General features: G+C 36.7%; 2 protein-coding genes across 2 annotated transcripts; one reads left to right on the top strand and one right to left on the bottom strand.

Moving 5' to 3' along the window:
• Nucleotides 1-18,081: 18,081 nt before the first annotated feature.
• Nucleotides 18,082-32,896, top strand: LOC100890656 (neuropilin and tolloid-like protein 1). The gene is made up of 9 exons (XM_030975592.1): nucleotides 18,082-18,088; nucleotides 18,626-18,673; nucleotides 19,821-19,982; nucleotides 20,870-21,118; nucleotides 21,843-21,899; nucleotides 23,437-23,570; nucleotides 24,630-24,858; nucleotides 25,278-25,394; nucleotides 31,475-32,896. The coding sequence occupies exons 1-9, from the start codon at nucleotides 18,082-18,084 to the stop codon at nucleotides 32,032-32,034; spliced, it is 1,563 nt and encodes a 520-aa protein (XP_030831452.1). The 3' UTR covers nucleotides 32,035-32,896.
• A 9,723-nt stretch (nucleotides 32,897-42,619) lies between these two features.
• Nucleotides 42,620-65,170, bottom strand: LOC580452 (BTB/POZ domain-containing protein kctd15-like). The gene is made up of 4 exons (XM_003726088.3): nucleotides 64,538-65,170; nucleotides 59,633-59,709; nucleotides 53,004-53,069; nucleotides 42,620-45,968 (listed from the first exon to the last, which is right to left on the bottom strand). The coding sequence occupies exons 2-4, from the start codon at nucleotides 59,699-59,701 to the stop codon at nucleotides 45,066-45,068; spliced, it is 1,038 nt and encodes a 345-aa protein (XP_003726136.1). The 5' UTR covers nucleotides 59,702-59,709; nucleotides 64,538-65,170; the 3' UTR covers nucleotides 42,620-45,065.
• Between the last annotated feature and the right edge of the window lie 6,919 nt (nucleotides 65,171-72,089).

Raw genomic sequence — 72,089 nt, 5'->3', positions numbered from 1 at the left:
ATTGATGCCAATATGCCGGATACTTCCCTGAAGCCCGTGGAAGTTGGAAAGTAAAGCGCAGAGGAAGTTCCCACAAGGCTCCTTGCTTTATGATGCACCTGGACCCACGTGACCTCCCGAAGCGGACAGAGACTTGACCCCAATTTGTACCAGGAATATGTTTTACATATCCGAGAAGAATATGACTTAGATAAAGAAGGAATACGTTTAACATATTTATTGGAAGGGGAATATATGTGAGACGGCAGTTTTCATGGAAAAGGTTAACACAGGTGAAATTAGTTAGACAGTCAAGATGGGTATATGCGTTTATGAAGAAGGAAGGGCTAATATATTGTTTCTATGTTTTTGTTCCTGTTAACTATAATTCTGTCTCTCTCTCTCTCTCTCTCTCTCTCTCTCTTCCCTTACCTCTCTCTTTATTCATCCATCGATATTCATTTATCTCTTTTTCTTTGTTATCTGGATTCCTGAAAATTAAAGCTAAAAAAAAAACATATATATACACGAAGACGCAACAAAACAGTGTTACGAGTTGTTTTTTTTTAAATACGTTTCTGTGTCCAAGAATTTTTAAGGTACTTTTGGGGGGTAATTTATTTGGCTGCAATTATCCGAAGGGGTAGTTGTCCTAAAAGGTAGCTGTCTGGAGGCAGTTGTCTATAGGGGTAGTTGTCCGGGGAATATTGTTGGGGAATTGCATTGTATGCTGTCCCGATATACAGATTAGAACTAAATTTCACTTTTGATTCATGCAACATAAATATTCGACCCAATCGAAATTGTATTTCTCGTTCGGCTTATTAGGTCCACTAATATATACATTCGTTTCGACCTTTAGTGTAAACTAATTTTCATTTTGGTGTCAGTAAAACATGCATTCCTAATCGTTAAGATTATCGAAGATAGGGTGATGAATCATACAACGCAACGACAGTTTTATCATTGACATACTATATTGGTCGGTATATTTTTGACATTTTGAACTGTAGTCTACGTAAAAAAGAAATAAGCATGAATTCCTAATCAGTGAGATTCTATGAATAGGTTGATAGATCATACCACGCAATGGCAGTTTTATCATTTACATACCATCGGTTGGTATAATCCGTCTGCATGCCTATGGGTAAAGGATTAGCCTCATGATTTAAACGGACTCAATGTGTTTTAGGTAACAAGTTTACCCATGGGTGGACAAACTGAGCTTACCATTCAGGTGTGAACGGGTCAATTACAAGTTTGTCATTCTGTACATAAAGATACTTTCTCATTCAATATTTTTTTAGTTGTGAATATGGTCTACGGATTGTGATAAAATATATGTATATACATGTAAAGGTGGGGAAACATAACTTTATCATTCACTTGTGAACGGGTATAAGTATGGGTGGAGAAAAAGGTGGCTAACATTCGGGTGTGAACGTTTAGGATGAACCGTTTGTCTTTGAGTGAAGTAACATGTAATCACTCGATTGTGAATGAGGTTTACCGTCTACCTACCATTCATTTTCAATTGGGCACTTAATGGTGTAGAAATGATCATCCTGCCCTACTTGAGAAATGGTAATTATAATTCAGATGTGATGAGGGGATGTACATGTAGGATGAGATTTAGGATGAGGTTTATATGACCCTTTGTCTTTGAGTAAAAAAAAAAAAAATTATCACTCAATTGTGAACGAGGTTTATATAGATAAACTGTCTACCTACAATTAATTGTGAACCGGGCACTAAATAATGGCACGGACTACTAATCTGCCTAGCTTGAGAAATAGAAATGATGATTGAGATGTGAATTGGGTGAACGTAGGATGAGGTTTAGGATGATGTTTAGGATGTCTTTGAGAAGAAGGGGAAAAAATGTTATCACTCAAATGTGAACGAGGTTTATATAGATAAACTGTCGACCTTTAATTGATTTTGAACCGGGCTTGAGAAATAGAAATGATGATTGAGATGTGAATAGGGTGGATGTATGTAGGATGAGTTTGAGATGCAGCTTGACAGACCGTCTTCCCTTTGATGGGTTACTTTAACCTCGGGGCTCTAAGACGAGATAGATCAACCCGACTTCAGTCTTCTCGTCCTTTTGCATTTCATTATGAAATACCCCCACATGCCCCAACAACTGAACGACGAGGAATTCAACATCAAAATGATTCAGCTATGTATGTATGACTTGTATATACGAGTTTTGTTGGAAACGTATTGTGCATATACAGTGAGAAATAGAATAGGAAATTAATCCCATTATATAGAGCTTCAAGCTAAGAAGGGGTCTGGGAAATTACACCAAATGCTTTTGGATAAAGGCATTGCCTATTGAGGATCCAAATTTGTAAAGTTATAAATGTGCTTCTCTTGAAAAATATCCAGGGGAAAGAAAACATAATCAAACAGATTAAGTTTCGACTCCGGGGATGAATGGTACATTTTTTAGGATGTGACCGAATTAATCATAATTTGAGAAATTGCGACAATTCCAACAAATTTTGTGCTCCATCAGTTTCTCAGGAACACTTTTCAAAACTGTTAAAACATCGTAGACTGAATGAGATGACCATATAAGGAATACTTAAGTACCATTTCCTCTCCTGTATTTCGGACATATTCATATTTTACAAAAATAGTCGATAATTTTTGGACAAAGATTATTATAATTACGAATACATTTTTCCCCTGTCAACTGATTAGAGCAAATGGTATCACGCCTAAATTTACCAATATTTGAAAAATGTCCTCTTGACTGTTTTTCATATTTTACAAAATAGTCGATAATTTTTGGACAAAGATTATTATAATTACGAATACATTTTTCCCCTGTCAACTGATTTGAGCAAATGGTATCACGCCTAAATTTACCAATATTTGAAAAAATGTCCTCTTGACTGTTTTTAATTAATGGACAATGTTTTGTTTTAAAGATGCTTGTGTCATTATCGTCGGTTCAACATATCGTATCGAGGTGAAACAGTCGTTTAAACTTGGTTTATTTTACTAAGATTATTTTACTTTTAAGAGCAACGGTTCACTCATGATAGAGGCGCTAGTCCTTGCATATATTTATTTTGACTCCCACCCTCTTAGTCATTAAGTCGGCTTTCTTGTCTCCTTTAGAGATTTGTATTGATATCTGCGGCCCCATGTTTGAATTACGGGTGGTGTAGGGGAAACACCTTATTTATTTATTCGCGGCCTGCAACCATTCTTTTAAAAATAAGGGGACTATGCATGTCCCCTTTTAAGGGGCGTTGCATTCATTAAGATGTGGCAACCCCGTTCAATATTTTGTCTGCAGATCAATCATTCATGCAACACAATATATGCGTACGCACCTTTTTAATCTAAATGGCAAGAGAGATGGAGAGAGAGAGAGAGAGAGAGAGAGAGAGAGGGAAAAGATGCCCTTTTGGTTTGCATATTTTAGAATTCGGTAAAACTTTAAAGCCCATTTGTTTGACCTCCCTCATCAAATTATTCTATCAATGCACCTAATCTTTCCTATAAATTTGATCAGTACGTCTTCTTATTCCATTTGAAATTACTATTTACTGTACCTGTGCTAATTATGGAAAGATACAAATAGTATACCATATTCAGGAAATATTAGTAATTAAAAACGCCCCCCCCCCCCCACACGGACACTGCCCAGAGAGTATAATAATGAACTTCCTCTGTCATTTCTCACTGCCTGTCAGGCTAATTTATTGATGGATATTGCACTGGGTTTGTCCGGCGTATGATTTAGGGTAACACGACTCTGTCGCTACGTCTGTTCGAACATATTTTGTGCCCCAGGTTACATGTGTGTGCTAGCTGTCAAAGGCCTGTCACCTAAAACAAGATTCAAATCACATTTTCGACCTTTCTTTTTCAAGTAAGGGGAAACGCATCGAGGATGGCAAAAGGTTAACGTCCGTCAATATCTATATCTATAAATTTAATGACAAATGGAAAAACGAAAGAAGCGATTACATTGATCGAAAGGTGTCGAATGACACAGATATCAATATGTATGTTCTCTCTTTTTAGTTAGTACTTATCGCGAATTATTGATTTTGAAGCCTGTTTAAAGGCTTACAAACAAAAACAATGATAGTTATGCAATTTTGAATTTTTTATCAAACCATCTGCGTATTAAAATTAATTATTTATTTCAGTGGTGTATCCACAAAAAGGTGCTAGACATGACGTAGATTCCTCTCCATAATAATGTGCATGGCGTGCTGTCGAATGCAACAAGGCGTGTTGCAGAACCACTTCAATCCACAAGTTTTATTTATGTCACCTCCCCCCCCCCCCCCTCCCTCTGATTTTGATAATGGATGTCTTTAAACAGGGGGATGTGCATCGTAATTTTTGAACGCCCTATCCATGAGTTTTTGTTTTCTTTTTTTTTTATAACTGAAACCCATATAGATTTAATTGCCAAAAAGAACGATTACAAAAAAGGGTCCATTCAGCACCTATGGATGACACATTTTATCAGTTTAGCTATTCGCAAATATTTTGAACAGGTAAGAAATACATAAAATCTATACATCTTAAAATATGTATATTTTAATTATTGAACGGTGGTGCAGTGTTCTTCAGTCCGTGTATATACCTAGGCAAAGCTACGGATGACGTAGTTTACAATAGGCCTTTACCTTCTCTTTTCGGAAAAATGCTATTTATATAGATTTCACTCACTTTGAACATCCCTCCAAGATATGTCATTTGTGCGGTCGTTTTACATCTAAAGCAGATGTCCTTTGGTTGGAATAATTCTAAATGCGTAGGATTTGTTTTTTCCTTTCTTGCAAATCCCACCACGAGCTATCAGCGTCATCTCGTTTATGAATAATTGATGTTAGGAAAACTACGAGATATGAGTTCAAGGAGATATTGATGGGATATGTATTTCCAGGCATTTGGCATATTGAAAAATATAGTCGACCACGATGAAATCGTGCTTCTTCGGTAAATAAGATATGTTTGAAGGGATGAAAGTGTATGCAAATGATGGGAATTCTGAAGTATATGTTTAATCTTACCCCTATTTAGTTGCTTCTTGGTAAATGGTAAGTGGTTCATGGTAACAGTGATGAAAGAGAGTTAAAATGCCAACAATTTATACGTATTGTATATAGGTAACATTTTCAGTATTCAGTATCTCTACCATGAATAGTATCGCTGATACCTCACTCAAAGTTATACATCATTGTAATAATCTAATAATTCGATTATAACCATCAAAGAAGAAAGAAAAGGAAATAAATTACAATATTGTGAAGTAATTTCCTCTTACTTAGTTATTCAGATAGATTTGTATCCGATTTTAAGGGTTAATCGTTTATTAGAAATTATGCATGAAAGTTGTCTTCTCCAAAATACCTAGTAAACGAATTGGCGATTTAAGGGCACTTATATAGGCTAACCGATCATTGTTGAGGAGTTCAAAGTTTTTCTTCTTCTTTAAGACCAAAAAGACGATCACAAATTACGATACACTATAGTTTTCCGATGTTTTAGTTTCAATACGAAATGATAAGGGCCTTGAGAATCCAAGCCTTAGTGATAATTTCAAGTGTATTTTTCAAAGTTAAAAAGGAACAAGTGAGCACAGACGATTCTTTACCACTTAATGATCACATTTTGTGAGTGACTGGACAGGTGGTCTGGTCAAGAGGGAAATCAAGGCATGTCTTTCCCAAAACTTCGTTTGAAAATGCCCAGTTTTTCTTCATTCTATGATTATGATGAAAAATTTTCAAAAAAATAAAGATTAGACAACCAGGCAAATGTCAAATATTCTGTTATCAATGCTTGTTAGAATTCAATATTGGATCTGTGAGGATGCAGTTTTAAAAATGTTTTGCTAACCTTCTATTCTTCCTTTTACTTTTTCTTTTGAAAGGATCGGGTTAAAAGTTCAACATAACATACCCCATGATATGTGTCGGGCTAAATATTCCACCGCTAAGGGGACAGTGTATATTATAAATGACCGTGTAAATGAGCTGCTATTGGAACCTTTTGTCTAAACGATAGAATTTCTTTTTCTGTATAGGGACCTGAATATGTTTGCATTGGACAATTATATGGATTCGCGAATTCAATTTGTATACTCAGCTCGGAAATGTACATCTTCAGATGAATCTTCAAACAAAATGAAGAAAATTACACCAGCAAATGTATGGCACTGACATAAAGTACGCATACGCGTGTATACATACCAACACATTGACAAGGTCGTATAAAGTTTATAGGCCTGAATACATTAAAACATATTGATATTTAATATTCTATGTTCTTTGAATAACAAAAAATTGTCTTGGAGAAAGATGAGAAGAAGCATGTGTCATAAATAAAAGATAAGATGAGATGGGTAATGATTCAAACATCTTACTCAAATGTCATGGAATCAATCATTAACGCAGCGGGGATGTAGCTGATTTAAAGACATTGTTTAACAATGTTAAATCTGAGATGCATGGCCCTACGTGCTATCAACTGTTTGTGATGTGGTTTATTAATATTAAAGCCCTAAAAATTGAGCTTCAAATAATCTTGATGTGCCTCAAAAATTAAAAATCTTTCAGTGACCGGTTTTACCATACTAATTTTCCCCAATAGGCTGTAGTGTTATAACAATCGTTAGGAAAACGAAAAATAGCATTTTGATTTCCAATCATAAATATCTTGATAATCAGACAGGCGATCAGCTTGTAAAAGTCATGGGGTTCCTGACTGACCTAAAGGTATATCATTGCAGCATGAGCTAAATCCAGGATTTTGTTTCAGAATCTGAGACAAAGATACCCAATCCCTTTAAAGAAAGCAGACGGATTAGAGCATGATATCAATTGACTATAGTAACGGTCCTGATATCTTTCCCCTGTATGGCATATTAAGAACACGGAATATGATCCTTGCTTCCCCTTTAAACAAAAATTGCGTCCTTTTATCGCAGAGTGCTATTTCATTTAGGATTTACTATCATGATTACCCTCTACAAGACATTTTAGCGTATCGGAAGCGCCGAAGGATGGTCATTATCACCTGATGAATGTGTAAAATGAAAGTCAGACTGAGTTGCAGCAGTCATGCATTATGTGAAAAACATGAATGATTCGGCCCGAGTTGTGAGTTATACTAAGGCTATTTAAATCTTAGTAAGGGATGCTATTACTCATCCCAGGATAGCAATATTGATTGAAAGAAATATCATTTTCCTCCAAGTGTTCTACTTGTATAATTTTCTGATTTTCAATTTACTTGATGCATTTTATGATGTCTTGTGCCAATGCAAGCTTAAAGTTCTGGGGAGAGGTGACAAATGATTTGTGAGCGTTATCATTGTATTATGCAAGTGGGGAAAAATGTCATATACAAAATGTTCCCTGAAAAGCATGGCTCTTTAAATGCCTTTATATTCTAATTATGGCATGTAACCTCATACAAATCGGGACGGATTTTTATGCCACATGTTCGTTTTGTCCCATATACATCTTTCTGTGTACAGTTCTTGTACGTTTACCAAGACTGGGCCAAATTTCTTATCATTTTGATGAATCCAGAACCTTGCAGTACACACCAATACTTATGCTAGATGATCAACCCTTTCTGATCGATTCCACAACGTTTATTCACAATGCAATAGCATGACCAGAACTCAACTTTATGAACTCTTGTGTTTTTGTTTTTCTGTAGAATAGTCGATGTGCCTCACACTCCTCATTGTGAATAGTTTGATTATTAATACATATACCTTGTACAAGTATAGATTAAATTGCATGCCTCTACAGTCGACACAAAAGTTTGATAACTCGTAGTGTAATATGAGTACATTATTGTACTACTCATCATCAAGCATGTTTTCTAAGTGCTGTTTGATATGAAATGATATTTTACCATTTATTCTGTATACGTCTGAGACTTCTGATTGAAAATTTCACAGACTTGCAATCTTTTAACTTCCTTTGTATGACATCATTAACTCATGTAAAGGCTACGGGTGTAGTCCTAGAGCGAAAGTGAAAGCAAAGGTTCAAATGACTGCCGCCGTTTAATTACGACACAGAAATATGCAATTACGCAGCTACAATCTATATTGTAGAAATCTTCTTTCTGATATCATCTTGAGAGGATCCTAAGACATCATGGATGTTCAAAATACTTCATTAGCCTAATTGACTCTAAATTGGCAACATTACTGTAACCTCTTGACCTTTACTTCCTGTAAAGAACATTGCTTCATTCTGATTAATACAAACGTATATATACAAAATGTATACGAGTGTAGCACCTGGAATCATCATCTTCAATTCCTACCTTGCTCAATCTGTTCAAGCTGTCCAATTAATTCGACGGAGACGATCAGACTGACTGTTATTGCATCTCATTAAAGCAAGATTAGCGTTTGTAAACCTTTAATCTACCAATCTCAAGCACGCTAGCTTACCGGGGGACGGGATCTTTAGAGGTCTAATTAATACGACAGTCATCACATATCATTAACATCAGAGTTACGAGTACTCATTTACAATCGGGTAATTAGGCAATGTTGTGGTATTACAAGGCCCTTTGCTCCGCTTCAATGCAATGAAATGATAATGTCATAATGACATGTTTTGATGAAGTGTTTTCTTTTTTTTCTTCTTTGATTTGATTTCCTGCTGATGGAATTTTAAGATCAAACATATAACACCAATCGACATTTGCAGTATGAATCTGAAGAATGGAGAAGTAAAAGTATTTGATTATTAATTTTTAAATATTTTTATTGCGAATGTATTGGCCATATTCGATATTTAGAACATATTTCTTTATCCTTGGGGTGTGAAAAGATTTATCCCGTTTATAAAACAGCAACAAAAGTGTCATTCATGTTATTCATTCGTGTTATTCATTTGTTGAGTTTATTGATGAAATGTCAATTTGTGCTTGCACTCTTCATTGCTTTCAAAGGAAACTAATTTCCACCATAACCATCGCTTTAAAAGACGCTAACAGTTTAGGTATTAATCAAACTACGTACACGGTTCATTTGGGGGTTGGCATTTTCTTAGTAAGAACCCATTCCAAATGTCTTTAATATTGTCGCATATAGCCTGTTGAGGGTCAGATGGGCATTAAATCACAAAAGTGTGAACAGGTTAACGCCCTTCTACAGCTCTCAATCGAGACGAAAAATTGCGACCTTTTTTCACTCAATGCAACACTTGCAGTGTTGAAATCACCCATTAACATTTGGAATCATATCAATCAATGCTCTATCGAACATCACCGAGATCGACGTCTCCCTGCACTCGACAGCAGTCATGCTCGTTGTACCTCAATTTGGAAAGGAAAAAAGATTTGAGTCGGTATGTTCAGCTTGGCATGCTTGGCTTCAAGTCCATTGCTCTGCATGACTTACAGCCTGGGTAAACATTCAACGACTTTTTAAAAACAATACCCAGGACTGAAGGACATCATCCGCCTCCTGCGAAACATGCGGGACATCTAATTTGCCTCTCCAGGGAGGCGATCGTGAAGGACTCGATGGTTGTATAAAAGATGGCTCAGCTTTCTACTAGAGCTTTCCAATAATAATTATAGACAGTGGAGTAGCACCGGTCCCGCGAGCGAAAGGGCGTACCCAATCGAATTGTATACAACATGAAGAAAGGAAGATATGAAAAGAAATAGACTGAAGGAAGATAGATATCAATATGAAAGGGAAAGGGAGAGATAGAGAGAGATTTTAAAAACGTTATGAAGAAGATTTAAATAATCCATACTTTGCTTATCTGATTTTATCATATATCTTGAAACTTCCAAAGCTGCGTCTATTCGCTCCTTGGAATAAATTTTCCTATAGTTTAAAACAATGGTTCGAGAAAATCGCCTCATCCCCGAAGGGATTAAGGCTAATGACGCGCTACAACTTGGTCATGTCGTGTGATTTAATGCGACTTGTCTAAAATACAACTTTGGGAGTAGAAACCTAATGATTTCTAGATTGACCAAAAGTCACTGGCCGTGTTTTATGCATCGTCCATTAGAATAAAAAATAATAAATTCCAAACATGAAACGTTTAAATATGAAAAATGTTTAACTTTCTTTGTTACTATTTTCGAGGTAAAGTCCTTCAATGTTGGCTCCTATAATACGTCCTTGAGCGTGTTAATGAACTGTTTCCGATAACATTAATCAGCTCTTGAGCTATGTTGGCCTCCTTCCACTTGGGTTGGTTATTAACTCGTTTAAAGGCACTTTCTACTCATCAATTCAACCAAATTAGAGAGGATGCAACGCAGCGGTCACACATCATGCATCAGTATACATCGTGATAATAACAATCTCTCTCTCTTTCTCTCTCTCTCTCTCTCTCTCTCTCTCTCTCTCTCTCTCTCAGTTATCTCTCTTCTCCTTTCTCCCCCTCTCTCTTTTCCCCTCTCTCTTTCTCTGTCTTTCTCTCTCAGTTATCTCTCTTCGCTCCCCACTCCCCTCAAAAAATTTCTATCATTCTTTACTCAAGTTTCATTTTTTCCCGTCATTCTCCTTTTCTGTTACCTTCTCCTCTCCCCTCTCTCACTTTTGTTACTGTTCCTCTTTCTTTTCATTTAATTTTCTGCCTATGTTCTCTCTCTCTCTCTCTCTCTCTCTCTCTCTCTCTCGCTTTGACTCTCTCTCTCTCTCTTTCTCTCTCTCTGACTCTCTCTCTCTCTCTCTCTCTGACTCTCTCTCTCCATCTCTTTCTCTCTATCTCTCTATAATGTCAGTCTGTCTATCTCTCTCTTTCTTTCCCTCACACTCTGCATCCGCATCTTTCTCTTTCTCTCTCTCTCTCTCTCTCTCTCTCTCTCTCTCTCTCTCTCTCTCTCCTTGTCTCTCTTTCCCTCACATTCTGCATCTACATTCTTCTTAATAAGTTTACTCCTTCATTTGCATGCATGGTTCCTCTTCATTTCCTCCTTATTGCGTCAAGCTCTCACCATCCTTGCGATTTTGCGATCAAGGGTGAATTCAAATAAGTATATAAAACCTGCGGAAAGGAAACACATCTATGGGCGTTTGATCGATCAATTGTAATGTTTAAGTGCTTTTTAATTAACAGACTTTTTCATTTGATACGACATCTTTAAATCGCTTTGACTACACTGTCATTTTCGATTACAATCAATAAATTATTCATGTTTACAATGATCGAAGTTCAGATGTATAAACGAAATTGCTCAAAATGTGATAATTCTATGCGGTTACACAGACGGTTAATGATTTTAACAAACTTGAACGATGGAGGGAATTAGATAATTACTTTTATCGATGATAATTAAGATGCTCCTGAATGGAAGAATGAATAGAACATATTCCCACTTGTATCATCCTCATCTTTATTTATTATTTATTAAACACGAAAATATCTAAACACGCTATCATCACTCGTCACTTAATCATCAGAAAAGGAGAAATATGAAAGAAAAGCTAAAACAGACCTTATACCAGAGATTGCTACACAGTCCAGCGGTACAAATAAATATGACAGACTAAATATCAATATGTGGATACACGGTCGAGACAGCAATAAAAATAATAATACAGTCAAAATTAGGCGAGTTAAATGAACTGAAAACGGATTTGTACTGATTACCATGACACAGTATAACAGCATTATTTTTCCTTCACTAATGACATGTTTTCTTAACCGAAAGCTACTTTGGTACGATTGAGTATTAGGGGCAGTAAAATCCTGCGTATGTTGTCGTGTGCCGTCTGTACGGCTAGTGACTTATTAGGGTGGATTTGTGTAAGGGTACGAGAGAGAGAGAGAGAGAGAGAGGGAGAGAGAGAAAGAGAGAGACAGACAGACAGAGACAGACAGACAGAGAGACAGAGACAATGAGAGAGAGATGATGTCATGTATGCAGGGAGGATGAATGACAGGTCCTTATTCCATAGCTACATAAAAAGGTTCATGTTCATGCTAGCAAGACTCACTTTTTAACATGCTTCTTTAGAACACATTTTGTCTATATTTAACTATGGAAAATATATATCAGGCATGAGTGGAAAACATAATTTTTCATCTCATGGTTTTCTTGCACATCTTGAAGATAATGAGACATTTCTAAGTATACCGTCATTATTTCATGGCAATACTACTATATATATCAGGCCTGAAGCTAAAAGGGGGCATTGAAGGAGAGGTAAATGGCCAAATAATGTGAGATGGATGAAAAAATGGCGTTCATTGTGTTTCTAGATTTGCTCATTCGTACCAATGACGTAATAGCTGAGGACAGTGACGTATCTAACATAGAGGGGCATCGGCTTAAGGCACATTCCATTTAATGGCACATAAATAAATATCTTGGATAGAGGTAGTTGTCCTATATAGAGAGGATGGTTGTCGTAGGGGGTATTCGCTGGGGGTAGTTGTCCGGGGGTAGTTGTCCTGGAGGTTGGTTGTCCTAGGGGTGGTTATCCGGAGGGTGGTTGCCCATGGGGTAGGGGTCATAGAACCCCCTCCCCTGTTAATATTTACTGGATACGACTCTGTAGAACTTGGGTCTAGGCCATCTATTTGGAAAGAATATGAAGGAGGGGGTAGATGGCATCTGTTGAGGCCCATAGGGGCATTAACTCTGTGGTAACAGAATCTCTGAAGGGCTCTAACCAGACAATAAACGTATAGTAGGAAAACAAAACCCACCCTCGATTTACTAATCAAACACGGGAAAGTGAGAAGCACTGGAAAAGAGAAAAACTGGAAGAGATCAGACCAGATGGATGTCCATCTCATTGTGAAAATACCGGAGAGAGTGCAAACACACCATCGCCAGGTCGAGATGGGAGTCGCGTGATTTACAAAGCGGATGAAATATCAGCGTAATGCCCGGTCACCCGAGACATGTAGCTACACTTGTGGACGTCATTAAAGACACTCGCTGTGTACGACTTGCATAATGATGGGGGGCAAAACACACTGCTAAGGTGGTCAGAGTGGAATATATTATAGATGAGCGTTTACACTTTGACGCTGACAGCCAGGCTCCCCGTGACTTCTTGCCCTCAAGAGAAATACATGCTGATTTTATCATTGATATTTGGGTTATTACATTCAAGACGAAATAATCGTCCATATGCCTGTCTTATTGAAAATATGATTACTTTCAAGATTATCGAACCTATCATGCATATATAAACATGAAATGTAGGTTACAAGTCGCATATTTTAATCATACGTATTTCCTCGTATGACTAGTGAAGTTACAGCATAATGAAGTACAAACTAATTCAATATTTAGATGACATGAGTGCAACGAGTAATTCCCATTCATTTAGAGAAGCCTGGCTTATAGGATGATAGTATAATTCGACGTAATAACATACATCATCGAAGGATTACCGTATGCGAGGCTGTACTGAGGGGAGGGAAACCTTCAATTATCCTTCCAAGATTATTAATGAGGTTTGTGTACATCGATCCAATTAACAATCTAAACAACCCTGCTCCAGGGAGTAGCCATTGTGACGTCACAAATGAATGAGAGAAACGTGCCATTCATTGTGAGCTTATTGCGCTTCTTTAACATCTAAGGTAGATAGCAGTTGGCATGATATGTTTCTGTGTTACCTGGTATATAGTTATGATAGTTTTCATTTTTGTAGTGTCAGAAAAATGACCTTCGACTTTTTATATTAATAAGGAAGACATTGCCTATAAAATTCTGTCAAGAAAATATTGTAGGCGATATTTCGTCATCCTTCGAGGAAGAATATTTTTTAAAGGAAACAGACGATATTTTATTTTGCTATTTTGTAAACATCTTAAGGGTTGAGGACACAGTATTCAACACGTTACAATAGGAGACGTATCAGTCATCATCCTATATAGATGAATATTTGAATATCACCATGTGAAAGATAGCGTGGTCAAGCGTGGGTCAAGCCGAGGAGGGGGATTAGTGCATTGGATTGTTTTAAAGAGGTTGTGTCACGCTCTCTCTCTCTCTCTCTCTCTCTCTCTCCCTCCCCCTCCCACTCTCTCTTTCTTTCTCTCCCCATCCATCCCCCCTCTTCCTCTCTGTCCATTTCTATTCTCAGCTTATTGTCCTCTTACTTTTTTGCCATCCGATTTTGGTCAAAGCTACATCACTAATACTATACAATACGTCCGCTGGATGATATACGTAACATCTTGTTTTTAAACAATTTACATTTTAATGAAGATCTGTGTGCTTTTTAACTGTCAAAACAAACACCCCCGGATTTCTGAGTAACCAGTTCGTACATTCATCACTCAGTTATGCTGGTTGGAATACCAGTACGGTTGGGTCACCTCGTCTATTGTATCTGGGGTAACATATTCAGTTGGATTCTATCGGCGGATCCAGGGGAGGAGTATATCAAAGAATTAATGTTATTAGATTGGTTGTGTTGCGTTCTTTTTTTTTTCTCCACGACCATGTGGTCTGGATTCACGGAAGGCCTTGGAGTAAAATGCGATTCTTTGGCGGCGAGCGAATCGTATTACATGCGTGATGGCTTGCCACGAGTAAGCAAATGCTTTGGGGGTATCAGGGTCAGAATGGTTCTGTCATGAGAATGTAGGGAAATATTAAAAACGCGAAAAGACAAAGGGAGATAGAGGAGAGAAGAAAAAAGAATGTTAATAATCATTGATATATTTTTAAAAGCGAGAGAGGGAGAGGAAGAGAGATGGGAGAATAATGGTTATTGAAGACAAATTGATCGTGAGGAAGGGAAATAGAACTATGATCAAATAAAAACAAATTAATCGCAAATTTAGCAAAAAAGGAAATAAGATGGGAAGAGTATAATGGAGAGAGAGAGGGGGAGAGAGTGAAAGAGAGAGAGAGAGAGAGAGAGAGAGAGAGAGAAAGGAAAGGAGAGAGGTAGAGAGACAGAGAGACATACAGAGGCAGTTAGAGTCAAACAGAGATACACACGGTAATCCAAACAGAAGAAATCTCTAATAATTGGATAGTACAGAAAGAGGGAGTAAAAGATGAGTAGACTAAAAAAACAAAATGCAAATTGAGCAAATTTTCATCGTAACGACCTCGACAGTCACGGTGAAATTTAGGTCTAACTAAATTCTAAAATCCCTCTTGAGATGTACAGCGTGTTGATTTGATCATTACAATAACACAGTCAATAAACCTATTATTTCATCCATCGATATTGCAATTCTCTCTCTTCCTTTCCTCGTCTCCTTTTCGATTTCAACTAGGGGCAAGTTTCATCACTGATGGTAGACGTTGATAACTGATTAGTGATCTATTGATTTCTATATCATCTTTATAAAAAAAAAACATATTCATGTGCATCAATGAGGTATTTTACGTTTGATTCATTTACATTTGATACATTCTCCAATATAGTACATTACATTATATTGAAATTAGAGAAGGTATACGAAAATAAGTTACATGACTGTTTAAAACATAATATATGCATAGGATGTGGGCTACAGCGTAAGCGTTAAGCTTGATGTGCTTGCAGCCCTAAGTTAAACTAAAAACATAATATCAAAGAGAGAGAGAGAGAGAGAGAGAGAGAGAGACTTGCTATTAAGAAAGATAGAACCAAAGTGGGAAGACACAAGTATGATCAGGGGCATTAATTGAGGAGACGGATTCTACCCATGTTCCTACCCTACCATCTTCTCCCCCGGCCATTAACAAAAACATTTTTGTTGGGAATAATAATTTATACGGATTTCGGCAAATCGAATATACAAGTAAAGGTGGTCATATTTGTGGATGCAGTGCGTATGGTGGTTGTACTAGTGTAGTGGTCATGGATATAGTCCTTGGTATGGCTGTATTTAATAATGGGTATCATGGCGGTCGTGATAGTAGTGATGGTTGTGATGGTAGGAGTATTAGTTTTTGTAAATGTTTTTATTTTTGCAGTCGTTGTAGTGGGATTGTAAGTAGTTTTTGGTAGTAATGCCGATGACACCTTGTACAGTAGATATCTTACAACGTATTAACGATAACCTTCTCAATGACGGGGCTCCTTTGCTCACCATATTTTCATCATTTAGAATCATGATAATACGACGCCATTTTCTCATATAGTCTGGCAGAGGCCGTGCTAGATAGGAAGGAAAAACACAATATCTTTGCAACTTGTTGTCACAAAATATTAAATATTAACTCGAACGCGTCAATAGGTATGATGCAGTCACGATTGAATTTTGTTGTAACAAAGTTATCAAAAATTTACCAGAACGTGACGTAAGAGATGGTTTATCTTAAAAATAGAGTTGTAGTTTATCATGTATAAAGAATACTTGAATATTTACGAGAGTGCGTTGAAAGCGTAATATAATAATTTACGAGAAAACGTTAAAAACTGTATTGTGTTGGAAATTTTCTTTTATAGAGAGAATGTCGTTTACTTTTGATCTTCCATCATTGAAATAATACATTGCTTTTATCGATTACTAATTTTATAGAATTATACTAATTTTCGTATATACCTGACTACATAGAATCAGAGATTAAAAAAAGTTTTCTTTTGACGAAACACACCAACAAAAAATCAAGAAATGTTAAGGTTGTAATCATTTATTTAATTACTTTTGTCCTTTTTATTATGATAACATGTAAATTGATGTAAATATATGTGAAATATGTGAAATGAAATACCTCGGTAAGAGGACAAGAACAAAAATATAGAAACAGAGATAAGCACATTTAAACGCAAACATTTTGTGATAAGCCAAATATTATCAAAACGAATTTTATTTGAATTTCGAAAATTAAAATGATAGCAGTAAAATATATGAATTTTGCTTGAGATATAAATTGGTAGCATGTTGGGGAAGTACATGTAAAGGTAACCCTGAATCTAGGTCGGCCATTCCTCGATTCGGCCGGTTAGTCAGAGAAGGACGATAATGTATGTGTATTGACACAGCGCAGGCAAGGAAAAGCGCACTAACGAATTTCAGCCTGCATCTGTGTAAATAGTATTGGCAACCACCACAAACTTCCTAGATGGCAACCCGGTGACCTTTAAAGGAAAGATCTCCTCTATAGTGACTATGTAATTTTAACATCAAAATATGCAACATCATGCAAAAGAATGTACCAAAATATGCAAATATAGACCACCTTGGTGTCAAAAAATGAGAATGTGGTTGCCTGAATGTATGTAATTTTATTTCAAATTTTTGCATGGGATGGGAGAGGGGGGCTGCACCCCTTAAGCCCCCCATTTCAATCCCGCCTCGTTTGCCTGTGCAGCTATCCCTTTTACTTATTCAAGAAAACTATATTTTCGAAAATGCCAGCCAGGTAACTCTAGGTTTATATAGTACACCATAATCTCTAGGAATCTCTACTCGGAAGAAGTGAAGAAAAAAAAATTCTACAAAATGAGCAGCTAGATGATTTCAAGAATAAATAATTTGAAATAGGATATAAAGTTAGATGCAAATGTTGTAAATTTTAATCCACTGAATCTGCCAACGAGGTACTGATGTATTATGCAATAAAATTGATATTTGCAAGTTTCACTTTCTGTTAACACCTTATGTCATGTTCTTTTCTTTTTTTGGATCACGCACATTAACTCTCACATCAACACGTACTTTCCTTCTAGGCAATGCTTTTGTCACATAGAACTTTATATGTTAATTGTTAGCGTTACGTAAAAAAAAATATCCACGTGAGATAGGGATGATCTTCCTGTAAGCTCTTCTCGTTGTTTAACTTATTTAAGATGGAGTTCTTTCATCCGGTGTGGTTTGAGATCAATATAAGAGCGGTTTGACAGATTGGATGTATAACGTTTCCCAACGCACTTTACACGATCTATACGCTCGTCATCTGGTTGGCTAAATTCTGTTTAAATTGTATTAAGATTTCCCCCGGGTTGCGGCTGTGTTTATCTGAGTGAGAAAGCTGATGCATGCAGCCACTTCACAACGTGCCCCCTGCATCGCCAGCAGCACGCAGCCAGGGAGAAAATGGGTGGGCACTTTGCATATACGACAGCGAGCTCCGTCAGGTCTAGCAAATGGCGGAATAGTTTTTATCTTATGAGGGTCTTATGAGCGTGGAGCTATTAGAATGCCTGGTAATGTGTTCTAGGGCTTAAGGGAATGGGTGATTTGCTTTTACAGTGTTTTTATTTTCGAGACGGGATAGTCTTCCAGTGGACGAAAGTGATTCGGTTTAAAACCGTTTTGTCTTGGAAAGATCGTTTCAATGAACAACGCTAATAATGAAAGCGACCGCCTGCATATCAATTTCTCTAATTTATAGGCAGTTACTGTTACGCGTGTAGCATAGATTCCTCAATGAAGAAGGCTCCTTCATTGACGATAATGTTGTCTGCTTGAGTTCACATAGCACCAATGTGAAAAAAATCATACACATTATAAGAGGAAATATCAACACCCCATCCCCCACCACCACCACCACCATCACCACCACCACCGTGCATTTGTTTCACAAAAACTTATGACGACACGAAGTGGGAAATTTCAAATTCACCGGAAGGTCAAGTCATGATGACCTCCTGATTCTTAGATTTTGATCTTCTTATTCATGGTTTTCTAATGAATGTTTTTTTTTTTTGTCTTCTATTTCTTCTTTTTTTCTTCTTCTATAGTTCTTCTGGTCTTTGTGACAGTCACAACCTACGGACAGGAAGGAGCAGGTAAGGCTTAATTTATTGAAGAAGAAGTTAGAAAATTGGATTATCAATGAATCTAAAGGCTTTTTCATTTCATCGTTTCGTTTCATTTATCGTTATTACCAAACATAAAATAAAACGATATAACACGATGACGTGTGCAGTACATGGTTGATAATAATTCTCTCTCTCTCTCTCTCTCTCTACCTCTCTCTCTCTCTCTCTCTCCCCTCATCTCTCTCTCTCTCTCTATCCCTCCCCCACACATACACATACATCTCACCTCATAAGTCGAAGCTCATTTGTATTTATATTTAACCTTCTTACATGCTGATATTTTCAGTCGCACATCTGATGACTATGGTCGTACTGACCTCGTCCGACATAGTATCCCGACGGGTGACGCTTAAAAGCGATTGTATATTACGAAGACATCCCATTCAGAATATGTAACATTTATAATTATAGTGAAAAACATCGATCATAAATGTTATTGTGATAATGAGAATAAGGTCACTGGAAGATTTTGTGGGTATCGCATTCAATACATAACTCATCGAAACATAGTGCCTGTACCCTTTCGGAATCTATACTTTCGCGGCGCACGATCGTCCATCACAAGGAATGAAACGCATTTCCTATACACCTGGGTATAAAGTGACAGTTGTAGATGAATGTCCTGTCTAAACAATACTTACCTTTCAAAATGTCCATTGACAGTCCAGTAAATGCACAGCTTGAGCACGTGATAACATACATCCTGTCCAAAGAGAAATGATTTTGTTTCAGTCTACGGTGCTCTAGAATTTGTGACACTCAAGTCTGAAAAAAGGAGACATATGAAAAAGAAATTGTTTCTAATTACTACCCTACGTGAAATATGATACCAGACAAATCCAATGCAAATATATCATTTTAGGCCAATTAATATTGTTGGACTTGCTGCACTATAAGTAGTTTGATCAAGCCGGATAGGGGGCAATATTGAAAATGTACTGCAGTTGGATAATATAAGTCGTTTTGCAAAAAGTATGCATATATATTATGTCGCAAAGATTAAGTTAAATTTCCTAATAGTCCACCAAAAATCGTTTCGTAAGAACACGAAATCTAATAGTTTTCTATATATATATATATATGTCTTATGTATAATTTCTATCTTGATATTTAGCCGACGATGGACCTAGATTTCGATTCCCGGCGCCACATCGCTACGACCTGGCTACATGGTGTGAAGAGAAGTACTACCCAGACGATAAAGACGGAATGTTTAAAAGCCCCAACTATCCACTCGAGTACAACAGCGATGAAGAGTGTGTCTATAGCTTTGAAGGTACATTTAGTATTTTGTTTACTCAACATCATTACGTCACAATACGATATTGCCGCAACTCTAGCCTGCGTCTCTAGAGTAATTTTTTCTAGCTCTCAGTAGAAGTTTTGACGTACCGATTGTAGTGAATATTTAGGGTTAGGGTTACGTAACCCCATTATTCCTGTCTTTCGAAGGATTCTTATCCTATTCTACATTCAGAACAACTCATTCTTACGGAGCTCTTGATAAATCGTGCTGCAACATGGCAGGCTTGTGATTTATCATGTATCAATGCATTCATCATGTAACTAAAAATAATTTTCTGGGAACCGGAATGGTGTCTACTCGTATTCTGACACAATGTCAACATCTTTCTGCATGGCCCTCATCACACGATACCATGTTGTGTCTCTCTAATAGTGCATGTAACACCAATGGAAAACACATGTCTGTATTATTATGTAGACCAAGAAACATGAATCTTGATTCTTGAATTTTTATCAAATATCGGGCTGCGTGGTCTAAAATGTGTATGTATTTGCCCAGTGATATTCATAATGGTCCACAGGACTTTAATCAAATAGCTCCCCAAATTCATTCAAAAGATGAAGTTTTCCAGATGCTTAACAGATCAACAAAATTGTATGTAATGGCAGCTGTTTTCTTGGAGTAATATCAAGAATGGAATTGAAAAAATGTAGCATATTATATTACATCTGTTAATACAATAATGGGGACTTGTTGAAAACTCCGATATGTCGGTTCGCCCACTAAGTTGGCAAATATTCATCTAAACTTCATTTCTAAGCCTCAAAAGGACTTAAAACCTGGAAAATATTTAACTTGTATTTTGATCTAATATCTGATTTTAACCATGTTGATTACTTTGATTTATCTTCAACTAGCTGCTGAGAACGAGGTGATCGAGCTGGTCTTCCATTCAACCTTCAACGTAGAGGGCTCAGCAGGATGCGAGTATGACTACATCGAGATCCATGACGGTCGCTATGGTTACTCACCTCTCGTCACCCGTGACTGTGGTCACATCGCTCCTCCTAGGATAGTGTCCTCCGGAAATCATCTTCTCATGTTCTTCATCACCGATAGTTTGCTGGTGGAACAAGGCTTCGCCGGGATGTTCAGGTATCTGCCAGGTAAGATCGTGTTGACGCCCTCTGGAGTTGCCACTGGAATCATCGAGATCGAATCAAAACGGTAGAAAGAAGAAAAAGAAAGAAAGAAAACAAAAAGAAATAGGGAAAGGTATGTGACCATAAGGAACATGAGAAGAACAAAAGATATTCTTCTTCGCTCAATGGCTCTGCTCCATCGAAAATCAAGATTACGATCACTGAAAAATGGAGCTAAACAGATTAATTAGGTCCTTAAGTACATGCGAAAACTCATTTTACATGGTTCACGTTCTTTTATATAATATACCACGTGGATAACAGTCTGCAATTTGTAAAATAAGATAAGAACTAGAAGAAATTACAACAATAACAATTCCTTGAGAAATGTTTGGCTTGTCCAAAACAAACAACAAGTGAAATATATTTCACAAAATGAACTCCTACCCCTAATTTTCCTATCGTTGTCGACACTGAGCTTTTGACGGCTTGAAATCGAAAAAAAATAATCCTTTAGGCAATGATGGTGGGGTTAATTCTTATATTTAAGTCACTCCGTCAAACGGACTCCAAGCTGACTTACTATTGGTCACAAGGTAATGTAATTGTTATTGTCTCGTTGGTATAAATGCATGGGGGATAAGTATAAAGAAAAATTATGAAATTTTGGGGCAACTTTTTTGAGCAACTTTTTATAATGTTTTTATGCTGAGGATTACATGGCTTTTTTTTTGTTTATTTATTTCAGCTCCAACTAGACCTCAAGCAACAAATGTTGCGACCAAAGGAACATACGGACCTGAAGGTAAGCACAATCTAAAATACTATGATTTGCATTAAAACCATCTCACAAATGTGTGCATGACCGTGGCGTATATGGAACCATGAGGGACAGAATGCTCCCTGTATGGGTGGAAGCGGAGTGAATATGGGGGTGAATGTGGAGGTATTGTGGTATAGTGGTTCATTCACTTGACTCTCAATCTAAGGACTGAGGGTTCGAACCGGGGTTCGAATCCAAGCCCGGTGCCAACGTCCTTTGACAAGACATTAATCCATATTTACCACTCTTAACGCAGGGGTTAAATGGATACCAGGTATGATGATAAATTCATTGTAGTTTTTCCGGCATTGTGACAGTCTTTAAAATGGCGCCTGGTTAGAATGCTCCCCAGGGTGTGAAAAATGTGCATACATTGTGTGCGGGAAAAGCCTTAATCCGATGATCGGGGTAATAACGTGATTAAGGTTGTGTTGCGTAGATCCAATACAAATGTTAACAAAATGTTTTCTTTGCTATCAAACAAGGAGAGAGCATTGATGGATGTGCCTCTCCATTACATTACAGAGCATAAGTTTAAAAGTTTGAAACCAAATACTCATGTTATAACAATTAATGGACGAATACGGGTTAGTGCGAGATAATTTTCGAAGTCAATACAGAAGTGAAATAACAAAAGGACAAGAAGGACAAGAGAGCATTCCGACAACTTGAATGAAAACAAATCATTAACGAAGACGAATTTATCCTGAACTAATGTCTGACCTATAGCAAAATAATCTCTGAGAACAATACGTAGCTGGATCATATTGTGCGACCTGATGCGAGATTGTATTCATGGGAATATTCCATTCCAATTTTCATTTCATACTTCATAATCATGGGTTAAAGACATGTCTATGGTCCATGGAATCCACATAGAAAGTCTTTTAATACTGGGGGAGGAGATAAGGAGAGCCTCTACTTAAGTCGTTAAAATAATTTTTACAATTGATAATTGGAAGAAGAAAAAAGAAAAAAGAAAAATATATATATATAAGCAAGTTTAGTGAAACTGCAATTTCTGACAGTGCTCAATATATATATATATATATCGTACCAATAAAGTGTAACCTTCCAACTCCTATATCTTGTTGTTGTTGGGGGTGTAAATGAAGCACACAATCTCTACGTTCCTATCGTTTATGTTTCATTCATGTTGGGATCGTTGTATATATACTTTCAGAATGTTTCTTTTCGATTAAGGATGAGTTCTGACCACAGGACATCTTCAGTATAGTAGTCGAGGATTCTTTCTCAACTTGAAGTAAATTTCAGTAATGAAAGTGGTTATGTAAGTTGTCTGTATCCAAATAAGAGGAGGGGGTGGGGTAGGGAAAAGATAATCTCAAAATGAATACATATTTCTCTTCAATGATAGAGAAACATGAATGAAATAGAACATCTCATAAAATAACATTCAGTAAGATTTCAATTATATTATGCAGATACCATTCCATGTATCTTGTGAGATATTTGTGTATTAAATTTTGATGTCGTTATATTTTTTTTTCTTTTTCAGAATGTTTCTTTTCGATAGAGGGTCACGATGGCGAGATCTCATCACAGGATGTTTTCAGGATTCTAGATGAAGAAAAGAGATGGCCCACCAAGATCGACTGTACATGGGAGGTCACTGTCCCTCCTAATAACAAGGTGTGTAGCGATCAATCTTCCGGAATAGGAGGGATACAAGTAAATGAAAGAAAAATCCAAACTTTTGTAATAAGTTCATTTGTAGGAGAGCAGAAAAATAAGATAAACAGAATGGCGAAGTTGGAGACAAATCGCACCAATGATAACAGAGTTATGAATGTTTGAAATATGATATCACTAAATATATGTGAATTTCACATTTATGGCAATTCGAAATGTGAGATCACTGAATATATGTGAATCTCAAATTGGCAATTCGATAGGCGGACAATTCCCATGTTGGTCGCGCATAAAAATATCTTTGATTTTCTATTTTCCTCCAAAGTGCCTTCTTCCTTAGAGAATTACTCAAAATATATTGAGGACATCATATTATCATTGGTTCTCGAAAGAGAAAAGAATGTTCAAAATACATTATGATACAATAACAGGCACTACGTCATATAATAGTGACGTTGCCGATTCAGCCAATTTGAAGTACCCATACTTTTTACATACATATCTTTCTTATTTTGTGCCCGATTTCATTCAAACTTTCAACCATCTATTTCTCTGTTTGTTCTTCTTTCTTTTACAGTATTTGTCTATAAAGACTGGATTTCCTTTAATAACTCAATATAGAAAGTTAAGCTTTTTTAATTGCGTAAACGTTCATGATTATGTTCTGTCGGGACGGGCATTCCTGGACTTATTTAAAACTCGAACGAGATAGACGTGTACAAACATTCATCGGTCTTTCCAATATCACGTCAAAGCTGAAGACATTCCTAACACTACACTAGGAGAAACATAATCCCCCTTTTGGAGGAAAGAGCTTGATCCATTGATTTATACAAATCTCCTTAACAAATACGCAGATGTTTTGCCAAACTGTATCCCTTAGTTTCATAGATTTGTTGACGAACAAGGCTAGTTATTCTATTCATATCTTCTGCAGGCAAAAATGTACAAGCTCTTTGAGTAATGTGATAGAGATTGAAAAGTCTTTGCTGGACTTCGTAAGCTAGTCCTACTTCACAAACTAACGAAAGAGAATCTCTTTCCCCCTGTCTCTGTCAGATAATGGTCGAGTTTGCGGAGTTCTCACTGCATTATGTCAATGAGTGCTACATGAATCAAATCATGATATATGATAAGTATGCCTGGGATTTGAAGAGAATGAAAACCTTCTGCAGCACGTCAGCTCCGTCCATCATGACTACCAGTAACAGGGCTTATATCCGCTTCCAGGCTCACAGTCGGAGTGTCAAGAACTATTGGAAGATCGTCTACACGGCCTACAGAGATTGTAAGAAATGCTTCTGATTCATTCTGTAATAAAGTGCATGAAGTTGCCGTTTTAAAAACCAATAGACATCTTCGTGTAATCCGATTGATAATTATAAAGTAATTTGAGTAGAAAATAAGAAACATACCTCAATTATTCGGTAAACTGTGCGTGTTTTCTGCCATGCTCATTATCATTAACAGTTGAGGTTCTATCAGGAATATAAAGAAAAGAAAAGAGAAAATAAGGAAAGTTTAATTTCTTTACAGTACAATTAATATTGAACATTGTTTGTCTAAATTGTCAAAATAAAAGATGTTACAATGAATATACTACCTCAAAAGAAATGTGTCCCATTTCATTTAATCAAAGAATAATATTTATTTCAATAATTTCACTTCCATCACTTTTGAAAATATGTGAACTTCTCTCTATTACAGACGAGTGCAACGAGACAGCATCGTTCACATGTGGTCAGTACATGTGTATTAATCGTGACTTAGTGTGTAACGGAAGACAGAACTGCTATAACAACGCATATGATGAAGATGATTGTGGTAAGATACCAAAATATAACTGCCTCTCAACATCATCTTTAATGATACTTCCTTCCCAAGTTCGGGTACTCTAATTTTCCGAAAGCCATATGTTCCGACATATCTATGTCTCGTCTCAACTGTGGCACGTCATCGCTATGTCTTGTCGCCCTTCTGTCTCAACAACCCTATGTCTTGTCATACCTATGTATCGTCACCCCTTTGTTTCGTCCCACCTATGTCTCGTCAACACTGTGTATTGTTTCACCTATGTCTCGGCATTACATGTCTCGTCACCACGTTGTATCGTCACCCCTTTGTCTCGTCACCCACTATGGTATGGTATGGTATGGTATTTATTTCATTCTTCATAAAAAACATATACAATACATACAGAGTATTAAAAAAAAAAGAGAAATATATAAATACATGTAGAAGGGTAACATTACAGATAATATGAATACAATAAAATTAACAAGGAAACTAGTTAAGAAAGAAGATTCATGTCGAATGAGGGGTCAACAAAAAAGAGCATTTAGCCTTGTTAAACGTTGACCCCTAAACAAATACGTAATTAACATAACATTAAGAAGAAAAAGAAAGCAGGTAGAAACAGTAAAACGGAAAAGGAAAACATTATACCAAAAAAACAAAAAAAAAAACACATATATATATATACTATGATATTCAGGTTGTTGAGTACAAATTTGATAAAAACAATCGGAAGGAACGTTTAAAACTATTTAAGGAAGGTTGATTCTTTAGATGGTTTGGAATCGTGCTCCATAGATGAGGACCTTTATAAAAAATAGTAAACTTTGAAATATTAGTTCTAACTTTTGGCAGATGGTATTCAACAGCATTACGTGTATTATAATTATGTATGTTACTATTTAAAATAAATTTTGATGTAAGTGGAGATGGTAATAAACCTCTAGAACACATAAACATAAATATTGCAATATTCAATCTATTAATGTCATAAACATTTAGGAGATTTAACTGGGAAAAGATTGGCAAAGTATGAGCATGATATGGTGAATTAGAAATTATTCTTATGGCTTTTTTCTGCAAAACAAATAGTTTAGTAATAAAATAATCATGATTGTTTGACCAAGCAATATTACAATAATTGACATGGGAGAAAATCAATGCATAATATAACATAACTAAAATATGTCTTGGAAAATGTCTCAAACGGTAAATAATGCCAACAGCTTTGGCAACACGATTGCATACGACACCAACGTGTTCATGCCATGTTAAAGATTCATCGATATGAACACCTAAAAATTTCACACAAGAAGTACGATTAATTTGATGACCATAAAAATTGATTGCAAAATTATCTTCAATACGTCGTTTAGTGAATACAATATATTGGGTTTTAGCAACATTCAAAACTAGTTTATTGTTGATCAACCATTCACTTAATTTATTTATTTCAGAATTGAATGAATCAACTAGCGTACGGAGATTATTATGAGACATGAACACGCTGGTATCGTCTGCAAATAATATAAAATGTAACAAATCAGATGAATTCACGATATCATTAATATAAATTAAAAAAAGTAAAGGACCAAGTATTGAACCCTGGGGCACCCCACAACGAATGGGCAAATATGAAGATTGTTGATTTTGAATAGAAACAAATTGTTGACGATTTGATAAATAATCTTTAAATAATTGCAAAAGAATTCCACGAATACCATAAGCCTCTAATTTACGTAACAAAATTACATGATCTAAAGTATCAAAGGCTTTACTTAAATCAAGAAATAAACCAATTGTGAACTGTCTAGAATCAATTGCATAAGAAACTTTATCAATGAAATTAAGAAGAGCAGTCGTTGTGGAGTGTCCCGTTCGGAAACCATGTTGATTTTCAGACAAAATATTGCACGATGTTAAGAAAGTACTTAAACGCTTATATAAACACTTTTCAAAAATTTTAGAAAAAATAGGGAGGACAGAAATAGGCCGGTAATTATGTACATTAGTGCGATCACCACTTTTAAAAACTGGAATAACTTTGGCTATTTTCATTTGATTAGGAAAAATACCAGTTGACAAACAAGAATTGAAAATAGAACAAAGAGGTACACAAATCAAATGTATAATTTTCTTGACAACAGTAATATTAATATCATCATAACCAGCACTGGTACCATTCTTCAAACAACGAACGATATCGATAATTTCTTTACATGATATAGGAGTAAAATATGCTGATTTGTCATTAACAAATACATTATCATTGTAGAAACGGTTGGAATATTGCACATTGTTTGTCAGATTGAAACCAATATTAACAAAATATTCATTAAAGCTTTTAGAGATATCTTCTTTGTTTGTAATTGTGGAACCATTTACATCAATTTTTTCAACACAATGTTTGACAGATTTCGTACCAAGTTCTCCATTAATAGTCTTCCAAATTAGTCTAATATCACCCTTATCATGATTAAATTTATCCTTAAAATATTGATATTTAGCTTTCTTAATTTCATTTGTAACTTTATTTCTGTATTGTTTGTAAACTCTTTTCCTATATTCAGTTGAATTTTTCAAAGACTTTTCATACAATTTCCATTTCTTTTTAATTTTTTTCATCAATACTTTATTTATCCATGGTTTATGCTTACGTCTATTAACATTTATTTCTTGCAAAGGAAAGCATTCTTCATAAATGCGAATAAATTTTGACAAAAAGCAACTATAGCTCACATTACAATCACTTGATTTCAAATTCCATCTGACATTTCGCAATCGTTTACTGAATTCAAAAATATTACTATCATTAAACTGTCTTTTGCTTATTACATATTTCTTTTCCTTGATTTTATGATGACAAACACTAAATACAGGAAAATGATCTGAGATATCAACTAAAATAGCACCGTTTAATTTATTAGTAACATCATTAGTAATAATATTATCTAATAAAGAAACACAACGATCGGTCACCCGAGTAGGGTGATGAATGAGTGGATACATAGAAAAAGTTACCAGCATATTTAAAAAGTCATTAGCTTTATGACAAGATGTGGTATTTAATAGATTAATATTGAAATCTCCCATCAGATATACAATTTTATTCTCTGTGTTTATTTTATGAAGAGCTGAACCAGTTATATCTAAAAATTCTTGCACAGACTGATCAGGTGGCCTATAAATTACTCCTATAATTATGTTCTTATTACATACATTCTCTATTTCAATAAATATACTTTCTATTATTCCATTGTTAATATCTAAATCACCTCTATGTTTATGAATCAGATTTTCCCGAATGAACACACCAACACCCCCTCCTCTCCTCTCAGCTCTACTATTATGTAAGAAGGTAAAACCTTGAATATTGCACAATAACGAGTTGTCTTTCAGCCAAGTTTCAGTTACGCCCATAACAGAAAACTGAAAATTCAGACTATTTAACAAAGCAGAAATACCATCAAAGTTACTTAGAATACTACGACAATTCATATGTAATATGGAAAAATTTATCGAGTTCAAAGAATATTTCAAAAGGGTAGAATTAAGGTCATCAGGCAAATAAAAAGATTGATCTATTCCAAACGTCTCATTATCTCCAATCATAGGTGACAAAATATGGGAAACTGTACTCAAATCAACATTACTGATCGCACGTTCATATGATGCCCGAAGGGTCATCATTCACACGTATACACATAAATACACAAGAATAAATATTCACAAAACCAAAGTTATTACTACTATTACATAAAAAAGAAAAAGAAACAAAAATGTTCTAAGAGTACAGAGTACTGCAGATTTGGAATGCACCACAGTAATTGCATGATTGATAACAATGGGGAAATGGGTCTCTGTAGAGTCAGTGATAGCTTCAGTGCTAGAGAAAAGTCTTTAATAGTCACTTTAAGTCATTTTCGCTCGTAATTAATCGTTTAATTTGTTTGCCTCCACTCGTTGGGAAGAGGCCGAGTATTCTGCCATCGGAAGACCATGCGGTAAGTGTCTTCTCACAATTTTTCGCTTTTGATAGTAAGTTAGCGTTTGTCTTGGTAAGGTCCTCGTCGATCCCCATTCTTGTGCCTTTCAGTTCGCGTCGCTTTGACAAGACAAGACTCCGCATCCGGTACGACACGAATTTAGCGATGATGACGTCAGGTTTTGTTCCGTCATTGCGTTTGTTGCTTCTTGTTGAACGGGCAGGGGGATTCACAGATTCCGTAGTCTTTGTAGGCAGGCGGTGTGATCGTTCGATGTCCTCTTTCTTCAAGGTCACTTTGAGCCTTTCTCGAGCAAGCTCACAAATGAGGTCATCAGTGTCCTTTCCCTCTTTGTGTGCGACACCGTAAAAACGCAAACAATTGCGTCGCGAGTATTGTTCTTGGATGTTGGCTGTGCGCTGGACCCTGGTCAGCGATGATTGTTGGTCTTCAATCAACTTTTTTAGATCAACGATCTCCTTCTCCCTTTCATTGAAACGACATTCTAGGTCCATGATCTTCCCTTCATTTATATCAATTCTATTCAAAAGCACGTTGATCTCTTCGTGAAGGGCTTCTCGGACTGTTTGTCGGATTGAATTAAGAAATTCTTCTCCCTTTATGTACCGCTGGATAGCGTCATTAGCAACGGATTTCTCCGTATCACGTGATGAATCTGAAGGCATGATGGCGGTAAAATGCAAGAGGGTGTAGAAGCTTTGCGATTTAGATGACAAAATGAAGTAAAATATGAAGATATGGTGGAAAATTAAGCCAATACACAGACAACGGACAAGGCCTATGTATATCCAAAGTTGCAATATGTAACATAAAAGTCACAGGAAGCTGAAGTTTGAGATAGCAGAGATATTATAAGCGGTGTTATGAAATGGTTCATTAAAATCATAAATATCAAGAAAGGAGAAAAGTCAGATAATGTAGTTGACCCAGGATATAATCTTTAGGTGCATTCCAAGATGCAAAATTATTGTCAAAATATCACATTATAACAAAATGCACAGGCCAGGTTCAAGAGTTACGTACCAGAAGTTCCAGAACATATATTGTCAAGTGCGGGTCTACCACAGCTGTACGGTGTACATAGCCAACACATTTGGGGTAGTCGCAAAACTTTGACGAAACCACATAAAATCCATAAATTTGAGGTTAGAAATCCATGAAATCATCCAGAAAGTATCACAATATGCACTTGCAGATATAAAGTCAAAATAATTCCAGTAAATAAAATCCAGTACATAAAATGCAGTTTTTGCTTCAGAAAAGCTTCAGAAAATTTCAGTGCGGTCGTTCGCGGTCGTTCCAGAATCTTCATTATGTTTTGTCACACCTATGTCTCGTCACCACTATGTCTCGTCACGACTATGTCTTGTCTCCCCCATGTCTCGTCACCAAATGTTTCGGCACTATGTTTTGCCCTCGATGTTTTGATAACTCTAATGTTTTGTAACTCCTTTGGTTCGCGTTCCCAATCTTTCAGCACCCCTTTGTTCCGACACTCCTGTGTTCGACGACCTTATGACTTGACACATAGAAATGCTACGACACGCATGTTAACTCACCCCAAAGTTTCAACACTCTCGTGTTTCGGCAACCCTGTGGTTTGACATTCCTTTCTTCAAATACCCTTATGTTCCAACACCACAATGTTTCAACACCTATACGTCTCGCCACCCCTATGTTTCGACATCCTTCCTCAATTTGAATTCTTACACCCCGTTCTTCCGATGTTCCAAAGGCCCTGTGTTCCGACACAATTTTATGCCTTATATCCCCGACAATCACCACCAGGACAATTACCATCTGTCAGCATGATGAGATAGAACAGATGACGATGCAATTAAAAGATTTACATGATTCTATCTCAGTGGCAGCATTTAGAGAATGAAATGTACTAACGTAAAACAATATCAATAATTTAAAACACCACTCAATGACAGAATTACAATCCTTTATTGTTATAGACAATACTCTCTACCAGTAATCCTTTTTTTATGCAGTGATATATATGATTTAATATATACATGTATATATATATATATATATATATATATATATATATATATATATATATATATATATATAATATATTTATTCTTATCTCAGAACCGGAGAACCCCACTTCGCTGCTGAATGGAAAAATTGACGCCGTGTTGGGATGCATGATGTCCATAATCTTCCTCGTCACCCTCATAACCATCTGCCTCACGTGTCGACATTCATGGCTACGAACTCGTGAACGAGCCAAGGCGATGTCGACACGACGGAAAGCTGAGAAACAAGCCGTACAATATATGATGGACAACGAAGCAAACGCAGACGCACAAGAACTAAGTCCAATGGGAGAGCGCGAAACTACTAATTACACAGTGTGGAACAAGCCCAATAATTTGGCAGACGATAATTTCGTTTCTTGTAATAATACGTCGTCTTCGGCTAGTCGCCATCTTGGGACGGGCAGGGCTTCGCTGACCTCACAAGTGAGTGATTATGTAGAGCATATGATGGATAGGATAGGGAGTGTTCATGGACAAGGTAGTGGAGGGAACAGCGAAGGAAGGCTGACCCGAGCTAATGCCAATAATGTGTGGACAAGACAATCATTTAGCGACCACCCCAGGACGGTTCATAAACATCCTACCAAGGATATACAAGTTCATGTGTAAGACTTCTTCAAACACCTATGATTATGTAAGCTTCATGTGTGTATAAACCAATATTGCCAAATTAAACTTGAAGACCGAGAGGGAATCTTGGGCATCCTTGCAATTTTGATAAAAGTAGCGAACTTCCATTATAGATAACCATCTCTTACCAAATATTCCTCCTATTTATCACGTCTTGGTGTTGTCGTATATTTATCGTATCCTCTCTTCCAAATCGTAGTTTGTTCGTGATGTGGTCGGAGATATATCGTGCAGCCAAGCCTTTCAAGCATAATCTGTGCGTGTGCGAACCTCAAGAGAATTGTGTGCAAAGGTGCCGAGACCGAATGGTTCTTGAAGTCCGTATGGATTCTTAATTCATAATAGAAAGCTGTCCGTATAGGTACGATGCTAGATACAAGACTTGTAGGATTCGAGGAAGTATTTTATGATTATTGACGAATGTTACATGTTAGAATCTGATTAGTGCGTTGATGGTATAAACGCTTCGTTTTAACGTTCGCAGGGAGGTGTATGACACATCGAAGGTCAGACGGTGACGCCGATGCTTCGCCATCGCACTCATCAACAGAGCATGTGGATGATTTGTGGGATTGCGGGATGCACGACCATAAACTAACACGAACAATTACCCCCTATTTACCTCTTCATGATTTGAGCTGCATTTTAACGGACAACATTGATTTTATATGTGGACCAAATTGACGAGAGTCCGTCTGAAGAAAACTCACCGAAGATGGATGCAATCGATGTTCTAATTCTTTTGTCTTCTTAAAGCTTACTCGCTCAGTTCATCTGATTTCATATAGTTCATCCATTTAGTTCATCTGAAAAGAAGATGGATCATACTAACAATTATCTCAATACCTATGAACAGTACAATTACCCTTTTATCTAAAATAAAAAAACGAAGAAAAGATGTTTTGCAAGACGTAACATTATTTCCCACACTACACAGAGATACATTCAAATTGTTTCCTCCACATTTGCCAAAAAAAGACGTTGAAAATAATGGAGAGTGTGGTAAGTATGTGATAGTTTTCTCTCCGCTATTATTCACTTCATAAAAGTATTTTTCATTCGGGGTCATAATTATGTGGCAAATTATTATTTTTATCATCGACATGAGAAAGATAATTATAAGCATTATTATGTCTTTATCCAGTATGAGATGGAGAGGACATCCCAAAATCAATAAAACTGTTTGAAACTTACTTTTTGTAGCATTTGATGCTGCGATATTGCAGTAAGTGGCCCAAATAATTGTTTCTTTTTCTTCTTCTTTGGAGCATGTTCCAGTCATCAGAATCATCCGCCATCTTGGATCCGCCAACTTGACCAGGCAAGTCGCCTTCTTTGAGATGGTTTGAAACTAAAAGTAGAAGCATGGGACTGGCATACGGTGACTGAATGCGTTTATCCACACTCATTGTCAGATCAGATCCAATGACAATCTAAGGACACAATCCGATGGATGAAATTACAACTTTATATCAATTGAAAGCTGAAAAAACGTAGAATACAAATATAAAGGAATTACAAATATTTGCCCGTTCCGTCCCCCGCGTTATCCACGGTGGCCTGAAACGTGATTGCCGTGGCTGCCGGGATCATAATGTAAATCACATAGTTGAGGCGATGAGCCGTGCTTAATTAATGCAAAGTCATTGTGAATATGCGTACTCCACTTTAATAAAATGATGTCATCAAGTCGATAGCTATTTTTTAGATCGACAACTTCTGATTTTCAGTCTTCAGAGAGTCGTTACTCCTCTGACAGACAATAACATTGCATATAATTGATATTATTGTAAGTAAATGTAAGGTTTCTGTTGATATATAATTCATCTATTTCATTTTCACTTCCGACAGGGTCCTCATAATGTTTCTCAACATACAGTTGCAACATTGAGCTTGAATGATAAAAACATGTACAATATAATTATGTATGTCGGATTTGCGCACGTGTGCGAAATCGGGTGTGGGGTAATACAATTTAACGAATAGCCCATGTTCGTAATGTAATCAGATTTAACCCATTTTGTTAAGTATATTGTTACAAATTAATCATTCATCTGTTAGTCAGATTGCGAATTGCATACATTACGTGGTGCTAGGTAGGACAAGCCGTGGTGATTGTCCTATCTATCAACATTTAATGTATGCAATTCGCATATGAATATTGAAATACAATTATTTGTAACAGGTAAACGAAATAATTTGAAACAAAGATTTGTGCATTAAATTTGATGATATTACGAGAATGGAGGGGGACTATGGGCTATTAATTGTTTCAAAACATAAAAGTTTTACCTAATGATCATAAATTGCCCTAATCTGTCACCCACTGTTTACCAACACGTGGATACGCCCCAGTCTATCTGCAAGGACTTTGTTTTTCGTATTGTTCTTTTTTCTTAGTTTAAAAACAAAATCCAAGTCATCAGCAAGTTCCACAGTACCGGACAATACAGGGGGCGTCGGCCTATCTTTTGTATTTAGGAGGGGGGATGCGTAGTGTTTTAATATTTTCCTCAGTGGACTGTACAGTTAAGTCAGAATTCATTCAGGGGCAACCTCCACTACCCCATCCCCGCCCCTCTTCTCAGGTTCGTCGCCGCTAGGGCGCTAGGCACTCTAAAGGAAAAGGGAACGAAACTCAAATTCACTCATGTATATTACTTACTTATAGCCTAATTAATCCTTTTCAGTATGTTCATATGATGTAATAGTATCATCGTGCTTCCTCAAGTAATTAGGTATGATAATGTTGTTAATATCGCTCAGATTTTGCGATTATTTAAATAATTTCAGCCATATAAACAATTTTAAGATTCGCATTGTTGGCTTGCTATAAGGTGTGTGTAACATTAAATTCCGAAAAATTGCGATATGTCTTAACAACATCAATATTCTGTCATCCGTTTATGTGTAAGTTGTTGCATGTGTTTCTCAGTTTTGTTTTGATTTTTTTATACATGACTTTTATTGGTTTACTGTGTAAGTATACGTTTTTTCTAACTCTCTCAACCCCCCTGTATTTTTCTCCTCTCTTCCTCTCTCTCTCTCTCTTTCTCTCTCTCTCTCTCTCTCTCTCTCACTCACTCCCTCTCTCGCTCTCTCTCTCCCTCTCTCTCTTTCTCGCTCTCTTCCCCCTCTCTCTCTCTCTCTCTCTCTCTCTCTCTCTCTCTCTCTCTCCCTCCCTCTCATTGAATGTGCTTGTCTTTCTATATCGGTGCAATAGATACAAAATAGTTACAAAATGTCAAATGATAAAATCTGTCATACTGTTTCATGCTAAAGCAGGTCAATGTAACGAAGCATTTTCACCATCGAGGTGTTCATTGTAATACTTGAGTGTTTTAGGCATGCTTGTCAAGGAAAATTTGAATATTTGTTGATTTTATCAATAAACCGTTTCACAGGGAAATAGAAAGAAATTAACGTCTCTGTGAATCAGTGGCGTACCTGGGGTACTCCGTCAGGGGGGCAAGTGACCGAAACAAACAAAAAAGGCGGTGCTAATTTTCACTTCTGGCGAGCGAGCGAGCGAGCGAGCAAAAAAAAATCTTTAAGTAACGTTTGGTATATAAACTGGTATTGTTGCAAGTTGGGGGTGGGAACATTCACTTGTTAGCGACGTTAATTTCATTTTTTTGCAAACTAGTGTAGCGAGCAAGAAAAAAAATCACTTCTTTTTTAATAATTGCCACTTAAACTTGGTTCAATTGTCCCATGCAGGGCGCGGGAACAATATTGTGTTTAGGGTGATTTTATACCCATTTTAGCTAGCGAGCGAAAATACATCTTTCTCTCAATGAATTGCTATATAAAATTTGTTTCATTGTTGCAGGTAGGGGGCGGGCACATTCGTGTTTAAGGCAATGTCAATCCCATTTTGGCGGGCAGGCAACCCCCTACATTTCTCTTTTTAATGATATTGTAGCAGGTTAGTGGTGGGCACATAATTCCACGAGCTAGCGAGCGTAGCGAGCGAAAAAAAAAAATCACTTTTTTTTTTATAGGGAAAATATGGTACATAAAACTTGGGTTCATTGTTCCATGTCAGGGACGTGATTATTAAAAGCGGTGTTAATTCTATTTTGGCGAGCGAGCGTAGCGAGCGAGCAAAAAAAAATCACTTCTCTTTATAGGGAAAATATGGTATATAAACTTGGTTTAATTGGTCCATGTCAGGGACGTGATTATTAGAAGCGGTATTATTTCTATTTTGGCGAGCGAGCGTAGCGAGCGAGCAAAATTTTTGTAATGATAATTGGTTCATAAATTTCAGATTTTTTTGTTGCAGGGCAGGGCTTACACAATCATGTCTAAGGTGATGTTAATTCCGTTTTGGCGAGCACGAGCACACCAAAACTTCTTTGAATAACGTTTCGTTCATAATTATTAACTGGTTGTTGCAGGTTTGGGCGGGCACGTTAGCGGTGTCAATTCCATTTTGGCGAGCGAGCATAGCGAGCAAGCAAAAAAAATAAATTCTCTTTTAATAGAAATTAATAAATAAACTTGTTTTTATTGGTGCAGGTCAGGATGGACGCAATCGCGTTTAACGCGATTCAATTCCTTTTTGGCGAGAGGGCGAAAAAACTCTTCCATTTTTAATGATATTGTTGCAGGTCAAGGGTGGGCACAATTGTTTCCAAAGCAATGTCTATTCATTTTATTCACGAGCGAGTGTAGCGAGCGAGAAAAATGAATTAGTCTCTTTTAGTAACATTTGGTACATATATTGTGTGTTATTGTTGCCATGGTTGCAGGTCGGGGCCCGTCGGGGCAGGCACAATTGTATTCTAGGCAATACTAATCCTTTTCTTTTTTCAGGGGGACGAGGAAGTGAAAACATTTAATACAAAATAGGCTAGCAAGCAGTTCACGCCAGCGAAGTGTTTCAAATTTGTTATATCACTTATATTTTCCTATTTTCATTTGTTTTAATTTTTCAGGGCCGTATGCGGAATATTTTTCTGATGGGGGAAGGGGGAAAGATGCGTTAAAAGTTTTCGAAGAATCTCAAACGCAAAAGGAGTGAAGGGAGTTCGAGCGACCGAACTGGTCATGAGGGTACTTTTGCATTTTCAAAAGTAGAATTGAAGGATTTGGTATAGGCCTACACTACATTTTCAGGAAAAAAACTGTACGATTTCAAAATATCTGGGGTCAACTGCCCCCCCCCCCCCTGGTGCTTACGGCCATGTTCTTTATTTTTTTTCCTGAAAATGTAGTGTAGGCCTATACCAAATCCTTAAATTCTACTTTTGAAAATGCAAAAGTACCCTCATGACCAGTTCGGTCGCTCGAACTCCCTTCACTCCTTTTGCTTTTGAGATTCTTCGAAAACTTTTAACGCATCTTTCCCCCTTCCCCCATCAGAAAAATATTCCGCATACGGCCCTGAAAAATTAAAACAAATGAAAATAGGAAAATATAAGTGATATAACAAATTTGAAACTCTTCGCTGGCGCGAACTGCTTGCTAGCCTATTTTGTATTAAATGTTTTCACTTCCTCGTCCCCCTGAAATTCCTTTCCTTTTCTTTTCCCTTTTTCTTCCTTTTCTCTTCTTCTTCCTTTTTTCTTTCCTTTTTTTCCTTTTTTCTCTTTCTTTCCTTTTTTCTTTCCTTTTCCTTTTTTTCTTTTTCTTTCCTTTCCCTTTCTTTTCTTTTCTTTCCCCTTTTTCTTTTTTTCCCCTGGAGCCCGTCAGGGGGGGCAGAGTGCCCCCCCTGCCCCCCCCCCCATAGGTACGCCAGTGCTGTGAATGAGCCTGGGAGTCAAAGTTTGTCAAAATACTGTTCGGTAGTGAGCCCTCTTGTGTTGTAATTGGGTATATTTTCCATCTCGGTTTCAAGTTGGTGTAAACGAGATTTCCGGGATGTTTATCAAAGGCAATCGAAACAAATAACACATGAAACTAAACACCCATGTTGTTTCAATACAAACAACTAAGACACTTTTATATATAAGTTTATCGGGATAAATCTAAATCCCTCAAACAAAGACCCAGTAGAATATTATTCTATGTTATCCTCATGGTGTTTCTTTTTCACATTTAGGAACAGTTTTTTTTATTTTATATTATTCCATTGTCTGCATTTTATATTTCTCATAAGCCTGGTGCAAACCTAAGAATGTCGGAATGTACTATTTCTGAATGTTAACAATATGAAGAGTAATGTTGTGTTTAATGTATGGTTGAAGTAACTGTATTGTTATTTTCTATTCTGAACATTGAAGGATAACATGAAAATTATGTTTTCAGTCGCACATTCGGGAATGTAATGTTATTAATGAGCCCTAATCAATTCATTAACTGAGAAAGGTCTTTTGGTGAGGTCAAATGTAATGTTGTGGAAGATCCATGGTAACGATCTACGTCAGATGTTTAGATGATTGATTGATATGCATCTTGTATACATCCATATTATAACTAGTCCTTTTTCGATGCAATATTATCATTGGTATGAATAAATTATAATACATGTACTTTATATAATTATGCAAAACCGTGAGATCATTTGAGTGCTTATTTGTCCATAGTTTGAAGCTGCTAACCTTTTGCTGATGAATGATTATACGTTAAATGCATCTATTGAAATACGAAGCTACAATCATATCATTCTAATGAGCTTCACAATTAGATATTATGCCTATGAAACATTTGGCTGTTTTTTTTTACATATAAAATTAACTGTTATTAGTAGTCAAATAAATGCCAGTTTGGGATTCACGGGTAGGCAATCTTGTTTGATATTGCTAAGAGCTCTCTGGTTAGTTTCTCTGATTTTCTCTTTTCAACCCAAATCATCTTTACTAATTATTGATACCCTTAATTACAATCACGAACGAAATAAAACACTCAACACTCTGCGAATACAATCTACCATATCGCAAAGAATACGAAATATTTGCTCGAATTTTCATATCAAGCTTTTGTCCGTCAACAGTCCCCTCACAAGCTATCATAATGAGTATGACTATGGCATTCCTGTGTTATGACACGGATTGCTTGCAGTAAGAAAGGGGGCGTCCCATACGTGACGCGGAAATAAAGTTAGTCGTGTCATGGGGCAATCATTATCCAATGAGGGATAGTATGTCGCCATATTAACTCGACATCTTCCGGCCTTAGCACCAAATGTTTAATTCACGTTAGCTCTTCCTTTCGCAAACAAAGCATACATTACCATCCTCATTGCCCCCGTTACTCATATAAGATGAAAGGGGGAGGGGAGATGAGAGAGGGGGAATTTGAGTGGTGAGTGAATTTGGAGGATAGGTGAGTTGAGGGTGTGCGTAAGTGAGGAGTGAGGGTGTATTTTCAGCTGATGTGAGAGTGCATAAGAAGGGGAGGAATAAGGTAAAGAGAGCAGGAGGGAGATAGATAGAGAGAGAGAGAGAGAGAGAGAGAGAGAGGGAGAGAGAGAGAGATGGGGGAGGGGTAGAGGGAGAGTTGATATGGGTGGCATTTGACAGCTCGTCGCAATGAAAGTCGTTTAAATTTCTGCAAGCATTTATACATAAAGATTAACAGTCATCAGAGGAACTGCCTGTAGTCTATTTTGAAGTTTCAAAATGTCGTCATTCTCTCTCTCTCTCTCTCTCTCTCTCTCTCTCTCTCTCTCTCTCTCTCTATGTCTCTCTCGTTGTTCTCTCACGCCTCGTACCCTTTTATTCTCTCCTATTCTATCTCGTTCGCCCTCTTTTTTCCTCCTTCTCTCTCTCTCTCTCTCTCTCTCTCTCTCTCTCTCTCTCTCTCTCTCTCTCCATCTCGCTGTCTTACTTTGCGCTTTTACATAATGTATATATATAAAGAGATCCATACACATACACATTCTGCCTAATCATTTCCTAGGGATGTTGCTCGAACCCAAGAAGATCTGCTACAGAGCGGAGCCTGGAAGGCCCATAATGCATAATAGGCAACACGCACTGCCCGTGGCTTCAAGATATTCTGTGACAGTTTCTAACAGTGATAAATTCTCATCCCGAGGCGAAAAGGGGAAAAATAAGGCCTATGTTACATTATTTTCAAAATAAGAAATCCTTCATAGCCAGCGTCTGATGTGTGAGCAGGAGGGCCCCTCCGACTCGCCCGGGGAACCTTCGGGGGTTGAACATGATGGAGGAGTAAGAAACGCGGAGAGAAGTATTCAGGCAAGAAGGAGCTCTTAATTTAAATTAACCCACGACAGAGCTAGAACAACAACCTCAAAATTTGACACGGATACATTTTTCCTGACTTATTTCCACCTTTTGGGAAAAGAATGAAAGAGGGGAATTGTTAACAAGGAGAGAGAGAGCACTGAGAACAGGAATAACAGTTGAACAACTTAAACCCAGCGTGAAAATAATGTGCAGTAGCTAAGCCAGCTCAATTCATTGTTTGGAGATGTATCAGAACCCAGTTTTTCATGATTTTCGTGGTTTTCATGATTATTGTGCTGCCTACAAAAAAAAAAAATCGGAATTGATGGCTATTACTTACAAAGATGAAAATCATAATGATGAGGGTAATAAAAAATTGATAACAATTCAATATAGTATCTGATATCAGCAATTGTGCTTTTTTAGATGTTAATATATATTTCAAAAATTAATCTTTGGAAGGGGAATAGTATGGATACACTGAAGACAAATTTAAATAAAAACTATATACAATACTATCATTATTATATAATAAAACACGAGAGCATTTATTTTCATAGCGAGTGATAATAAAGACTTACATAGTTTACAACTTTCTGATTAAAGCTTTGATACTATTTACAGACGAAAACAAATCATGATCATTGATTAGATAATAGAAGAGAATACTTTAAACAATGGTGAATTAAACATATATATGTTTTGAAATTACATACACGAATATCCTAAGAAAACAAAGCTAACGACAAGATATATTTCTTTTCCTAAGAAATTGTTAGTTACATGTTAACTCCATGTATAGAATAATACTGAAAACTGCTACATTTGGCAAATCAACTAAACCAGTTCAAAAGAAAAATTCGTTACATTACGTTCAATATTCCATTCGTCATCTCCCTGTTCCTCAGAATCATTTACTAGATCGATGGGAAACTATAAATGCTGAGTTTATTATCCACAGCATCATCATTTTTATTGTATCGTTGGAACGGTTGATTGAGAGGTAAAAAAACAATAAAAAGACATATCAAACTTCTTTTATGTAATTTAACCCTGTCGTTGATCAATATTTTGCCGGTGGTGCACTAAAGTTTCATTTTTTGACAGTTAAATAACAAAAGTCTAAAAAATAATTCAACGGTGTATGATGACAGATCCTATTACAACATCCACTATCAAAGAGTCAAAATAATTTGTGACACAAATATTATGTACATTAGTCCTTTTCTTCATCTTTTTTTGCTGGTCGGAGACAAAAAAAATTGCAAGCCAGTAGTTGCATGAACATTTGTAATGATATCAGTCGAATTATGATAAAAATAATTTAGACCTATACTGAAAGAAACCATCATAAAATCATCCGTGATAACAACTATACTATCACTATTATCCCTACTACTACTACTACTACTACTACTACTACTACTTCTACTAATTACTACTACTACTAATTACTACTACTACTACTTCTACTACTACTACTACTACTACTACTACTACTACTACTACTACTACTACTACTACTACCGCTTCTACGACTGCTGCTACCTACTATAACTATATATTATTCCTACTGCTACTGGTACTACTTCTGCTGCATTGGGCTAATACTACTACTACTGCTACTACTTCTGCTGACACTGCTGCTGCTACTACTACTACTACTACTACTACTACTAATAATAATAATAATAATAATAATACTATTATTACTACATCTGCTGCTGCTGCTACTACTACTACTACTAACTATTACAGCTACTACTGATCCTACTTCGGCAACATCTATACTACTACTGCTACTTAAACTATTATCTCCTTCTGTTTTTACTACCGACGATTATAATGATAATAAAACGCTGCACAAAAAATATGCAATAGACTTTGGAAACGAAAAACATTAAAGATGAAAAATGATTTGGATTTGAAATTCATTTATAGTTATATATTTTAAGAATAAAAGCAAATGCTCGACAAGCTTCAGAATTCACATTCCTTTTCCAAAACGAGCCTTTACAAACATGACGAACATTTTACGTGTAAATTTTTGAAAATCACTGGGAGTCTGTACCTCGAGGTATTTTATTCCACCTCTTGTTTTTGTTGTCAATCTTTCTTACCTAAACCACTTCCCATTTAGGAGGCTTCATGCCAACGCCTTAGAAATGACAGTGATTACCTTCAACAACAAAAATCGACAATAGCATGCATGAAAACGTATATGTGCTTGTACAGTATAATATATTCGAAACGCAACATTTTAGAGTCAAACCTAAATCAGTCACATAAATACACTTTCATGAATATGTAACGCATCTAATAGCCTATCACTGTAAACGCGATTAAACACGTAAACACCGTGTTCCGTAAACATATTTTTCTTTTGTAGAACTGATACAATGGTCAACGCTGTTTTTTTTTTTACAAGAACATTGTACATACGATAATGAATGTTGAGAAAGAGGTTCATTTTAGCGCAAGTATTGTTGTTTCGCTCGCCCACAGAGTCTTTCTAAATATATGAAGTAAGGAAAGAAGAAAACCCATCAAGCAAAGCTCGAGGCAGGATCATTCAAAAGCAATGTAAGACTATAATATGTAGTGTTAACCGCCTGCATGTAAAAGTTATATATGTGAGTAGAATACATTTAACTACAATACATTAAATGAAATTCTGGTGGAGCACACAATGTAATAGATCAAACAAAATGTTTATAGAAAAGGGAACTGTTTATCTAGTCAAATGCACTGTTATGGAAGGACCTCATTTACCAAAGAATAATTACACCACTACAAATCTCAAAATCAATCTTCTTCTACGAGATGTTGAAAACTTGTAAACAAATGTTTGTGATACACTTTCCTTTACTCCTTTTCCTGACTTCTTACTCCAAACTTTCACTTTCTTTGGAAGTATTCGAAGTAAGATCTTTAATTCTTCTTGAGGAGCTGTGACAGGATACGGGTCATTAGTGAGATGGTGATCGTACTAGAACAACACGGAGACTACTGGACAGTTTAGCTGAGGGGTACGTCTGCACCCCCAGGGTTATCAGTCCCTTCAAAACAAAGACACACTCCCTGGAGATAGCTCCTCAACTTAAATCCGACTCTCTTCGTCAAGGCTTTGTTTCTTCAAGAAGTTGTTGATTTATCAGAAGCGCGAAAAAGGAGTACAATGCAGTTTAAGCTTCAAATAACGCCCACGCACAAACGCACAGTTCACAAATTATTAGGCCTGGTATTTGTTTTCTTGCTAATGAGGGTAAAGATTTGTTAAGGACCAACTCGAAATGGTCGTATAACTTTGAAAAGAGAAGGGGGATGTGTAACAAAAAGTGATTACTTGTCATACATTTTAAAATCGAGAAAAGGCCTCGTCTGACTAGAGGTTCACGTGTTCATAATTGTAACAGAAGTAATGAATTCGTTTATGAATTATGACAGGATGAATAAAAACACATCTATGTAACACATATAATCTTGAAGTTTACCGAAACGGCAATAACTGAATTCTGTAAATATAACGTAAATCTAGTAACAAACTGGCTAGTAAATTCTGATCGTAAGCACTCTGCTACTAAGAGATCGCTATACTGATTATTCATACATGCATTTTGATACTATATTATAAATGTGTGCATGTCACTTTTTTTTACTTTCCATTTTTAATATATACGTTTCTTTTTTATTTAAAAAGCAATCATAATGTCTTAGTACCATTAATTCCTACTCAAATTTTGATCGATCTGACTCGCGTATTGTCCACATTCAAACAATAACAAAACAAATATAAATTTGTAATGAAATCAGTCAATTATCATGATATGTTAATGAAAATCTTATAAATGAATAACACATGAAGACGGTATATGATATAATCTGAACATATACTTCAACATGAACACAAACTAAAGTATGACTCATAATAAATGTACAGATGTATGATCCATAATGGCAGACCAATGAATTTTGATTTCTAGTGTAATACACTTCAAGCATTAAGCATGTGACATTACGCAACAGTAAACAACCAAGGTCAGTACACCATTAAAGAGTGAGACGCATTGATCTTAATAGTCTTACTCTTAAATAATTATATCCAATCATTGTAATAATAGGCTAAACTATGATATTATATCGATTAGAACACAATAAGCTGAGATGTAATCTACGCACCAAATATTGAAGCCTTTAGACGTAAATCAACAAAACAGAAATTCAATGAAATGCCAATCACACAAAATACGAGGTTCTGCTTACCGGTTTTTCATTAGCCATGTAAGAAATACCGTTCTGCTTTCAGTTTTCACATGATTATCAAAGAGTAATGTCTTCCGAGAGATTTAAACATATTCAGTTAGCTAAAATCAGTCGATAAAAGTGCCTATAAGGACACAAATAAAACAACGTAAGTGGTTAAGTAAAAGAACTTTTCATACCAATTCCTTGGCCATGTTTCATAAGAGTATAGTTATCAATAACCGTGAAAGAGCAATAACGGTTATAAGCTACTGAAATTGATGCATTGATTGGTTAAGAGCAGGTTTGTCAAATAATCCGAACATGTGTTATTGATAAAACAAGTATTATGAAACAGGGCTTTGGTTTAGGTCAAATTCCCGGAAATAAATTCCAACAGGTTCTATAGAGGGCGTCTCATGGTTCTGTCCTGCTTGACAAAGCCAAGCAGGTGCTATGCGATTTGGTGACACAATATCGTAGCAGCTTGATGGACACATACTATATCCATTAGTATTTGATTATAAAGCGATATATTCAAAGTGTGTTTTTTTCGCCGTCAATTCCTTACTCTCCCAAGATCAGGATTTATCAGACAGTAAGCGTTGGAGAGTGGGTGAGGTAAAGTTACGTAAGTTGTCCATATTTTCTGGAGAGGACGTACTCACTGAACTGCGACCCCTCAATACCACCTCCACTGGAGGCGATCACACCGAAATTGTTCTGAAGCAGGCGCTGCAGGACCTGTACCGTGTTCATCTTACAGAAACCATTCAATGGAAACCTGATGACATAGTTCGAATCCTGTGCCCAACCCGCTGCCGTTGGGCTTGAGTTACAGATGATGCTTCCTACCTCTGGAAACAGCTCGTAGATGATGTTCTTGTCACCGCTGAGGGAGATACGCTCGACGCAGTCCGGTGAGGTATGAACGATTACACACTCGTTACCGGTACAACCACTCTCCAACTTAATGGCGGGTGTCTTCTCCCGCTTCTCTTGAGTGGTCTTTGAAGATTCTTCAGAAGACTTCATCTGCTCCAGAGCTTCCATCATGGGTGTGAGGTTGTAGTAACGTGCTTCCTCGTACAGGGCCTCCATTTCGGTAAAGTCACCAGGAAGAAGCAGTCTGGCTGTTCGCATGTAATTTAGGATGTAACGAAAGAGATGTCCATCCCTATCGATGAAGTAATGTTGCTTCAGAGAGTCCAAGATGATGGGTATGTGGCCAGTGAAGAGCTTGCTCAGCCGCGACTCGGGGAACTTGGTCAGCGTCTCCAGCGTGCTTGTGTAAATCTGACCTCCCACATCAATGTGGACGGGAGCGGTGTATCGCGTATTGGGGGCCACTCGAGGTACACCGCTGTGTTGAGTTTGTGAGGAGGATTGGTGTTGGGTGGTAGAAGGGGTGGTGATGCCTGTCGATGTGGGTGGTGGTGTCACGGAGTTGGCTCTGGGCGTGGTCACTGGTGATGGTGAGAGCGATGATGACATCTTACGCTTGACCCCCGACATGAATGACGTAGATATCTGCAAGTATTCGAGACAAAGAATATGTTATGCCTAAGTCTGTTAATACAATAGCACGACATCAGACATCTGCATGTCTTCTGGAATTAATAGACAGTCTACTATTGAATCATTGTCTCCCGTGTATTGGATAAACTCTGGAGTGACAGCGCTATCTTCTTACAATTTCAAAATATGCAACTTAAAGAGAAGCTAAAGAAAAATGATAAGCAGCTGGCAGTGTTCCTAACGTGTACAGAGTAATGCATTAACGAGCCTTGAAGTCAGCAATAGCTCCATCATGATTTAAAATATTCTTGGCTTGGAGAAGGAGAGCATGGCTGGAGGGTATGCGAAGGGCGCTGGCTTCTGATCAAGGATTTATGACAAATGCAAATTCATGAGCTTGTGTGCATCTTATCAAACGGAAATGAAATTACACAAAAGAGTGAAGAACTTCCTCGTGTACACACATGGTTAGCTAAACATGATACATGTCAAGATTTGACATTGTGACTTATCACTTTGTTGAAGATGTGCTTACTCTGTATTGGCAAAGTTGCATTTGATTTAGTATTTAGATAACCAGAAGCAGCCATGGAGGGGCACATAGCTCATGCCAACCACACTTTCTGGAGCCCCTGGAAGTATCCTATCTAATTGTTAAAATACAAAGTCAACAGTTAAACTGTGTCTCTTCAAATATTGCGAAATTTCTATTCAAAATACGGAGATGTTTTAAAGTAAATTTGTACTCTAAAAACTCAAATCCGAAGCTTCTTTAAATATACTCTTTAAAATCTATTATATGTAAATGTTCATGTATTAAGTGGAACTTGGAAATAACAGATTGATACACAAAACATAGAATTAGGTTTACTTAATGTCAACCAATATACTTCTTGAATATGGTTATTGAGCCATGAGATGATTCACTGAATTCACCAAATATCTTGGAATACATGTTTTGTCTGACAATCAAAGTCGTTTTTGTATAATGGGGCTGAGTACAATTTAAACTTTCGTAATACAATATCGAATCTGAATTAAAAATAGTGCTTGCATTAGACGAAATGCACTATGGAAAGCATCTGAAATGTTTTTTGTCTCTTTTCCTTAGCAACTTGGCAGATACTTATATCAAGACAAAGAAAATGTTCGCCCAGGTGAACATTATATCGCATGATAATGTTACACTCATATGAAGGCACCCTTTCAACCCTGAAGACTAACTTTGATGAAACGCCCCCCCCCCCCGAAAAAGAAAAAGGAATTCTAGGCAAACGGAACGAGTATAATACCTTATGAATAAGCTATTATGCAAACTGCCTGCCACTGCGTGAATACTGGTCACTGACATATAATAACACATACATAATATGTGACCAATGAATATCATTTCTAGTAGGAACACACACAAATTTATCAATAATAGAATAATTGTTTGACAGTCCTCTTTGGACAAATTCTGCTTTTGAGAAATAAACTCGTCCACATTCAACAAATGGAATGGAAATCTCTACGGCCTCGAAGTTGTAAATGAGATTGCTCGGGTTGTTTCAGCTTTTCTTTTTCTCTTGTTATGATATGGCTCAATATCGAGACCTACATCTGAGATGAGTTGAATACGCGATGTGAATTCAAATTGTTCTTGAACAAATCGATACTCAATAAAGAGGTCAGTCTTTACCGATGACTTCACGCGATCGTAGAGTTCGGAGAAAAAGGATAAGCGAGCGACGATAATAATCGCGACCTATATTTATGAATTAAAAAATGACAGGGTGTGAATGATCTTCTTTATATCAGGCTATTCCAAAAAAGAGTGGGGTTACAATAATTAGATTAATTATGTATTACAATAAAATAAATTAAGAGAAGTAAAATACAAATGAAAAATATTTGTGTGTGTATTGTGTGAGTGTGTGCGCGCGCTCATAGATCCATCTTTCTCCTTTACCTTACAAGCATAGAAACATCCGGAGAAAATAATGTGTCTCCCGTTTGCATTACTCTGTTTGTAAAGGTAAATGAAAATGTAGAAATAACATCCACATAACAACCTTATTCGTTAAATCGCTTTGGTCAGACGTACTGTCTCTGACTCAGCCGACCATAATTTATCGACATCGTTAGCGTTGAGTCATTTCTTTTCCCGCCTTTTCTCTAAATGATATTCCCCTTCATCATTGCTTCTATTAGGATATGATAATGAAAGACAGGCATATCAGATGGAAACGAAACTTCTCATTTTGTTGATTCTTTTCATGATGGAAGATGCATGTTTGTACAATCGTGTCCTCAAGTAGATACTGCTCCAGGGTATTTTCTCTCGCCAATCTTCCTCTACTTCTTCTTCTTCTTTTCTATCATCAAGAGTGGTAGCACGGTGTTTTATTTTAAAAAGTAATCTTAATTCCCACCTATTTGATATGAAAGGGATAAACCCCATATCTTGAAAAGTCACTGACTCCATGTCGCAGGCGGCAATAATTCATCCGGCTATTTTCTACACTTGCATTCAGTGCTTTATGGGATTTGTTCTTCATCATATGAATAGCTAATCCTTTCCCAACCCCTGCGGGCGTTTTGGGCTCTTTAGGGTCACCATAGAAAGACTGGATTCCCATCATCCCTCACAACATGCATCATGACTTAGGCTCATCCCCCAGCCGATTGTTCCTACTTTATGACCAGTATGCCATCAATCAGCCCCTTGTATTAAGTGAGTAACTGATAACATTTCTTTGTAATGGGTCATTATCGGTGTAATGACCTCAGTGCATGCAAGGCGGCTCTATTACCATTGTTGGAATAACTTCAGGCCTTCAGAGTTCGGTTCTGGCCTAGTTTTCCTTTCTAGCACTGCCCCAGGCATATCCCTATTTTCGTCTTAGGCCGCACTCATATACGTTCGCAATTTGAGACGTGTTTGAAATTCGGGCGACAAGTCTGACAACCAAACATTGAAAACATTGTAAAATTGTGTCTATATACATGTATAATTTATACATCTACATAATAATAGGCCTATAATACAATATATTAATAATATACACGCACGTGTGGGGGCGTGTTTATTGTGTGTGTAAATAGCGGAATCGACATCTCATGGATCGACTGTGTTGGCGTTTCGTGCAGAATTTATAAATATATCAAGCAGCTTATCTATTCGATTCGACTAGTTCGTTTGAAAAAAGGCAAAATTTCACCAGGAATTTTAGCCGAAAGGAAGCCTGACAATTACAGTTATTAATCCGGAACTAACGGTGGCAAATATAATAATAGCATTATTTAATACTATTAACATATAGTTACATACCACAATGTGCTGGTGAACCTATACAAAACTTCTTTCGGAAGGTGAAATACTTTTTAGTTTTGAACGAAATGTTGATGGACGAAACTGGACCATTTGGACCAATTTGAACCAAATGAAAAACTACCACATTAAGAAAGCCTATAAGATACTAGTAGGCTAAATTAGTTTTATTTCGATTTTTTTTTTTTAGGTGTTACGATAATATGTCAATAGAAAAATTATTCAAAACTACTTTGTGATGACAGTGTAGAAGTTGAAATTTTTTCTAAGGTGACACCACATAAGGACGGGATATCGAGAGTAAAGAAGAACATCTGCATATAATTTTACCCTTGAGGCAAAGATAAACGTTTACTTTTACCAAGCTCCCAGATGAGCATTATAAGGAAGCAAATATGGGCTATTCACCTCCAACATCCGAATATTACTTAGTCAAGTTAGGTGACTCAAAGATGGAAGCTATATAACTGAAACCATGTCGATAAGCGATAACTGTTATTCAAGGTCAGAAGTAGGTTGCTGAAAGGCTGATACAATGTTCACTTTGAATTATAGCTTTTACTCAAATCATCTCAAGACACTTTATCGTTGATATGGATTTATTCTAAACGAGAACTTGAAATACTGCCTTCCATTATTGTGAACTCTGCTCATACACCTTTTTGTTGCTTGGCATAACATTGCGAACGAAATTGTTGTCTATCATGTTTTCACGCCAAAAGAAATGTAGAAAAGGGTGACTTTTTCAAAATTGTGTAAGTAAAGAATACATATTCATGAAAAGATGCCCATAGGCGCATCTTGGCACGTAATCCATTAACCGACTTGAGGTAAGCCTAGGTGGCAAGCCACATACCGGATGACAAGGCTTCGATGCCGTCATCTCGCCCGCAACTCGCCCGTGGCATCGCCCCGTGTTTATCACTCAGTTCTAAGGTCATAGCAGCTAGGACAGTCTTGGCACCGATTGGCAACAACTCGTCCCCAATTGGATTCCTTTTCCCTCGTCGATCCCCTTCTCTTTTGGCTTTGTTTTTGTGTTTTAGGAGGGAACTACTGGCGTCAACTCAAACTGAAAGGGGATTTATCTAGTGGCATATCCAGAAATTGATAAATGAGGGGGCGTAATCATGTCCATGGGGGACATTGTCTACGTAGGCAACCCTTGCCCTTGGTGCTTTAAATTTGTATAATTTTAATCTGCCTTCAAAAAGGGGCAAACGATATTTTCAATCTATGCTGGATACGCCATTGCTTATCAGTGTATATATTAGTTCCAATGGTCCGACACAATAAGAAAAATTGGACGAAAAGTCTGGTTTGTTTTGTATACCGTAACGAGATTTGAGTACTAAAGTATCCCCTATAATTATGTATTGCGGTCGCATACATTATTGTGCTTAACTTCTAGAGTGAATAGTCATCAGAGCCCATATTCATAAACACCCAACTAAGCAGTTGTCTAGGCTGTAGTACATGTGCATATTAGTTGTCAAATATTCTTATATAGGTTTATGAATATGAGCCCCGAGGACGATACGCGATAGTGTGACTTTGTGTTGAAAAGATAGACGGGTATATGGCATATCTACCATACAACCCCCCCCCCCCCCCCCATCAGCCCTCTTTCACTGAAGGCCTAGGAAAGATATCAATACTACATGAAATGGCTCTATAACACAGCACGAGGGGCTCCTCAGATACGCCCCCGTCGGATGGTTCCGCCCCTGTCTATCTCCTGGATACGCCACTGCCGATAAGCAGCGGAAGATGAAAAAAAAAAACTGTTTCTTCCCATAATTGTGTATTTAGTGTTAGCTCTTTTTCGTGCAGCAATACGTATCGTTCCACACAAAATCAATGCGAGTAACCCGTTGGGTCAATAACATTGAACACGCAATTATAAGTAGAGATCATTCTAACATTATGAGGGATGAATTTCGATAAACCTTTTTTTCAACTTGGGTTCACTATGTTCATGAAACAGAAACAAGGCGTGTGTTTACAAATTATCCTCCAGCCTCCTTACATGTGTCAGGTCAATGGAATATTATATCCGAATATTATTCCTACTTGATTTCTTACCCCGTTAGTCGTGAGGGAAAGTGAATGAGTGGGATATACAGGGGATATAATGTTTGTATTACCCCGCACCTAGTCCCGAAACCGAATAAATCCACTGTGTACTCAAAACGCTTTTATCTTATCATTTCGCGAATTTTACTTATGATTTTTTTGTTGTCCTTCTCTGTTCTTCTTCCTCCCTTTTCGTCTCATACTCTGTATCGCTTGCGGCTAGATATGGAAGAAGCGGAGACAAGCCAGTATTTCAACTTTCCGGCTGCATGGTATTTAGGAGTCTATTCTCTGCTTCTTGGGGGATGGAGAAGAAAAAGGAAAAATTGATGTAGCCGAGTTTGTCCCGGGGTTGTAATGGAAAAAGACATGTGTGCGCCTGATAACCTAATCCCAATTTATACCTATATACATCGTACCTCTTTTGGGATAAAGGCAGATGCCATTATGATATAGAAACGGTGCAAATGATAGAGAAAGTCAGAAAGAGAGGGGAAGAGAGAGAGAGAGAGAGAGAGAGAAAATTACAGATATTATACAAGAGAATATTAATAAGCGATCCAGAAAAAAACAGAAAGAGAAATCATTAAAAAAATTATATGCATAATTATTTCACTACTACATACTCATTTCATGAAAGACATGATTAAGATAATTATGTTTTAAATGTCTTGGAAATATAATTATCATTGTGAAAACAACTGAATGTACACTCCTTTAACAAAATAAAATTTGTAGAAAAAATAATTGAAGTGTAATAAAACATGCTGGTCCATGTTAGATAATTAAAAAGAAAGTTGGGTATGGTGGTTAAGTTTTTCATTTTTCCTGCTTCATTTTAATGGCATGTGGCCACGAAATGGCTATTTAAAAGTGCAACGTTACCTGAACTTTCCAAAGAATGACCTGTATCACCTATTATTTAGACTATTCGAGTCCCCCGTCACCCCCTCCTCAGTAAACACGGTTTAAAGGGGGTGGGGCTACAGAGGGGGGGGGGGGCTACAAATGGGGTTACAGTTACAAAACATTGTAAGCAAAATGGCGATAAGTAGTAAAGGGTAATGGTCGTTATTACAGGACCCGTCGCCAATGACGAATAAATAGGAAAATGTTATTAATCTCCCTCATTGTACTAAACGTAGCACGTGTGATCATTCAATGAAAAAGGTTGCTTCGCTATGTTTCACTGAAATTCACTCGCTTCAATTGTTAGCAATTATGACAGTGAGCACGTTCTGCTTGTAATGAAAAAAAAATGATGTCCAAAAAGCGCGCACGCATTAGGGCGCACCGTCGAGGCGCACGCCGTCGCGTGAGTCCATATTTGCTACAGTAACGAAGTCGACTCACGCTCGACGTGCTCGCACCTTCACTTTTGCATTTTGAAGACAAGATACTCTATAATAGAGAAATATAGAAAGTAATTGCCGTTCTCTCAAAATTGTTTTTGTTAGGCATTTCATTCGATGGTTGGGTGATTTCAAACGTCGACTTTTTCGAGCTCGATTTAACCTATTCCACTTAATTTGAATGAAATGATTCAATAAAAATTAAAGAATTAAATAAAGCTTTATTTTGACATAATTATCTTCGGCATGTTTGAAAGGCAAAGAATACGACAATGGTTTGGTTAATATGATGCTATCAAAGCTTACCTTCTGATCACCAATTTCCATAGCATAGGGTGATGAAAAGTCAGTTGAAGTTTTTCCATTCGACATCTATATAAGTAAATAAATATCAAAGCGATAATTGAGAATAAATATTTAAAAAAAATACTTCAGAAAAAGTATAGGCAACAGGGTTGATATCAAATGAAATGAAGTAAGTAATGATCTACTTGATGTAAACTCGTCACCTTGACTGGCACATCAACAAGTAGATAAAGTTGCGTAAGATATTATTATACACATCATCTCAGTGTATCACCGAGGGCTGTGGCGTAGCTACTTGGTGATAGGGCACCCCTACACTAACTCAAATGGCAAAAAGTAAGAAAGATTTAGAGAGAAAGAGAGAGAGAGAGAGAGAGAGGGGGGGGGGAGGGGATAAATGATATGGGAAGATCCGTGTTCTTAATATCCTGCATCACTGCCCCCTCCCCCGCCCCCCTCCCCCCACCACCATCAACTACACTTTTTATTACTTAGTTTGAATTATAAACTGAATGTGATTTGATTTTGTTAATTATATTTTAATTTGAATTACGAACTGAATGTGATCGGGATTTGAAATGGATTTGATCTGAATTACGAATTGAATTGGTTTAAATTTTTAATTGTATTTAATCTGAATTGCGAATGAATTTAATCCGAACTTGAACTGAATTTAACTACTTAATTTATGAATCGAATTTTAGTCTGCATGTTGAACTATCGCATTTGTTGTTACCTATGTCCAAGTTAAATGTTCTACTCTGTACCCATATGTATCTTATTGATGTTTATAATGTGTAACTTTGTACCGACATGCAAATGAAACAAATTTCCAATCATTGGACAATAAATTTGAATATGAATATGATATGAATGAGCCTGAATAGTCACAAATAACAATAGTCACGTCTAAATCGGAGAGGGCATCCAAAGTGCCCGCCTTTTTGTCGAAAAATAGTATCATTTGCATAACCTATTGTGTATATTCAACATAAGCGAAAGTTTTAATCTTATACAAAATAACGATAGAGAGCTGGATCTCCAAGATGCAACAAATATAATGTATCAGACATTGATAAGGAGAATAGAAGGGCAAAGAACCGGCGAAGTAAATTTGATTTTAAAAACTTTAAAAACTAACAACATAGGACTGTGAACATTCATAATCGACAAGCTCAAAATGTTATATGCCCAATCATTGTGGATCTCATGAATAACATTAGAGTATGATGATAATCATAATGTACACAGGAAATAAGAGGCGAACACATCATCACAATCATTTCCCCTATTTTCTTCTCCAAAATGTCTTTCAGATGAATGCTCCTAGACTGACAGCTGAAACCCTTAGCCTAGGGGTGTGGCCTATAGGGAACAAGGACGGGGGTAGAGAGAGTGAGACAGATAGGGAGAGAAGAAGAAGAGTGAGAGTGAAAGCGAGAGAGAGGGAGAGGGGGAGGGAGAGAAAGAAAGAGTGAGCAAAAGAGAAAGAGATAGTGAGACTGTGAGAGTGAGAGAGGGTGAAAGTGAAAGAGAAAGAGAGAGGGGGAGGGAGAGAGAAAGAAAGAGAAAGAAAGAATGAGAGAAGATAAAGAGAGACAGAGAGTGCGAGAGAGAGAGACAGTGAGGGGAGATGTGAAAGACAGAAAGAAGGGGAGAAGAAAATAAACAGACCGATAAATGGGTGGGGTTATTCGAAACTCATGGGGGCGTCGGGCCGGGGCGATGAAACTACGCGTTCTATGATTTAGAATAAAGCCATGTGCTATCATCTTTTATCTGGAATAATACAATTTATCTAGCGAAATATGATCGAGAATCACGCATGGTTTAACAAGGGACAATCTCACACTGGATAAACACCAGAAATAAACGGTCCAATCTTATCCTACCCGGGAATTTGTACAGCGTCTATAATTGGTTGCATAATAATATTATAGATGCCGATGAGACAAAAAATACGTTATAAAAATATTCAGTGATTTCAGTCCATATAGCAGTATTATTAAATTATTAATTAAACCATAGTGTGGCTATTTGATTTGTGAATACTAACTTTCAGTGTGACAAGGAACATAGGTCTAGGTCATTGCTCAATGCAAAAAAAAGTTCTAAAAATGATTTTTTTTTTTTTTTTTTTTTTTTTTTTTTTTTTTTTTTTTTTTTTTTTTTTTTCTTTCTTTTTTTTTTCTTTTTTTTTTTTTTTTTTTTTTTTCTTCAAGTGATTATGTCAGAGAAAGGACAGAAATATTCTTAAATCATTCTGTTAATACACAAAATAAGCTTTTTAAAAACCCTCCTTTTCCTGCATATAATATACATTTCGTTGAAGGAAACAGTCTCTGGTATATAATTGGATATTTATTGCATATTTGAACCAATAATATCAATATTCTTTAGGCACTTTTAGTGTAGGCAAACATTTTGTTTTAAACGTGTTCCTCAAGTGAAAAAAAAACTATCGTTATATGTTACTTTGCAGTTTGATTTCTATGCATAATATGCACTTTGTAGCTCTGTCACGTCATAGAAAACTTCAAACTCTTATTTTGAAATAACGGTGACGGATGGGTAATTAATATCTGAAATCGATGCTTTAGTAAATGGTGATGAAAATCATGAAACCTGTCTTAAGTTTTCAACAACAAGTCTTTTTTTTCATCCAGTATTTACCAGTTCTCCAATAACCTTAGAATCAACGGAAGCAAGTACTAAGGAACACGACAGATTACAACTATAAGATTTCCTGCGAAACTTCAGCAGTGTCGTTAATGAATTGGAACACATTTCCTCACATGTTTTGGTTACATGTTGGTTTCAAGCAATGAAACAAGGTAGAAAACATATTACACATTGGACTACTGGTATGTGATAAACAACTTTCCTTTTCAAGGATATTCAATCTTTTGTATTCAGCGTAGCAGCAGTTCGAATAATCTAGAACATAAGCCGAACAAAGGCAGAAATGACGCGTTTAAATCGCACATTTTTTTTCTCTGGATGTATTAATTTTTTTCGCGCTGAAACAGCTTCAGTTTATGATCTTGCTAAAGAAGAAGAAGAGAAATAAAGGGAGGGTTTAAAGCTCCGTCTGTCATTCTTCCCTACTTCATAATCCCCTCAAATAATACCAACGGGCCTAAATAGCGCCAAAACTCCCTCCATAGAAAACATAGACGCTTTGAAGCCCATGTCCCCGAGCCTATTCCGATGTTTTTGAAAATTTTATGTTTTCTTTGCCCACGGCCAGATAACACGCGATTCATTTGGATTTATTTATTCAGGCGTCTGAAAATTAGAAAGTTACAAAGTTTCCACTGACATGCTCTAACGATGATGAAATATATTGGTAAGAAATGTAATACGTTGAGTGTTGTACGAGGGGCGCTTTGTACCAAAGCGTGCATTAACTTTGGCGGAGTAATGAGCAAAGGAATGAGGGACTGAGCATTAGCGCATAATAATCCCGTATCATATATCGCCTTTTTGTTGTTGATGTTACACAAATCTGTTTCGGTGTCGAGATGTGGAAGAAACATTATCTTTCCGAGTCATTGCAGTCCGGTATATGGACGTTGAGATTTGACGACTTTCAAAGTGACGAAAACGATATGAACAGTAACACTTTGAGAGAGAGAACATCTCGTGCAGCTTTTTGGACTCTTCTATATAGCATGCGATAGCAGAAATCAAATGTTTAAGGGCTATGAATAGTCCAAATCTTAATTGAAAGATACGTCTTTTTGTTAAAGAATTTATCTTATGTCAATACATGTATTCTATTTCAGACATCAACGATGCACAACAGTGTTATGTATAACAGTAGCAAGATGGTCTGTTTATCATTATGTAGATCATGCGAAGAAGTTCTACGAAATAAAGGGAATCAATTTTAAATTTGAAAATAATAAGCAGATCATTTTATCTATTTTCAAGTAGATTTATCCAATCTTGATGACAAAGATATTTGTATTCTTACATATCAGTTACCGTGAAGACCTTTACCTGGATCTATACAGACTGTATTATGTTCTGATAAGAAGTTCAAGACCTTTTACTGAGAGGCCTAAAGCGGACAGATTATCAAGATCGGGGTACGACAGCAGTATCTTGTGATACAATACTTGAAAAGACGAGCAAGATCCATTTCAAGTGTGTTGTCCAAAAAATAAAAAGTATATTACGAGATCCGACTATTAATATTAGTAATGACAATTGTTTCTTTTCGAAGTCACCATGATTTGCTATGTGGCCAAACAGGGACGATCGCTTTCAGAGAAATGTAATGTTATTAATTAACTTGGCCATTAGATAACATTTCAACATGTCCTGAAGTTGAAAAGAAAGAGATCGAAACTGCCGCCATCTCACTTGCAAAGCAAACATTTGGAATTGTGATAAAGATATCGCTCCGAAGCAGATCTGTTTTCATATTATAAACCGCTCTTTAATCCTAGCGTGAATCATTCTTTCCACCGAATGGTAAAATTTATTTTCAATTCAATTTCAATATATTTCTAAATTATTAAAAATCATAAACAAATACAAAGTATACACCATGTACAACAACAAAAATAATGACAAAGAAAAGGAAGCCAACAAAAAAGCAAGCTTGTAATGAGTGGCAGCGCCCTTGGAAAGAGTTAAAAGGTCCTTGAAATCAGCTTTGCTTTATTGACTTAAATACACATTAATTATCAAATTTTATTTGTGAATTAAAGGTAACTTTGTTTGTAACTTCACATCCCTTCATCCTAAAGTTAAAAGAAAGGAAAGTCAATTCAGTTGTGAAATTGTGTTTTTTTTTTATACATATTGAATGTCAAAAAAATAGAATGACAATTATGTCAATTTCTGGTTCATTTGAAACTCCAGCTTTGTGATCATCTTATCAAAGACTATAGGCCAATTCAAGAGACTTTGGAAGACGCATTTTATTTGTTAGGGAACACACACAGATCGTTTCTGTTGTCTCAACTGGTCTTCTTGAAGAGGATTGTTATTATCACTACTTTTAAAGGGCTTTATAAGTGCAAGGAAAATGCACTTTACAAAAACAATGAACGTACACATAATGTTGTGGAATGGTTTGTAAGTACCAATATACCAGAATGATATATCTGTAGTGTTTTAAATGGTAGGCCTGAAGGAATTTTGAATAGGATTTCCCTTAAGAGTTCCGTACCGTCTCAATTGTCATTTCGTAATGCTAAAAAATGGTTGTGTTGTTCAATTAATTATCATTGAAATACACGCGATTGTACAAGCAACAATCATTTATAATGCCTCTATATACCGGACAGGCCTATATTCATTCGTTGATCGAACGAATAAAAGGCTAATACTTGTATTTGCTCGCGTTCAAGAGTCCTCCAGTATTTGAAAATAAAACCAATTTAAAGTCAATTGATATGATGTAGTCAAGAAATCAATTTGCAAGCGTAATGGGAGAAGCGTTGTTAAGGTGGTTGCTAAGGCCTCGGTAAAGGAGCACACACGTGTCATATTTGGATTGGTCAATCCTTGACGGTAAATCACTGCACAAAACTCAGGGTCATTTCAGAAGGCAGTTCTCAGATAGTCGTCGTCCTATTGAAACTCGTTCTTGGTCAGATTTGAATAAATGCAGTGTTACTCTGTGTATTCGTTTTTGTTTTAACTATTTAAAAAAACAAACTTGTCGACCAGCCTCACATTCAAAGCTTGATTGTAATATCATCATGTTAGACGCATAACATATTGCAGAAGCAAAACACTTAGACCAAATTATTTTGCCTATTATTATGATGACTTTCTTTTATTTTGATAACAAATCACAAAATCAACGTACTTTACAAATAAGCACACACAAGTACTTATCACAGTATCACTACAAATAACTATGGAAAAGAGGCATGTGAGGCAGAATTTGAAATGGCAATAATAAGGAGAAAACGTCGGTGCCACATAAATAGTGCTTAAGTATAAACCTTCCTGAACAAATCGTAACCGCAATTGGTTTGATTTTGATTGGTTAAGATTAAAAGAACAAATATTATTACTGGAATAAAATATAGGCACCACACACACACACCGATTCTGAATGGCAATTTAGCTCCCCCCCCCCCCCCCCATAAAAAAAAAATTATAAACGCCCTGAAGCCTTGATTGGCCAATGATACAGAAACGTTGTTTCTCATCGGCTATCAATTATCAAATCACAATGTCGTTTCTGATCAGATATCGTTGTGCTGATTGGCCAATAAACCAAAGTCCTCATTCTAAAACATCCTTTTTATTGACCAATGGAAAAGCGGCATAAATCTCTCACAGGATCATAATAATAATAATAATAATAATAATAATAATAGTAATCCTTTAAGTCCACTCCAAATTTTATTTAACCGAAACGGAAATTCTGTTTGCCCAATTGGCAGCCACTGAGCAGCGCCAGATCGACGTTGCTCATTGCTCATTGATCCTGATTGGTAAATAGATAATAATATATCATTGGCTTATGTAGCTGGCGTCTTGAATTACCTGATCTCAATCGGCTTATTTTCGAGGAATAGTGATTAGCAAAAAACGTAAAATTAGTTGCAAAATACATGTACTCATGACCCCTGTATACAATACCTGTATATTATTACCTTTGAATCTGTAAATTCTGTAGTAGGTCGAAGTGGGCTGTGTCCCCGCGAGTCACACACTGAGGTCATTGGTGAATCTATAACAACAACAACAAATATGAATATGATGATTACCTGATAAACATGTTAAAGTGACTCGGTAACATTGCCTCAGATTCTGAAACGAAATCCTGGATTTAGCTCAAGCTGCCATCATAATTATAAACCTTAAGGTCATTCAGGAATCCCATGAATTTTACAGGCCGATCGCCTGTCTGATTATCAAGATATTTATGATTGGAAATCGAAATCAAATTTTGCGTTTTCCTAACGGTTTTTATAACATTTTTTATTCATTTCCATTTCCAATAAAAACAATACAAAGGTATATACAATAATAATCATTTGCAATATATAAGAAAATTAAAATAGGGAACTAAAAAATAAAACACTACAGTCTATTGGGGAAAATGAGTATGGTACAACCGGTCACTTAAATATTTTTACTTATTTGAGGCACTTCATGATCATTTTGAAGCGCAACTTTTTTAGGGCTTCAATACCATATCACAGACACTGATAACACGAAGGGCCGTCCATCTCAGATTTATCATTGTTAAACGATATCTAATTGGCTTTAAGTTCTGATTGGTCAAAGTATCAAATACATGATCGATTGCGAATGGTTTGATACAGCAGATCGAGCCTTTGATTTCTTTTCACCAAAAGGCATCACTTTGAACAACCAACGATCTTTAGGGAAATTTGGCAGTCACGTCAAAGATAAATGTTTTGATAATCAAGTAAATTTGTGTTCCAAATATTTGAACATTTAAACCAAGAATAGAAACTTGCTCAAAGAAATAAGCTTGGATATTACAGTTTTCGAACAAAATGATATGATGGGAATTGTTGTATATACCATCTCATTCAGTTACTATTCAGATGGTGTTCATTAATGGTGACCTTTGAATTATATCACAGTCTATACCTAACCATGCTTGGGACATGATAATACGTTCCTTTATTTCCATTATGGAATTCGTTTTTCTTATAAAATGCAGTCAAAATAAGTTTGTTCATCGTTAATTCTCTCCTTCTTCTTCATAATTATTCAAAAATATATCAAGCGGAATTGCTTAAACTAGAATTTTATTGAGATCAGATGTTCATAATGTAGTATGTTTCATTATTAAAAAACAAAACCAAGTAAAATGCACTTAAAACCTCTTTACATTAATTCAAAACGGCTTTATACGAGGAAATAACAACCTCATTGCTACCGGCAGTGTCGGCAAAAATAATATTGCCCCGGGCTAAAGTCATTATTTTTTGCCAATAACATGTCATCAGCAGCCCCCGATGCTAGAAAAACACAGAATAGTCTTCTTTTATATACTTCATAAAAAATGGTCAAAACGATATCATAATTCATATCGTTTATCTTTTCTTTTCTATAAAACGTATATTGCATCATAATAAGGAATTAATTGAAAAATGGAACAAAAACAAAGTTGATGGATACACATCACAAAGGTGCCGATCTCTTTCGAACATAATTACGCATGATTTAGAGCATGCATTCTTGTATGGCAAGTAAAGTAAATAGATCAGTAAAGTCGGCCATATTGAAAAGCGTATAACCGTGTAACTCTCATTATGCACACATAATGACATCGTTGCCGCCCCTGTTTTCTTTGAAGATACCAATCTATCGGAAAAACCGACAGAAAAGGGAGTGAGGGGATAGAGAAAGGGGGAGAGAGAGGGAGAGAGGGGGAGAGACAAGGAGGGAGGGGGAGATTAGTTTTAAGTTTATTCTACTCGAGCTGTATCCAGTCCTTCTTTGGAATGAGTTCGCATAAATGCTTCCTATACAATTTCCTCTAAATCTTGCCTCTAGGCTCTATGATAGATTGCATAAACTCATTTTTCATGATGCATAGACGCCTACATGTGTTGCCGTTTTGCGGATGCTTAATGAAGTACGGATGCTAATTCCGCGGGGCTACATCGTGCTAGTAGGTGAATATGACTTCATACGTTGATTTTAGAACAAGAGTAATATCAACTTTACTTTACAAATGAAGTGTAGAAGTTGCCGAGTGGCGGATGCACCAAGATTAGGGGCGGATAGACCCACCAAGAGCAACGATAGAAAATGCATTTCATCTTAATCTATTCTTTACTAAAATGATTCAGAGAGCCGAAAGTTATATCAGATTAGGCATCGTTTTTGGTCTGAAATTCTTGTGATCATAATTTACATAACAAGTGATGATGTTGGTGGTGATGATGATGACGATGTGGGGTTAGTTGCACAAAATAAACTCTCAATATCTTGGAGAACAAAAATTGTTGGAAAATAAAATCCTCTCGAGGGCTATTGAAAAAAAGATCCCATCCCCGTTTATAGATCACGGTGACTTCTTATAATTTAAACTCTAAATCATCCTCTCACATCTAATGACCAGGGGGGGGGGGGTGTTTCACAAAGATCCTAATTTGAACTTGTCTCCAAGTTGGACTTAACAATTATGGAAAGCCGTTAACATCTTTGAAAATATTTTGTAAAAGTTATTTTAAAAGGCTTAAAATGTTGATTCAAATCATTCATATTTTCTATTATCATGGGAGATTTCATGTTTTTGATGTGGAATTTATGAAAAGTCTAAAATACTTGAATTTTTGCTTTTGAATATATTTAATTTTAAGGCTACAAATGGCTCTCCGTAATTTTTAAGTCCAACTTAGAGCTAAGTTCGACTTAGAATCTTTGTGAAACACCCTCTAGATCAATTTAAAAGAGGCACCCATTCAGTAATTATGGATCACAGGTTTTATGCTATCTCATAACCAACATTTGGCTATGAATCAAACATAACCAGGCTTTTCTTAAACCTCATTCCATTTTTTTAAACTCCAGTTTCCTCATTTCTTTCGTAATGAAAACAAAAAGGGCCCGACTTACACATGTTCCATTCACTTTAACGACAAAAGTTTTTTTTCCTGAGTATTTCCCGTTTTTATTTTGTGCTACATGTTGCAAGTGACATTATTATTGCCACCAATGACCATATTTTAGTAGTTGTTGGTCTAAAACGATCGCGTAGGCCTTCTTAATATTTTTTTGTTTTATCATCGAACTTCTTGGATATGTTTCCTGCTTGCCAAAAAACAGCGTATTATAAACTAAAAAATAAATATTCAATAGCATGTTATAAACTATGAACAGTTGATCAGCCAATAACAATAATGTATGAAAGAAAGAAAATTAGAAATCAAACTATATGTCCTCTTATCTCGCCAAAACGCTCATTAAAATAATCATGAATATTAGGATTTCAAAAGCAAATTACTGATATCAAAGAGTATACAGCAAATCGGTAGTAGTTTAGCTGTTTTGCCTAGTAGCTAGTGCTACATTAGTACATTAACGTAGATTTTCACGACCTATTGTATTTATTGCGAAGCAGGCGGTAAGAGACTGTACAATAGTACGATTATACGAGTCAATATTCAATCAAAGCTTTTCCGTTTACGATTGTTCCTCGTCGACCTCTGTGTATTGTAGTCAAGGCGATGTTTGACCCTGCTCGCTTTATTATAATTATACAATTGAATTATTTTGAAAGGTACATTTTATTGCTATTACTTCTGCATCACATCTGTAGTATCAAGATGTTACATTGTTTGGGACGAAATTATTGCTCAAATTAAACCATTTTTACGAGTATAACCTAGGCACTGTGAAATATTGTCTGTCCTGTCATTTCATGAATAATAATTTGATCTATAAATACATAATAAAAAAAAGTTACGACGTTTATTTCTATATAAACGCATTTTGGATGATATAATCAAAATATCCTCGTCAAACCCATCCTTTCTGAGATATTAAAGGTATTTATTTTTCCTTCCTGCATACCAAGATTTAATGATTTCGGAAGGCCCGACACAATTATAAATAAATATTTATTGATTAGTAAAGTTGTAATGTTATACGATTGAAGGAAGGAATTCGGTATGCAAAGTATGCTGACATTTGGCGGCGTCTTATTTGCATAAACTAGTAAATTAAGATTCAATGTCTCAAATTAATGCACGTTTGAAGTTGTCTGTAACAGTCTGTTATTCTCTGCATTAATTATGATACTCCCCGGTCATATTCGATATCTCAGTGTAAGACTATATGAAACATGAAAGATATTAGATAGTTGTTGACGAAGTTCGTACAAATTTGGGTCAAAAATTTCAGACGTACTTTCATGTGTTCGTCGGACTGATCGACAACAGTCATCTTGAATGGATGTTTTTAAAACAAATCGCAAACTGACAAAAGCTATACTCAAAATAAAATCTTATAGACATTATCACTCATTATAACAACATAAATATGGGAGCGAACACACATGACGTGAAATTTTGACCGTCTGATAAACGTTTAGAGCCACGAGGTGTAGGTGCCTAGTGGTCAGTTTCGTAAGACCAATTATGAAATCTAGATGCGCCATTTATGCATTCGTCATCTCCGCAAGACGAGAATATTTGGACAAGATATTCAAATGATTGATTTTCGTCAAAACCTTTTGCAATGAATAAACTAGTTTTTATGAAAAGGAAAAACAAATCTTGGAGGACTTGAGAGTGCTAAGGTATTGCAATGTCAAGACAAGGTTTAGCGACGAAGCCATTGCTTGCTTGAACGAACGACTATAAACCCCTACGAGAAGGTAATGCTAGCTTATCGGTTGCTCCGTGTACGAGCAAGCGTCAAACAAAATCTCCTTTCCACAAGTATCTTCTCTTCCCTCCCTTTGCACCGAATGGACGCACCGAGTCACATGCCTTTTCACCATCTCTCTATTATACTCACACAGTGTTCGCAAAGTCACAAGTAAAAGATACAAACAACTCCAAACTTACCGGGTTTTTGGTCGTTTTTGGAGGAGAATCACAACGTCGCACGTCTCTCTCGCAAGTAAAACGCAGCGATTTTGGTGCAAAATATGTATGAGGCTCATGAACCGCGCCGAATGATGGTGAGGAGTGGAGAATTCAGGGGCCGTTGGCGATCAGAAAGTGCTGGCGGGCATCACGCACTGCGCGGGTCTCGCGAGAACCGGCATAATTACAAATCTTGCCTCCGGCCACGCCGTGGCATCCACTGTTCTCTTTCTTAGGGCAAACAACAATACACGGGCCTACCGTCCATGCTTATATTAAAAGTGTATAGGCTTACAGAGTCGGGGTTACAGGGGATTTGTGTCCCCAGGTTCTTTCTTCTCCCCTTTTTATCTTTCCCTCTCTTGTACAATACCCAGAGTGGGAAAAAAAGTTTTTTTTTGGCGAGTCGATTCAGCTAAGTGGGCGATCCGTGTTTGTAACAGGTATGAGGCAAGTGAGTTGGTTTTGAGCAACAATAGCACCGCTCCCAACAGTTGCAGTTTGTTAACTTTATGCCGTAAGTCAACAAATGGTACATATCTTTGACTACCGTGATGTCAGAAGTAGCAACTTGGAACTCAAACTCGTCGATGCCGTCTACCTATCTGAACGTATCAAAATCTGTGATGTCATGTAATTGTCATGATTTAAAAAAAAAAAGAAAGATATGGGCTGTGTCCGGATTGTCCTATCCTGAACTCCCATGGAATACGCCGCGTTTTACTGTGTATTCGTCAGGCCATCCTGATTGCTGCCCGCCGCCGGCCAAATTCGGGTCAGTCGACGAAGAAAAAATACCCGCGACAGGAAAAAGAAGTAAGGGTTGAATTTTTCAGAACGGATTAATCCTTGAGGCAAAACAAGAATGAAAAAGCATGCCGAACAAACCCGAGATACCTAAACTTTAGAAAAGACTTCTGCTGCAGCCCTGCACGCCTTAGGGTGGCCACATCACAGCTGTCTTTCTATACTCCTCACATTTTCCTTTTCTTCCTCATTTCTCACTTCTCTTCTCATCTCTCTTACCCTCACATATCCTCTCTTCTCCACCCCCTTGTTACCACCTTGTTTCCCTTTCTGCCTGATTCTTCTGTCGATACTACCCCTCTCTCTTTACTTCCCTTTTGATTTTGCCATTAATGTAAGTTTTTCCCCCTAAGTTTGCCATTACGATGTTGTTATTGATAGTCTTGCTAACGCAGCCTCGCGGGAAGCTCGGGGGGTTTGTATCGTGTATCAGCGCTGTGCGGGTTGGCCTGTGACTTTCATACCTAGTAAGAATGTTCGATAATGAACCCGAAGGAGGGCTCCAGCAAATGGGAAAAATAATAAGGTGGAAATGTCTCCCGATGAAAAGCAAAGAGAAAAGGACGCCACCGTTCGGCTATTTGAAAGTGAGGAAAATGCCCCGCACACATGCGACTTGGATGATTTCAAGATTGTTTACAAGTGGCGCCCTTAAACATTTTATCTTTTCCCGACAAAGACAGAAGCAGATTCCACCCCTTTTAACCTGCTTGATCCTGATCTGCATGGACTCTCCATATACTAGGTGTTCTAAAAAACGATGATACCAGGGATATGAGAGTTAAACTCTCATATCCCTGATGATACCATGCATTTCCATTATTTATTATACACCAGTAATGTCATGAGCGAATCTGCACAATCATACCCCTCAGTAAATCACTATAGAGTAATTTCCACGTACCACCATTTGGTATGATTATACAATTTATACAAAAATCCAGTCTGTATTCATTCATTACCTTTGAGTTAAAACATCTTATTGATGAAGGTTTTTATTCTATATACGAGTCATGAAACTAACGCTCATAACTTCGACTTGATTATCGTTTTAAAATGTATCAAACCTCTGTGTTTTTAAGCTCTGTCGCCGAATCTTGGCATCGTTTATCTTCCATGTCTTTAGTTCAACTTAAATACACTGCAGGCCTATACAAGGCGGGTGACGAAATGTGTTTGACAATACCACATGACTATACTTTTCTACAAGGATATACCACTTAAAAGTAAACATGCTTTATTATGCAGCTTCCAACCTTCCACCCTAAGCTTCTTTTATTTTTCAAGGTCAGATCCTTAGAACAGCTTCAGGTTCCAGTCATAATATGTAATTCTGTTTCCACTCTAGTATCTCACTTACTGTTTCTTCTGTCTAATATTGTTCTAAGATCTTTGAAATATTGTCTCGAGCCTTGCCCTTAGTGTTTATCTGTATAATTATAACTAGACACTTTGCTCATTCTGAATAAACAATTTTAAAACACTTTGATCAGTGTATAACCGTTTTTAGAGAAAAAACTAAAGAGATAGAAGATATAATATTTCGACAATTTTGCATTTTGTACTTTTAAATCGTTGCCTGCTACCAACATAATAAGCTTCAATACCTCACCATTGTCGTGAGTATGCAGGAAAGAAAGTAAGCTATTTGGGGATAATTACATCATAGCCTATTTCATTAAGGAATATGCTTTTGTATTAGTGTATCCGGACATTTTTTGTTCTTTTAATATTTGAAACATGGTTGAGTTGGGTATCTTAATGTACTTATAAATAACATTTCTGTTATAATATTCAGAACGGGAGCAAGATCTTTAATGAATTTTAAGATCAATATGTTTCGTCATGATTCATAATCACTTTTTAAAATAATCACTTGCAAATAAGTGCAAAATAAGGAAGTATAACAATGAGCGTATCTTTCATAGAGTACTTTAGCTACATGTTAAGTGATGTTCATTATTCTGTATCAATTTTCACCCATTAATTTCACACAATAACTTCGTTTCCTCCTTTTTAACTCTCGTCTGTTTATATATCTGTCAATTTTATAGTCCTCAACTCGAGCGAGATTGACGTTTGGGTAAGGTGAGACGAGAGAAACCCCTTCTATTGAATCACAGACCAAAGACATATCACGTTATCTCATCTTACACTCGAAGCATCGCGTTGCCATAAATGTATTCCGAAACGATACAGTATCTTGCAGTGAAATGGGGAAAAATATGCGTGAAAATTGAAACATAAATCCTTGTATTTTGTGCCGAGTCGGTGGACGGCGAAAATAGGCGCGGTGGAATCGCGTGCAATTCATGTAGATTTATTCATTTACTTATCGAGGTGCCAATTTAACATCGGTGATCGTTATTTAGTGAGATGGGCACGTGGCGTGGCTAGAGCGATGACTCTCTCTCCCTCTCTCTCTTTCTCTCTCCTCCTCCTCTATATCAAACTCTCACCGTCATCTAGAAGCTTTAGCTAGACTCTCAATTCTCTTTTATGACATCCTTATTGTAGGGTCTTTTTATCCCCTCTGGTGCTGATATTCATCCAGATATTTTAGCATATCAATTTATTCCTCTTTTCACTCGCCCGAAATGATTCCCCATCATCCTCTAATCCGTTCTGTTGAGATTTCCCCTTTTTTTCTCTCACTTATTTCGTCATCTACTCCTATTTTCAATTATTTCTTAAAGTCCTTTTATTCTTCATTTATCTCTCTTTTTACAATTTTATTTAATATTTTCTCTATATATCTGATAAAAAGATCTTCTCTCAGTGCCTTTTCAAAGAACACGCACACGCACACACGTACATGCGCACACGTACACGCGCACACTTACTCTCCCTATGTCTCTCTCTCTCTGTCTCTCTCTGTCTCTCTGAAATCATCGTTTCAATATCTCTATCATCTGATCATACCTCCGATTTCCTGATTCTCCTATTGCCAACGTTTGTTTTTCCCTTAAGATATTCTTTCTTAGTTTAACAATTTTTGTTGGTGATGTCTTTATTGTTTTTATAGATGAATTTCAATTTTGAACCCACTATAATATATAGGCTACTATATTTCTTCAATTTCGATTCCGTCTTATAATCTTCTGTGATCATTCTAATATACTAGCGTGATTTTATATCGCTTTTCATTCCTTCAAACTTTTTTGACTTGTTGTTATTCTTCTCTGTCACCTTTTCTCGTGCACTTTTCGTTCCCTCTTTCGCCCCTCTCTATTTCTCTCTCTCTCTCTTCCCCTTCCTCCCTCTCTATCTCTCTATCTCTTTCTCTTTCTTTCTCATCCTCTTCTTTCTTTCCACCCCCTCTCTCTCTCTCTCTCTCTCTCGCTCGATATTTCAGTCCATCCCCTTTCTACGCTATAATTTGCCCCCTCTCCCCCTGCCTCCCTCCTCCCTCCCTCCCTCGATTTCCCTTTTCCTCACTCGCTATCTCCCTCTCAACTACATCATCTAAAGCCTCTCAAGAATCGCATTTAGATGGAATATTGAGTTTCTGTCTTTGAGGAGGAGTAACCGTCGTTTAGTCAATACGTCATCGTGGCAGTATGGAGAGGGTATTTTATGACAGAGTGGTGTAACACGCGTCCGATCCGTATTTCCTTACATTCTTCAAGTTAGAAGTGGAGAGTAGTTATCGGGAGAAATGAGAACGGTCTGCTCACTCCCAGAAGTGATATTTTGCATAAGAAAGGCACTTACAATGTCCTTTTTCGCTGATGGATTAGGGCAGTGGTGACCTTTTCATGTTTGGATTCACCGTGTATCCAGAATACTTAGGATATAAACAAGGATAATCATTACAGTTAATGTGTTGGTATTCTATCCATATTGTGTGTAGGCCTATAATTATGATAAAATCTATAATGGAACACCCACACAGCAAATCCTAAAAATTGAACACCTGAAAATACGGAAAAGATAGCTTTGTAATAATGGCATTCAAAAGACGAGGAAAGTAGGCCTATATCTATCCACAGTTGGCTTATCTTGCAAATCGTGCGTTCACTTTCAATATATCCAATAGGTAGTGAGAGAAAACATTTTGATGCAAACCTTGCGAGCTAATCAGACCGCGTGTAGCCCGGGGCTCTGCTCGCGGGCTTGCTTATCCGAGGTTGTTTGGCGCCAGGCATAATGTTACACGGTAAACATTGTGAACCCCATCAATACCGCCACGGTCTCTAGCCAAACCGTTTACAAGTGGACGGTATAAAAGACATGTTCGTCCGATGCTTGGCGGGTTAATTTCACGGTGGCAATGATGGATAGTGCGGGTTGGCATACGGCTTGGGGGAAATATGCTTTAAAAGAACTTAATCGCGTGTGCATTTAAAGGGAAATCTAGCCTTGTATAAGGAAGGCGATCTGAGTGAAAGTAAGAAAATTGGATAACCGATTGGTGAAAGAAAGACTAAAATCGGATAAGCGATGAGAAAATGTTAATTCGTTTCTCTTATTTAAAAGCACCTGATAGTGGGTGGGCCCGTTTCATATTGGCAAATTGGTAATGCCTCTGTGCTGTTATGTCGGAAAACTCTCCTATATTTGGTATTGTACGCAAAATGATAACGACGATATTGTTTTCTACTCCTTGTTTCTGATCAGAATGTCTTTGTCTTAGGGTTTAAGAACGTGCTCTCCATAATATCTTGAGGGCAGCCCCGGGAAAGTATCACTTAGCGGAAATGAATGTTATGATACTCTTGTGCATAACAAGACCATGCAGCCATGATGGGAAATCAATCAATCAAAAAAAGCAAGATTAAAACACATTAAAAAAAAACACCAGTTAACAATAAATTGAATGAAACAAATTCTGAACTAAAACAGTATAAGTCCAATATCGCTTAATAGCTCTCATAAACGCTGAATAACGCATTGAATTGCGTTCATTCTGCTTGAAACTATCCTATGACAGTTTAAGATAATAGATTCATGCACAAAATCAATACCCCTGTAATTCTACTTTTGCAATCTGGAAATATAACTACGTCCCCCTCCTGGTTATGGTCAGAGCTGACTTGTTTTACACCCTCGTTTTCATAATGTCAGCGATGTGTTTTCGGGGGCTGGAATGAGAGTGCACAATAAGGCAATGAAGTATGCGAGAATGCATATAATCATGTGGAGTTTGTATTCCCATTGCCCCAGGCGTGGCCCACGGCCGTGGCTGAGGCCTTTCTCAGAGCAAGGTCTATACCCTGAAAAAGGTCACCCGCTGACAGTAGCCCCGTTTTATACAAATATGAAATATGATTAGACGCAACGTGTAGATACGGGTACAATCCCATTAAATAGAAAGGGGCATTGTTTCGTGTATCATGAAACGGTGATATGATTAAAGTGAAAATTATGTCAATATCTTTACGCATTGATGTGAGGAGGTCGTAATCTATCTGCACGTGTTATCCCTATTTGACTTGTAGTACATCGATCGTATTCTATTTCATTCATATTCGTTTAATAATTGCTCATCTCTGTCTCTGAGCAAAAAGTAAGACATCACATAAATTACTGTATCACTTCTTTCATATTGGTTATCATAAATTCCAATCTAAGAAGGGTGAGAAAAACAAAAAACACGGATAAAAAGAAAGAAAAAGGAAGACAAAATAAGAGAGGGGAAAAAGAGGGAGACATGGAATAGAGAAACCTAGGAAGTAGGAAAAAGAGGGCGAGTGAACGCAATGCGCATGCGCAGAATGTGTTCTGTCATGTGACATCGCAGATCTGACCAATAGCGTGCGGCCCTGCTTGCTATACTTTAATTAGCTTAGTTCTTCTCAAGGTTCTCCTGCTGTATACGTTCAGATTATGAACCGTATGCAACAAAACAACTTTCATAAACACGAACAATATTGTAAACAAGACTGATCTGTATTCTCTCAGGGATTCTCTCTTTCTCTCTCTTTACCAGTGTTAGTATCGTACAGTCATACTGCAAAATAATACATACAATTTTGCACTGCAATCCACTTGTCATCTGAGAATCTTAGTGATAGTTTTTTTTTTTTTTTTTTTTAATCGTTATCATAAGTCATGCTTATCTTCGATTCAAATATAACTCTAATTTTTTAATGTAATAGGAATAAAGTTTGTTGTTTGTTTGTTTGTTTTTAATTTCGTAAATTCAAAAAAAAATGATACAAATACAAAAATGTACAATTTTAAAGGTAAAGACCAGTTATGGTCATGCGATTGCATTGTGAAAGAAACGTTGTGGAATCGATCAGAAAAGGTTGATCATCTAGCATCTAGCATCTGCAAGGTTCTGGAATCATCAAAATGATAAGAAATTTGGCCCATTCTTCGTAAAGTTACAAGCACTATACACAGAAAGATGTATATGGGACTACCCTATATCTCTCACAGACCATGAGAGAAACAAATTGACCAAACATATGAATTAGTAGGCGGTTTCCCGGCAAATTTTTTATCATCATGTATTAGTCAAAACATATTCTTTCACATGATTGGTAATGAGAGCTTCCATTTCATTTTTTGAAATTGGGGCCTTTCCAATACTGGTCTTTACCGTTAAAGAAAAACGATTACAATACAAGAGATATCAAAAGGAAACTTACGACTGGTAACCCATAATCATCTGCAACATTGTTGATGCTGGTCTTCCAGCTAAATTCGCCTAATTTCATAAAGTAGAATACGATTGAAATGCTATTCCATTGAATCTGAACTTAAAAGTTGGAAT

Source organism: Strongylocentrotus purpuratus, unplaced genomic scaffold, assembly GCF_000002235.5.
Source record: "Strongylocentrotus purpuratus isolate Spur 01 unplaced genomic scaffold, Spur_5.0 spur5_scaffold_8, whole genome shotgun sequence".
Taxonomy (NCBI): Eukaryota; Metazoa; Echinodermata; class Echinoidea; order Camarodonta; family Strongylocentrotidae; genus Strongylocentrotus; species Strongylocentrotus purpuratus.
This window is presented reverse-complemented; position numbering and strand designations above follow the sequence as displayed.

Coding starts and splice junctions, on each gene's coding strand:
- LOC580452 (XM_003726088.3), bottom strand. CDS start 59,701: ATGACCTCAGTGTGTGACTCGCGGGGACACAGCCCACTTCGACCTACT. Junction 53,070..59,632: donor CAGAATTTACAGATTCAAAG/GTAATAATATAC, acceptor TTACTTATATAG/ATGTCGAATGGAAAAACTTC. Junction 45,969..53,003: donor TGGAAATTGGTGATCAGAAG/GTAAGCTTTGAT, acceptor GAATACTTGCAG/ATATCTACGTCATTCATGTC.
- LOC100890656 (XM_030975592.1), top strand. Junction 23,571..24,629: donor CTGTCCCTCCTAATAACAAG/GTGTGTAGCGAT, acceptor TGTCTCTGTCAG/ATAATGGTCGAGTTTGCGGA. Junction 25,395..31,474: donor ATATGATGAAGATGATTGTG/GTAAGATACCAA, acceptor TTCTTATCTCAG/AACCGGAGAACCCCACTTCG.